We start from the raw sequence: 72,089 nt of genomic DNA, 5'->3' as shown, positions 1-72,089 counted from the left end.
CTTTCTACCTGCATCAGCCACTTAATAGATGTGTGCTGCCCCAGGAGGAGTGACCACTGGTAAGTGGCTTTCTCTGGCAAAGCTAATTCCCCAGGAGGACTGACAGCACAGTATTCAGGCCATTCTCTTATGCCTTGTGGAAGATAACTGAGGAATTTTCAGATTTAAAAAAAAAAATATATATATATTTTTTTTATATATATATATATATATAAAGGAACACTACTGTTAAGATAATGGCAGATATCAGAAACACAAATAGTAGAAGATCTGACTACAGCAGGTTAAACACAGAGTGGCTCATTTTGTGTTATGCAAGAAGTCTGCAGGTAGGCACACAGGAATAGTTCAAGAGGTATCAGAAGTATCAGGGATGTAGGCTCTGTCTATCTTTCCATGTTACCATTTTCTGGCTACCCACTCTTGGACCTGTTCCCTCATGGTTGCATGATGGCTGCTTTCTTCTCAGCAAGAATGAAGAGAGGGCAAAGGGCCTCCTTCTATCTGGACCTTGATTTTTTTTTTTTTTTTTTTGAGAAGACACATCCTTCTTGGGGACTTTCATCTACAGTTCATTGGCCAGCATTGTGTCACATGGCCACTCCTAGCTGTGAGGGAGGTTAAGAAATATAGCAATTTTAGCTGGGTACTTTGCTTTGCCCAAGAAAAATCATGATTCTGTTAACAGGGAAGAAAAGAAGCGTAATTTTAGGCAGGCAACGAGCAGTGTTGGCTCTAACTCCCCTGGTGCAAATTGAGCCTCTGGATTACTTTAGATCTTTGTGTTTGAGGCTTAACACCTGAACTTCTCTTTTCCCTTACTTCCTTCCACATTTTCTCCATTCTTTTCTTCTTTCTTACCTCCCCTCATTTAAACATATTTAGTCTGTGTCTATTTGATTGGATAAGAAGATAAAGGACAGAAAGTTGAAAGTGATTTGCAGATTTTTGCTTTGGGAAGGCTAAGGAGAGAGACAAGGAGCTCAAGTCTGGCCATAGTAGCATTGCAGTCCTGTGGCATATCCAGGTGGAGGTGTCCTGAAGAGCTATGACTAACAGGTAACAAACTGGAAAGAAAGTTCATGATTGGAGATACAGACCATAAAATTATATGAAAGTCATCAACCATATAATTGGGTAAGACATTGAAGGAGAGTGTGAGAAGAAAAGACAGCTAAGAACTCTCAGAGAAGAATTTTTTCATTAAATCAAATCCCAGCATCCCCAACCCTTCTCATAGCTTCCTCTAGGGCTATCATATCTGCCCCACCCATTTGACACCCACCACAACCTTCCTAGTGTTAGTATGGATTCCTTTTCTCTCCAAGATATGTGAGTGCTGTGATTATGTGAGGACTTGATACTTAGTGGGTTAACATCAACAACTTTACAAATTTTCTTTTCTTATGCCTCAGTTTCTCTCAGTACTTGCCAATGTATGTCTATTATCTCTCAGCAAGGGAAGATAGTGGGAAAGGGTGGAATCTGAGAAGGCTGGCAAGTGCAAGGTGGGGTCCCAATGGGACATTTTGGAGACTCCATCAGATGACAGGATAGGGCTTAGAAACCGAGTAAAGAGAAGCCCAGTGACCTGAGGTGCATGATGGACTTAAATGAGGAAATTGTATAAAGAGTTCTTGGGACCAGGAAGGGTCATTTTGGGGATGAGCATGGTAAGAAGTTGTAACTAAGGTAATAATCTCAGGGGCTCAGGGTTTCCCAGGTTAGACCAAAAAGGAGAGTAATGTGATTTCCAGGCCAGTCAGGTTGAAATGACTGGGGCAGGGCAGGCGTGTAGATTGGTACTTTTTGAATTCATTCATTTTTCATTTCACTTGTGAAGGTTTAAGGAGAGCTGGTTACTATTATTAATAATTAGTATTAGTAATATTCATGATAACAATAATAATGATGACAAAGTTATCAATGACCACCTGTTCATTAGATTCTTTTTGGCATTTCGCTTTATGTCCATTTGTTTTTTATTTTCTTTATTTTATATTCATTTCAGGTGTACAGCATAGTGGTTAGACAATTAAATAATTTACAAAGTGGTCCCTTGATAATTCTAGTACCACCTGGCATCATACATAGTTATTACAATATGATTGACTATAATCTCTATGTTGAACTCTACATCCCTGTGACTCTTTTGTAACTTCTTACTTTCTTTACATTTTTTTACCCATCCCTCCATCCACCTCCCCAGTGACAACACTCAGTTTGTTCACTGTGGCTCTGAGTCTTTTTTTTGTTGTTTTTTCATTTATTTTGTTCTTTAGAATCCACATATAAGTGAAATCATATCTCTGACATTTCACTTAGTGTAATACGCCCCCTCCCCAGGTCTATCCATGTTGTTGCAAAGGCTAAGATTTCATTCTTTTTTACAGCTGAGGAACATTCCATCATATATGCACCACATCTTCTTTATCCAATCATCTATTAATAAGTACATGTGCTGCTTCCATATCTTAGCTATTATAAATAATAGCTGAGAAAATTTTCCCAGAAGTAGAATTGCTGGGTCATAAGATAATTCTATTTTTAATTTTTTGAGGAACCTCTGCACTATTTCCATAGTGGCTACACCAGTTTGCAATCCCACCAATAGTGCACAAGGGTTCCCTTTTCTCCACACCCTAGCCAACGCATTGTTTGTTGATCTTATTGACAATAGCCATTCAATGAGGTGCTATCTCATTGTGGTTTTAATTTGCATTTCCCTGATGATTAGTGATGTTAAGCATCTTTTCATATGTCTGTTGGCCATCTGTATGTCCTCTTTGGAGGAATGTCTATTCAGGTCCTCTGCCCATTTTTTAAGCAGATTTTTTTTTTTTTTTTTTGGTGTTGAGTTGTATGAGTTCTTTATAAATTTTTGGAGAAACCCCTTATCAAATGTAACATTGGCAAATATCTTCTATTCAGTAGGTTGTCTTTCATTTTCTTGATGATTTCTTTTGCTGAGCAAAAAACATTTTAGTTTGATGTAGTGCCATTTATTTTTTTTCTTTTGATTCTCTTGTCTGTGGGAATATTTCAGGAAAAAAAGTGTTGCTAAGAGAACTATCAGAGTACTTACTTCCTATTTTTTTCCTAAAAGTTTTATAGTTTGGGGTCTTACATTTAAGTCTTTTTGAGTTTATTCTTGTATATGATGTAAGGAGGTTCTCTAATTTCATTTTTTGTACCTATCTGTCCAGTTTTCCCAATACCTTTTATTAGTCTGTCTTTACCCCATTGTATATTCTTGCATCATTTGTCATATATTAATTGGCCATATAGACATGGGTTTATTTCTGGGCTGTCTAGTCTGTTCTATCAGTCAATGTGTCTGTTTTTATGCTCATACCATGCTGTTTCAATTACTATAGCCTTGTAGTACAGTCTGATATCAGATACCATGATACTTCCAACTTTGTTCTTTCTCAAGTTAGTCATGGCTATGTGAGATATCTTGTGGTTTATATAAATTTTTGGATATATGTTCTAGTTCTGTGAAAAATGCCATTGGTATTTTTATAGGGATTGCATTAAACCTATAGATTGCTTTGGGTAGTATGGACATTTTAAATGATGTTACTTCATCCTATCCATGAGCTTCCATTTATTTGTATCTTCTTCAAATTTTCTTTCTTCAAAATCTTATATTTTCCAAGCACAGGTTTCTTACCTCCATGGTTAAATTTATTCCTGAGTATTTTATTTTATTTTTTAATTTAGAAAGAAAGAGGGAGAGGGGGATTTGTTGTTCCACTTGTTTATGCATTCCTTGGTTGCTTTTTGTATGTGCCTTGACTGGGGATTGAACCTGCTCCTTTGATATATCAGGATAATGCTTTAACCAACTGAACTACCCAGGCAGGACTTTGTATTTCTTTCTTTCTTTCTTTCTTTCTTTCTTTCTTTCTTTCTTTCTTTCTTTCTTTCTTTCTTTCTTTCTTTCTTTCTTTCTTTCTTTCTTTCTTTCTTTCTTTCTTTCTTTCTTTTTCTTCTCTTTCTTTCTTTCTTTCTTTCTTTCTTTCTTTCTTTCTTTCTTTCTTTCTTTCTTTCTTTCTTTCTTTCTCCTTCTTCCTTCCTTCCTTCCTACCTTCCTTCCTTCCTTCCTTCCTTCCTCCCTCCCTTCCTTCCTTCCTTCCTTTCTTTTCTTTCTTTCTTTCTTTTGATGCAGTTGTAAGTGGAGTTCTTTTTTAATTTCTCTTTTATATAGTTTGTTATTGGTATATAAGGTACAATTTCTGAATATTAATTTTGTATCCTGCTACTTTACTGAATTCATCTATCAGTTCTAGTAGTTTTTTAGTAGAATCTTTAAAGTTCCCTATATACAATATCATGCCATTTGCAAATAATGACAGGTCACTTCTTCCTTTCCAATTTGGATGTCTATCATTTCTTTTTACTGGCTGATTGCTGTGGCTAAGACTTCCAATGCTACACTGAATACAAGTGGTGAAAATCAACAATCTTGTTTTGGTCCTGATCTTAATTTTAAGTAAAATACTTTTAGCTTTTACCTTTTGCATATGACGTCAGCTGTGGGTTTGTCATATACAGCTTTTATTATGGTGAGGTATGTTCCTTCTTTTCCCTCTTTGCTGAAAGTTTTTACCATAAATGGATGCTGAATTTTGTCAAATGCTTTTTAGGCATCTATTGATATGATTGTATCATTTTTTAGCCTTCATTTTGCTTATGTGGTGTATCATGTTAATTGGTTTGTAGATATTGAGCTAACCTTACATCCCAGCAATAAATCCCACTTGGTCATAGAGTATTATCTTCTCAGTGTACTGCTGGATCCAGTTTGCTAGCATTTTGTTGAGAATTCAGCAACTATGTTTACCAGGGATATTGGCCTATAATTTTTTTTTTTTTGTAAAGTCTTTCTCTGGTTTTGTAATCAGAGTAGTGCTGGCCTCATAAAAAGAGCTTAGAAGCCTTTTCTCTTGAAATTTTTGGATAAGTTTGAGAAGGATAGATGTTAATTCTTCTTTGAATATTTGTTAAAATTCACCTGTAAAGTCATCTGGTCCAGGACATTCATTTGTTGCTGTTTTTTTTTAAAATTTGATTTTGTTGGTAGTAATTGGTCTGTTCATATTTCCTACTTCTTCCTGATTCTGTCTTGGAAGATTGTATATTTCTAGGAATTTATCCATTTCTTCTAGATTGTTCAATTTTTTGGCATATTTGTAATATTTTCTTACAACGCTTTATATTTCTATGGTGTCAGTTGTTACTTTTCCTCTTTTATTTCTGATTTTATTTATTTAGGTCCTTTTTCTTTTTATTTTGATGAATCTGGTTAAGGGTTTATCAGTACTGTTTATCTTTTCAAAGAATCAACAGCTCTTGATTTAATTGATCTTTTGTACTGTTTTTTTAGACTCCGTTTTGTTTATTTCCTCTTTGTAACTTTATAAACGATCTTTATAATTTCCTTTATTCTATGCATTTGGGTTTTTTTTTTGGTTACTTTAGATGTAAGGTTAGATTTCTTAGTTGAGATTTTTCTTGTTTTTTTGAGGTAGGCCTATATTGTTATGAATTTCTCTCTGAGGACTTGTTTTTTCTGTGTCCTATAGATTTTGGTTATTATGTTGTCATTTTTATTTGTCTCACAGTATCATTTGATTTCTCCTCTGATCTCATTGTTAACCCATTCATTGTTTAGCATCATGCTATTTAGCCTCCATGTGTTTGTGTGTTTTTCAGTTTTTTTCCTTGTAATTGACTTCTAGTTTCATACCACCGTGATCAGCGAAGATGCTTAATATGATTTCAATCTTTTTTAATTTACTGAGGCTTGTTTTGTGACCTGACCTTGTGGTCTATCCTGGAAATGTTTTGTATGCACTTGAAAAAGAATGTATATTCTTCTGCTTTTGGGTGAAAGGTTCTAAAAATATCAATTAAATTAATCTGATCTAGTGTGTCATTTGAGCTCCTTTTTTCTTGTTTACTTTCTGTCTGGAAGATCTATCCATTGATGTCAATGGGGTATTAAAGTCCCCTACTATGACTATTACTTTAAATATCTTCCTTTATGTTTATCAATGTTTGCTTTACGTATTTAGGTGGTCCTACGTTGGATACATAAATGTTTACAAGGGTTATTTGCTTTTATTGGATTGATCCCTTTATCATTATATAACTTCCTTCTTTGTCTCTTATTATAGCTTTTGGTTTAAAGTCTATTTTGTTTTATATAAGAATGGCTAAGCCAACATATTTTGTTTTCATTTACATGAAATACCTTCTTCCATCCCTTTACCTTCAGTCTATCTGTGCCATTCAATCTAAAGTGGATTTTTTGTAGATAGCATATACACATATATGCATCTTGCTTTCTTATCCATACAGCTACTCTATGTCTTTTGATTGGAACATTTAATCCATTTACATTTAAAGTGATTATTGATAAGTATGTAGTTACTGGCATTTTACTATTCATATTTATATTCCTTTTTCCCCTCCTTCTTTTTATTATTTTATTTTATTTTTTAATAGTCACCTGAAGATATGTTTATTGATTTTAGAGAGAGATGAAGGAAGAGAAACATCAGTGTGAGAGAGAAACATTGATCAGTTACCTTTTGTATGCAACCCAACTGGGGATCTAATCTGCAACTTAGGTATGTTTCCTGACAAGGGAATCGAACCCACAACCTTTTGGTATATAGGATGACACTCCAACAACCTAAGCCACACAGCCAGGGCTCCCCTTCTTATTTTTAAAGAAGTCCCTTTAAGATTTCTTATAATACTGCTTTGGTGGTGATTAACTCCTTTAGCTTTTTCTTTTCTGAAATCTTTACCTCTCCTTCAATTTTAAATGATAATCTTGTTGGGTAAAATAGTCTCAGTTGTAGGCCCTTGCTTTTCATCACTTTGACTGTTTTGTGCCAACCTTTATTGGCCTGAAAAATTTCTGGTGAGAAATCAGCTGACAGTCTTATGGGAGGTCTCTGGTAGGTAACTAATTGTCTTTCTCTTGCTGTTTTGAAGATTCTGTCTTTGTCTTTCACCTTTGCCATTTTAATTATGATGTGTCTTTGTATGGGCTTCTTTGGTTTCTCCTTATTTAGCATACTCTGCAATTCTTGGACTTGTTTGTCTATTTACTTGACAGGTTAGGAAAATGTTCAGTCATTATTCCTTCAAATAAATTCTCAATCCCTTGCTCTCCTTCTTCTCCTTTGGTATACCTATGATGAGAATGTTGTTATGTTTTATGTTGTCCTAAAGGTCCCTTAGACTATCCTCATTTATTATTATTTTTTTCTTTTTTGCTCTTCTGAATGGGTGTTTTCTGCTCCCATGTCCTCTAAATCAGCGATATGCTCTTCTGCTTCATCTAATTTGCTGTTGATTCATTCTAGAGTATTCTTCCTTTCAATTACTGTATTCTTCATTTCTGACTGGTTATTTGTTATGCTTTCTATGTCCTTTTTTATGCTTACTCTCTCTTTGTTATAGTTCTAACTAATTTACTTGAGTATTTTTATAACCAGTGTTTAGAACCCTGTATCTGGTAGACTTCTTACCTCCATTTCATTTAGTTATTTTTCTGGATAATTTTCCTGCTCTTTTATTTGGGACACGTTTTTTGCCTCTCTGTTTTGGCTGCCTCTCTGTGTTTCTTGCTTTCTTTTTAATTTTTTTAAAATTATATTTTATTGTTCATGCTATTATAGTGGTCCCAGTTTTTCACCCCTTTGTCCTCCTCAACCCTGCCCCCCACTCCCTCAGGTAATCTCTGCAACATTGTCCATGTCCATGGGTCATGAACATATGTTTTTGGCTACTCTATTCTTTATGCTCTGCTTTACATCCCATCACTATTCTGTAACTACCAATATGTACTTCTTAATCCCTCCACCATTTTTGCCCATCCCTCGACCCACCCCCATCTGGCAACCATCAAAATGTTCTCTGTATCTTTGATTCTATTTCTGTTCTGCTTTTTTGTTTTTAATCAATTATTGATGGATATGTGTTTATTGCCATTTTATTGTACATATTTTTTATCTTCTTCTTAAAGAAGACACTTTAACATATCATATAATGCTGGTTTCATGGTGATGAACTCCTTTAGATTTTACTCATCTGGGAAGCTCTTTAACTGTTCTTTGATTGTAAATGATAACTTTCCTGGGTAGAGTAATCTTGGTTGTTGGTCCTTGCTTTTCATCACTTTGAATATTTCTTGCCAATCCTTCCTAGCCTGCAAAGTTTCTTTTGAGAAATCAGCTGACAGTCTCATGGGAGCCTCCTTGTAGGTTACCAACTGCTTTTCTCTTGCTGTCTTTAAGATTCTCCCTTTGTCTTTAACCTTTGGCATTTTAATTATGATATGTCTTGGCATGGGCCTCTCTAGGTTCATCTTGCTTGGGACTCTCTGCACTTCCTGGACTTCTATGTCTATTTCTTTCACCAAGTTAGGGGAGTTTTCTTCCATTACTTTTTCAAATAGTTTTCTGATTTCTTGTTCTCTCTATTTTCCTTCCTGCACCCCCATGATAGAATGTTGGTACACTTGAAGTTGTCCCAGAGGCTCCTTACACTATCATCATTTTTTTGGATTTTTTTTCTTCATCGTTCTGTTTGCTTGTTTTTTGTCTCCTTATATCCTAAATTGCTGACTTGATTTTTAGCTTAATCCACTCTACTGTTGTTTCCCTGTAAATTGTACTTAATAGAATTAGTCTATTCTTCATTTCTGACTGGATTTTTTTTTTATGCTGTTGAGGTCCTCACAATGTTCCTTGGGCATCCTCATAACCAGTTTTGAACTCTGCATCTAGTAGCTTGCTTATCTCCATTTTATTTAGTTTTTTCCTGGAGTTTTGTTCTCTTCTTTCATTTGGCTCATGTTTCTTTGTCTCCTCATTTTGACAGCCTCCCTGTGTTTATTTCTATGTATTAGGTGGAGCTGTTATGACTTCCTAATTTGGAAGAGTGGCCTGATGCACCAAGGATTCTGTAGAGTCCAGTGGCGCAGCCTTCCCTAACATCCAAGCTTGATGTTCAAAGTGCACCATGTAGGCTGTGTACACCTTCTGGTTATAGTTGAGCCTTAATTGTTGTTGACATGTCCAAGGTCACCCATTGACTGTGTTCCATTTGGGATCACACAGCATAAGCTACAAAGTGATCTGTAGATGGCTACTTGTGCTGGGCTTAGAGATGCCCAGGTGAAACCAGGCAGTGAACCAAGCCTGGTTGCTGCTAGTACCAAGTCTGGGGCAACTTAATGAGAGGTACAGGACTCACTGAAGCCAGATACTACTTGTTTGAGAAAATTTAGGAAAATCTGAAGCATGGGCCAAGACAAGCCATTCATATGGGAAAGCCACTGGAAACAGGTTTTGTAGACCATACTTGGGTGAGGCAGGGCCTCAGGGAAGCGCCAGGGTGGGGAAAACAGTATAAGCCAATGATAATGTCTCAGGTATGGTGCCTGCCTGACTGCTCTGACTGTTCTGGGTAGAGGACTCAGAAACAATGGCCTCTGCCAGAAATTCTGTCTGGGAAAAGGCTGCCCCCAGGTCTTGCTCTGATGCTGGACAATTCAGTTCCTTCTCATGTATGTCTGATGCCTTTCAATTTCTGACCCCATGCTGGAGCTCAGAAGTGAGTCTCAGTAATGTCTGCACAAGACCTTTAAGAGAATCTTCCTGACACTCCAGCAGTTTGTCTTCCACAGCCTCAGTACCTGTTGGTTTTTACAGCTAAATGTTTTGGGGACTTTTCTTCCTGGCACTGAAACCCTGGGCTAGGGGGTTTCCTAGTGCAGAGCTGGGACCCTTCATTCCTGAGATATCCCACCTGATTTTTATCAGCAACATATGGGTTTGGGTCTAGCCCGATCTGCATCTCTGCCCCTCCTACCAGTCTCAATGTGGTTGTCTCTTACACTCTCTAGTTAGCTTTTTCTTTAATTCTGTAGTTGTAGGATTTTCATTCAACTCTATTTCTGATGGGTCTGAATGGTGGTTGTTCTATAGTTTAGTTGTAATTTTGATGCAGTTGTGTGAGGAAGTGAGTGATGTTTACTTATTTTCCCATCTTGACAAGAAGTCCTTGTGTGTGTTTTTCTATATATTAGGTAGATATTTCCCAGTCTTGCCAAGGTGGCCTCATTTAGTAAGTGCCCTATTGGTTTCATTGGTGCATTCTCCCTGATCACCTGACTTCCAGGAGTGTCCTTTGTGTGGATGTGTGGCCCTCCTGTTGTAGTTGATTGCTGTTGGCATGGCAGTGGGTGGCACTGACCCTCAGGCCAACTGACATATTTGCCCACCACCCCAACATATGAACTGCTTTGCAGAGACTGACTCCACTGTGTGGGATTTGCCCCAAGGGTTCTGGTGCTTGCCAAGACTTCCTTTTGGGTGTGTCACTTGTAGAGCCAATCAGGTGATGTTCTCTTGTGCTCTAAAGCTGGCCCCTAGTGTGTTAGTTCTGGGGCCTCTTGGGAGAGACTCCAGTGCAGGTCAATGTCAAACACTGCATGTGACCAGACCAGGACTACCTGTTTGGACCTACGGAGTGATCCACAGTTTGCAGCTGCCTGCGCTGGGCCTGGATTAGTGTGTGAGAGGTCACACTGTAAACCAAGGCTGGCAGCCACCAGTACTGGGCCTATGGTAAGTCAGCAAATGGCCCAAATCACCCTAAGACCTGCCACTGCCTGCTGGCTGTCTATAAAGCTCAGCTGCTGACAGAGCTACAAAGAGAACACAAGTTGGGTGAGGCAGTGTCTCAGGGAGTTGTCAGGGTAGAAATAATGCAGAATCAGATTTGACTGTGTGCAGGGTGGGCTCAATGCAGGGGCAAGGGTGGCAGTCCCTCCATCCCTTGCCCTGAAGATGCACAATTCAGTTTTTCCCTGTTTGTCTACCTCCGTCCTATACTACCATTCCCAAGTTTGCCAAGATGTTTTTTGTTTGTTTTTTTTTTAAGAAAAAAAGATTGCAACAGTGCAGGTCCAGGCTGGTTCTCATTAGACTTTTTTTCCTAATCTTCAGCAATTCTGTGTGTTAGGAGGGAAAAAAGGCAATAAACATGTTGCTGGCTTTAATGTAAGATGTTTGAACCTTTGACCTTTTTAATCTCCAAAAAATTTTTAAAAATAAAACTATTAAGAGAAACTATTTTTAATATGTTGTTTTACAACAAATATCTTCTGTCCTTGACTCATTAGGATAACAACAATAAAAAGCAGCATGAAAGCTATTTTTGTTTCCACCCTGTATTGTAATTTGCTCTGTTATGAAAATTTCAGAAGCCAGGCTGAAATGCTAAAAAAAAAATTTGTACTCCAAAACTAACAATGCATGCTCTTGGAGCCTCACAGGTACAAGTAGAGGAATCCCTGCTCTGGCACATGTTCCTCTCTCTGTCAGTGACAACCTGCCTAGGCTGCCTTTGTAGTTCAGAATGGTTCAGTAATGGGAAGTGCGGTGGATCCCAAATCTTCCTTCCAGAGAAAGATCATTTGTTGGCTCCTGAGCAAAAGCAATTTTCCATGACGTCCATGAAGTTTAATTAGACTTTTGTAAGGGCCTTCTTTCTGTAAATGGCCCTAGTGATGTGTTCATAAGTCATATGTTTTGGGGAACTTGTAGAAGAAATATTATAAAATTATTTTTCCTAAAAATGGTCCCCCAAACTGTCTAAATTCCAGAGTCCATAAAACCTAGATCTGCCCACGCCTCTGGGATGACTTGGTTGACAAATATTTCTGGAAATTTAGCAAATGTGTGATTTTTCTTCCTCCTTAAACCTTTTACTCCCTTCCCTGAAACACATTACGTTCCTCTCCTTCATGGACCTGAAGCTTGCTGGCCAGACAGGATAGGAAGTCAGTCTTCCATGGCTGAATTGGAGTGCTTTCCAGCTACAGGGGCATGCACAGACAGCTGCTCAATGAATAGTGTTGACAGAGGAAAGCCAGGTGGAGGATATCTTCACCACTATATTATCGGAAACCAGGCCAAATACATATCTTTAATATGAACAAACTCTCCTTGGGAAAACTTCTCTGAAAACCCAGGCTAGCAGTAGATAATCCTGTATATGTGTCCCCTGATCCTATTGGCTTTGTAAGACCTAATATATTTTGTTGCAGTATCTCTTGTATATTTTATCTCCTATGATAATTCATGGGTTCCTTGAGGGCATTTATGTTTTATCTGCTCTATGTCTAGGACCAGGGCTCAGCTGAGTGGCTGATCAACAGTAGGTCCTGAAGCTATTTGCTAAATGAATCTCTCTCCCCTCTCCTCTCACCGTCCCTCTGTTACCCCCTTTTCCTCAAACAGGTAGGGGTTAATGAGAAGGATGTTGACACTCTCCAGTATTTCTCTGGCGAGGATACTATAATGGGGACCTTCTTGTACATAGTAGTTTGTAGAATGTTGGACAGCATTAGCCTTTTGAGTAGTGGCTCCAAGTAATTACTGCCAGTATGTGACTTTTTTGGGAAATCAGGCAACAATTCCTGACCTCAACCATTCCATCTTCCCTGATTATCTTCCCCATTAGAGCTGTCTTCTTTTAGGTATGAGAATTATCCAGACTTGAGTTCTGCATTTGAAATGTAAATATCCTACCTTGGTTATTAATTAATGCTTTAGTGAGATATTTAAAGAAATGAGAAACTGGACACCAAGAGGATTAGAGACAGAGAGAAGAGGAGGCAGCAGTAAAGACAAATGCATGTTTCGTGAGTGACCAGGGCTGTTCCTGACTAACTTCCAGTTTTGGGGAGCCCAGGCTCATACCCTGAAAACCTCCAACCCTGGCAGAAGCAGCCTTCAGTTCTGGCTGACTGAGATCAGTCCTGGGGTTGGGATAAGCCAGTGAAGGTCAATACATGGACTCCTGTACAACATACTTGCTTCTCTGGTGGACCCAGTTGGAGATGACAGCTCCGTAGCCATTTGATATCTACAGTAGCATGTGTCATTGAGAAAACCCGACTCAGGAGCACAGAGGAGTGAAGTGGGTCCACTCTAACTTGGTTAATCAAAGTCTCTGGCAAAGAATCAGCACATATTTGTTGAACATATATTATGTGCAAGGCATAAGTGAGGTTTTAGTGAATCGGACTGTGAGTTACTTTCTCTGGGTCTTACAACTTCAAAGATCAACAGGATGCCTTGGAGTCAGCATGAGACAGACCAGAATCAGAGAAGCCAACGTGGGGAAGTTAGAGGTCAGAAAGGGCTGAAGTTTAAGTAAAAGATGTGTATCAACTTACCTCCTAGAGTCCACACTTAAATACCTGGCAGCCAAGCTCTCTCTGAAACTGGCTTCCGCTGTCAGACTAACCTGGTTCCTGAAGTTTATCTGATCACAACTCTACACTCTATGCTGCCACAGGTCTTATTTTCTGTTCACATAGCATTATTGTCTTTTCAACTATCACATCACAGAGTAACAAAATGATTCCCAGGGAACTCTTAAAAATACCCTGTAGCAATATGTGTTAGTTACATTAGGAACACCATCATAGGATGGATTTGTTACTCTATTTGGAGTGCCATCTACATACCTTATTTCTCTTTCTATGAAATTGGAATAAACCTTATTGCATAGCATTTTAATGAGGATTACATAATTGACTGTAAGCACAGAACTCAGTATATTGTAAGTCATTAATAGAATGTAGTCAGTAATACCATTAATACTTTTATTTGATCTTATTACTACTAAACATTGCGGTATGCCCAAGGTAGAGCATTGTGAGGGAAAAGACCACTCAGGGAATTTATGAACTGATGTAAGATTTTCTTGATGGGACCAGATATGACTGACTGGCTTGCTCATTTCAGGGATTTCTAGGGGAACAAAAGTCAGCTGGCTTCTGGATGATGCTCTTTCAGGACATTGTGTTCTTTAAGGTGTGTGCAATTTGAATGGAGGGAAAAATGCCTTTCTTATTCATGTTCCCAGAAAATTGAAATAGAATGGTAGATTTTGATTGTCTGGACAAAGCTCACCTCTTATCTATTCCCAACACTCCTGACTCCACCCCAGGGCAGGATGCCTTTTGAATCCCTTTTCTTTCAGAGAAAATGTTGGAAAGAGCTTTTGTCTCCTGCTAGCCCTGGCCAGTAGCTCTCTGCTGGAGAGCAGTGGACTCCAGTGTCCCCTGACAGATGGAGTGCCAAGGAGGGCTTCCATGGACCTTGGCTAAATTTCAAGGAATCTCAGACTTCTCAGGCCCAGACAGGAGCAAAACAAGGCCCTTCCACAGACAGATGTCTGCTTTGCCTCGGGGCAGGGCCAGTGCACAGTGACCTGATTGTCACTGGCTGGCACTCCCACTCCAAAGCCCTGACCCTGGACAAGGGGGAAGGCATGGAAGACAGGATCAGCAAGGCCTCTGGCCAGTATGAGGGCTTGTCTTGACTTGTGCGCTTTGGCCCAAATGTGAAACATGAGGCTTAAAACTGTCTCCCCTTGGCTATTATCATTTTGGTATTCTTTTGCCTTTGTATCAAATATGTGGTCATGAACATTGACACATAGAATATTTTTAGTTAAAACCTAGCCCAATGGCTTGGTTAGAAAGTAAAGTGAGAAGAGAAGAAAGAGGATTGAAACCTCCTTTTCCTTTGAATTTCAATAGTGACAGTCTTCCTCCCAGGGGAAGAGCCTTAGCTGGGCCAGACACCTTGTGAGCATGGCATATTGGAATAACCAGTTTGACCACAGTGCTGCCTCATTTTTTCCTTCTTTCAATTATTTTTTCTTTCAACCTGTATCTATTAATTGTCTACTATATGTCAGGCACTGTTCTAGGCACCAAGGGAGTTCAGGCACTATGGTGGCCTTTGGAGAGTTCATGGCCGGGCTCCCTTGCCTCCATTACACTTGACATTTGGTGTGTACTGATTCCCCTGTGACAGTCTCAAAACCTCATCTCCCCCCTTTCTTTTTAATATGAATTATAAAGTAGACTATCAAAACAGTAACTGATTTTTACCTTGTGTTTGATAAACCAGTTATGAGTAAAGTTCCAAAAGAACAGTTATGGTTAGAATGAACACATGCCCTTCTGTGGTGATTACATTGAAGGACACTATTTGGAGACAGGAGTTCTGGTGTGTTGGTGAATAAAGAGAATGAAAACCAGGCCTCACCTTGAACATGTGGAACCCCTTGACCTATTTGCCCTGAGGGACATTTTGGTTGATCCAGAAACTTCTTTTGTGAGATGTTTCAATCAGTAACACTGATCATTAACTGGTGCTAAGAAATCTCTGTAATCATACTTAAATATCAGGATTGGGTTTATATAATTTATTCATCTAATGTGTTTAATGTATTCTTCTTTCCTTGATAAGTGATAGATTGAGAAAAGAAATAATACATCACTCCTCTTCTTATCCTTGGCATTAATTGCGCACTGTCTGACCATGAGATGGAAACCAGTTTTTCTTCCCTCCCACTACCCTGGGGGGGCTGAGCAGTACTGCAAGAGTGTGGGCACAGATGAGCAGGAAAGACCATGGGCTTTCTTTCTCCAGAGAACTCTCAGAACAGTGTAGTGTCCTCTTGGCTTCGGATCTAAGGAAACTGCAATGCAGAGACGGCACTCTAAAAATACCTCCACATGATCCAAGATGGCAGAGAAGTAAGTGGAAGCTACACAAACCTCCTTCCAGGACCAATCTGGAATTACAACTAAATTGTGAAGAAATAATCCTGAATAACCAACTGAACACTAGCTGGAGAGAAGACTAATGACCATGGGCAGACAGAAGAAACCACTTCACCACAACCATAATGGTAGGGAGTATGGAGGAAGAAGGAGAGGGCTGACTGGGCTCCCATGAGTGGCAGCTGAAGTTCTAGAGGGATATTCCAGAGCCTGGGGGTTCCCCCTGAGAAGTATGTGGTCTAAATCCCAAGCTGGCCTCCCCAGCGTACAGCAACAGAGCCAGAAAGGAACCCAGATAACATCCAGCTGTGAAAAGCAACAGGGTTTCTGAATGCAAGGGAGAGACCGCTGAAGACTCAGAGACCCTCTTAAAGGGCCAATGCACAAAATTTCATTTGCAGCCAGTTACCCCTGGGCTCCAGCAGACGGAGGGCAGAGTGGATTAGAGACACTGGAGGAGAGTCTGGGGTTGGTGGCTCTGGGGAAAGAACTGAAGGAACAGCTGCCAGCATCCCTGTGCCGAGTCACCCCTAGCTTGGAGGGTGCACAAGCTATCTTTCTCAGGCAGAGCACTTCTCTCCAAATGGCATCAGCCTGAGGGAAAGCAATAGTCCTGCCCACAGGAATTACTGTGCCCCAACCTGTGAAGCTTAACCCTAGATGCTGATTACAGCTTGAGGCTTAATTTAACAACTAAGGCAGGTCTATGGGAGCTCTATGAGACTTCAGCTGACCCTCCCCCATGCCTGTGCTGATAAAAGCCATCTTTGTTGCATAGCCTTGTTCTTTCTGCACACTCCCAGGCCCAGCAGAGGGAGCCATAGGCTCTGGATCACTGATAGCTCCAAACAGGTTGCCCAGGGCAAGTCGCAGACAGGCTTTGACTTTGGCATACAGCAGAGTCTTGCAGATCAACCTAATACATAGAAACAAATACAAAGAATCAGCCAAAATGGGAAGACAAAGAAACAGACCCCAAATGAAAGAACAAGAGAATTCTCCAGAAGAACTAAATGAAGTGGAGGCAAACAATTTATTAGATGTAGAGTTTAGAGTAATGATTATAAGACTGCTCTCAAAATAACATGAGAAAAGAAACAGGAACAATACAAAAGGACCAGTCAGAAATAAAGAATGCAATACATGAAATAAATAGTATACTAGAAGGAACAAACAGCAAGTTAGATGAAGCACAGGATCAGATCACTGATTTGGAAGACAAAATAGGAAAAAACCACCCAGGCAGAACAGCAAAAAGAAAAAAGAATGTAAAAAAAATGAGGATAGCTTAAGAAACATTTTGGACAACAGGAAGCATAACAATATCTGCATCATGGGAATACCAGAAGGAGAAGAGAGTGAGCGAGGGATTGGGAACCTATTTGAAGAAATAATGACTGAAAACTTCCTTAATCTAATTAAGGAAAAAGACACACAAGTCCAGGAAGCTCAGAGATTCCCAAACAAGTTGAATGCAAAGAGGTCTACATTGAGACACATTATAATTAAAATGATAAGACTTAAAAACAAGGAAAGAATCCTAAAAACCACAAGAGAAAAGCAGGTAGTTACATACAAGAGAACACCAATTAGATTGTCATCTGCTTTCTCAACAGAAATATTTCAGGTCAGAAGGTAGTAGGGTGAAATATTCAAGGTAATGTAAAGCAAGGACCTACGACAAAGCCTACTTTACCCAGCAAGGCTATCATTTAAAACTGAAGGAGAAATAAGGAGCTTCCTGGGCAAGAAAAAGCTAAATAAATTTGTTAACAACAAACCAGTACTGTGACAAATATTAAGGTCTTGGAAGAAGACAGAGAAGAAGAAGGAGAAAAGACAGGGAAAATAGTCTAATAACAAAATGACACTAAATACATATCCATCAATAATTACCTTAAATGTAAATAGCTTAAATCCTCCAATCAAAAGACAAGTGTAGCTGAATGGATTAGGAAACAAGACCCATATATATGCTATCTCCAAGAGATCTTCCCCAGATTGAAATACACACACAGACTAAAAGTAAAGAGACAGAAAAATACATTTCATGCAAATGGAAAGGGAAAAAAAGCTGGGGTAGCAATACTTATATGCAATAAAATAGACTTTAAAACCAAGGCTATAGTAAGAGACAAAGGGACACTACATAATGATAAAGGGAACAATCCATCAAGAGGGTATAAATACAGTAAACATTAATGCACCCAATATAAGAGCACCAAAATATGTAAAACAAATCTCGATGGATATAAAGGGAGAGAGCAACAGAAATACAATCATAGTTGGGAATTTTAACACCTCATTGACTTCAATGGATAGATGTTCCAGACAGAAAATCAACAAGGAGACAGTGGCCTTAAACAACACACTAGATTAAATGGATTTAATTGCTCTCTTCAGAGCATTTCATCCCAAAGCAGCACAATATACACATTTTTCAAGGACACACGGAACATTTTCTAGGATAGACCACATGTTAGAACACAAAACAAGTCTCAATAAGTTTAAGAAGATTGAAATCATATCAAGCATCTTCTCTGACCACAGTGTGATGAAACTAAAAATCAGAATAAGAACACTGAAAAACACACAAGGACATGGAAGCTAAATAAAATGTTATTAAACAATGAATGGGTCAACAAGGAGGTCAAAGAAGAAATCAAAAGATACCTTGAAACAAATGAAAATGAGAGAAAGCAATCCAAAATCTGTGGGACACTGGGAAAGCAATCCTAGGAAGGAAATTCATAGCATTACAGGACTATCTCAGGAAAAAAAAAGAAAAAAAGAAAAAGAAAAAGCTTGAATAAACAATTTAACTTTACACTTAAAGGAACTTGAAAAAGAGCAAAAACAAAGCCCAACGTGAGTATAAGGAAAAAGTGAAATATCAGAGAAGAAATAAATGAAATAGAGTCTAAAAAATTATACAAATGATCAATAAATCCAACAGCTGGTTTTTGAAAAGATAAACAAGATTGAAAAAACTTTAACCAAACTCATGAAGAAAAAAAAGGCCCAAATAAATACAATCAGAAATGAAAGAGGAGAAATAACAACTGATACCAAAGAAATGAAAAGGATTGTAAGAAAATATTATGAACAAGTATATGCCAATGAATTAGGAAACCCAGACAAAATAGATAAATTCCTAGAAACATACCATCATCCAAAAGTAAATCAGGAAGAATCAGAGAGTGTGAATAGACAGACTTCACCTAGTGAAACTGTAGTGTTCAAAAAACTCCCAACAAACAGAAGCTGTAGACCAGATGATTTCACAGGTGAAATTTACAAACATTCCAAGAACTAACATCTCTCCTTCTCAAACTATTTCATAAAATTCAAGAGGAGGGATAGTTTCCAAGTTCATTTTAGGAGGACAAGATTATCCTAATTCCAAAACCAGATAAAGACATTACAAGGAAAGAAAATTATAGGCCAATATCCATGAGGAACATAAAGCTTATATCCTCAAAAAATATTAGCAAACAATACAGCAATGCATCAAAAAGATCATATACCATGATTAAATGGAATTTATTCTAGGAACGCAATGCTGGTGCAACATTTGCAAATCAATAAATGTGATTCACCACTTAAAAAATAAAGAATAAAAACCACATGATCATATCAATAGATGGAGAAAAAGCACCTGACAAAATCCAGCACCTATTTAAGATAAAAAAAAAGTCTCAGCAATGTGAGATTAGAAGGAACATATCTAAACACAATAAAGGCCATATATGACAACCCTACTGCCAGCACCATACTCAGTGGGCACAAACTACAAGCATTCCCCTTAAGACTGGGAACAAGACAGGGATGTCTGCTTTCACCTCTCTTATTCAGCATAGTACAGGATGTCCTAGCTACAACAATCAGACAAGAAGAAGAAATAAAAGGGATCCAAATTGTAAAGGAAGAATTAAAACTATCATTATTTGCAGATGACATGACACTGTACATAGAGAACCCAAAAATTTCCACCAAGAAACTACTAGAACTGATAAATGAATTAAGCAAAGTATAAGGATACAAAATTAATATCCAGAAATTAATTGCTTTTTTATATGCTAATAATGAACTAACAGAAAGAGAAATTAAGAAAACAATCTCATTCACAATTGCTACAAAAAAAGAATAAAATGCCTAGGGATAAAGTTAACCAAGGAGATAAAAGACCTGTACTCAGAAAATTATGAGACATTGAAGATAGAAATTGAAGATACAAATAAGTGGAAGCACATACCATACTATGTTCATGGATAGGAAGAATTAACACCATTAATATGTCTATACTATCTGAAGCAACCTACAGATTCAACGCAATTCCTATCAAGATTCCAATGGTGTATTTTACAAGACTAGCACAAATATTTCAAAAACTTATATGGAACCACAAAAGGCCCTGCCTAGCAACAGTGATCCTAAGAAAGAAGAACAAAGTTGGAGGACTTACACTACGTAATATGAAACTATACTGTGAGGCCATAGTAATCAAAACAGCATGGTATTGGCATAAAAACAGACACATTGATCAATGGAACAGAAGAGAGAGCCCAGAAAAAAAAAAACCCACATCTTTATAGTCAATTAATATTTGACAGAGGAAGTAAGCACATACAATGGGCTAAAGATAGTTTATTCAATAAATGGTGTTGGGAAAAATTGGACAGATACATGCAGAAAAATGATACTAGACCACCTTCTTATACCACATACAAGAATAAATTAAAAATGGATCAAAGATTTAAATGTTAGACCTAATTCATAGAAAATAGTAGAAGAAAACATAGGTAGCAAAATATTGGACATTGCTTATAGCACTATTTTTGTTGAATATATCTTCCCAGGCAAGGGAAACAAAAGAAAAATATGCAAATAGGACTACATCAAACTAAAAATGTTTTTACACAGCAAAGGAAATCAACAAAATAAAAAGACAACCCACAGAATGGAAGAACATATTTGCCTATACATCTGATAGGAGGGTAATATCCAAAATTTATAAAGAACTTACAAAACTCAACACATACATTCACACATAAACCAACCTAATTAAAAAATGGGCGAAGGACCTGAATAGACACTTCTCCACGGAGGACATACAGATGGCCAATAGACATATGATAAGATGCTTGATGTCACTAATCATCAGGAAAATCTAAATTAAAACCACAATGAGATATCACCTCACACCTGTCAGAATGCTTATTATCAAAAAGACAACCAAGAACAAGTGCTGGCGAGGATGTGCAGAAAGAGAAACCAATTTAGAGTGTTTTGGGGAATGCAGATTGCTGCAACCATGGTGGAAAGCAGTATGGAGATACTTCAAAAAATTAAAAATGGATCTGTCCTTCAACCCACCTGTCCCACTCCTGGGACTATATCTGAAGAAACCCAAAACACTAATTCAATAGAACTTAAGCACCCCTATGTTCATGCAGTGTCATTTACAAAGGTATGGAAACAGCCCTAGATGAGTGGATGAAACAACTATGGGACATTTACACAATGGAATACTACTCAGCTGTAAGAAAGGAATAAAATTTTACCTTTTGCAACAGTGTGGATGGACCTGGAGAACATTATGCTAAGTTAAATAAGCCAGTCAGAGAAAGACAAATACTATATGATTTCATTCATGTGGAATCTAATTGACAAACCGAATTAAGAAGCCACATTGAGACAGACCCATAGAGCAGGATGACAGCTGTAGGGGGAGGTTAGGGTTGAGCAAAAAGGAACAACGACTCATGGACATGGACAACAGTGTGGTGATTGCTGCAGGGAGAGGAGTTTAAGCGGATTAAATGACAATGGGAAAAAATACAATAAAGATTAAATCAAAAGTAAAATAAAATAAAATAAATAAAAATACCTCTATCAGAAAAAAGAAAGAAACCAATATTTCTTGAATGAATAAATATCTATGAAGGAGAAATTGTGCCTCTTTATCCCACTTTTCATAGAAACTCTAAAAATAACATTTATTTTTCATTTTTAGGTAATCAAGCTGAGTTAGTAATTCAAATGAAGTCATGAAAAATTTAGGAGAGATAAACAAAGAGAAGTAAATAAACCCCTCTCTAAAGCAGTCCTTCCTCATTGTCTTCTAGGTTTTTCTGCAATGTTTGTGCACATGTGTGAATTGGAACGCAGGCCTGTTTGTGTGAGCAGTTTTCTTGGGTCTTATACTGAGATTAAGAGAAGTTTACTGAAGTTTGCCAGATGTATGTTTGCATGAGGAACAAAATAGGTGCTTGCTAAAAACTCCTCCTGAAGGAGGACAGGCTGAGGTGTGCATCTGCCCCACAGCAGAAGTGGTGGTTGTGCCGCGGTGGGGGCTGCTGGACCTGGGTCCACCACCCCTGTTTGCCTCGCACTCTGTTCCTCACTGTTCGTAAGCTGCTTTAGTCTCTCTGGAGCAGGGCAGAACAAGCATCTGAGACTTAGGAATGAGTCAAATGAAAGACACCTCAGGGAACTCCTGAACTACTTGGAGATGCCTTCAGAAGACTAAGAGTTCCATATTGGCAAAAGGGGTACATGATCAGACATTTCAGAAACTATTTTTAAGTTACTCCATTTCTTCCCAGACACTGAGGTGGTTTAGGGAAATGTGGATGTTTTACATGCATGTGTGTATGTGTGTGTATATGTGTGTTGCCTCAATAAAATGGGCTCATGCTGCATTTATTGTTCTGTGATAGACTATTTGTATTTGTTGTATACATCATTACTTTGTAATAAATACAGAGTACAATGGACTGTGAATGTTCCTGTCATGTTGTCTTCTGTGTTGTGTGTAGTCCAGTGTTATTGAGGAAAAGACACCGCCTTTGCTGAGGAGGACTCTAGGAACATCCCTCTCTGGATTTGGGCTGCCTTGGGTGGTCACCTCACATTAAGCAGGGAGAATCTTGGTGCTGAGCTCCCTGTTTCTCTGGGTTCTATGCTTCCCAGGGTACCTCATCAACGCCATTTGCTTCCAGCAGACAAATCAATTTATTCTTTCTCTTTCTCTGTCTTTAGTTTTATGGAGTCATGATTTCTAAATTCTTCTTTCTAAATTGCAGACCTCAACTAACCTTTCTATTCTCCAGGGAAACATTACAGAATCTCATTAACTTCTGTCTCTCAATTACCCAGTAATGAAGCTATTAAATCAACTAAACCTTCGTGAAAAAAAAAAACACGAACCCTCTTTCTCCTTTTCTAGACCCTCTCTGCCAACTACTCTGCCTCCCTCCAGCTTTTTCTCTCTCTACTGTGGGTACCCCATTTTGGGTGCTTGTAGGCTAAGTAGTTTATCCCATTGCTTTCCTTCAACAGGGCTATGAGGGGAGCAGGTCCCATGGTGGGAAGCTGCGAGGGATCAAGGCCCTTGGGCAGCACACAGGGAATGGTGCTTGCGTGTCCTCGTAAATTAAGATTCACCAATGAGTGAATGAGAGATCATTTCAGAAACACATGTGTGAAACATAGTAGGCTCTTGTAGTGGGAGAGAGGAGACCATGGGAGGAGAGTGAGGGGCCACCTGCTTTCCCCATAAACCCTCCTCTCTACATGAGAAGGTCCCCTATTTCCTTTGGGTCTTGGAGATCTGAGAGAGATCTTGGCAGAGACAGCTGAGGAGCAGCCAGCAGGAAGATGTAGCTGCATCAACAAAAGAGGCCTCACCAGCTAAATTCCTTCAATGTTAAGACATGAACTGAAGTTTCCAGAAAAATCTGGCACCTGCTGCTGCCACATTTCACTTGGAAAAGTACAAACCATTGGTCACCACCTAAGCCAACTATGGGCAGTCTCAGTTTTAACCCAGCCCCCTAGCTTTGATAGTTTAATATCTCCTAAAACCCCCCAAAGGTGAGTTGCTTCATCTCATTAAATCTCAGCTTTCTCATAAGTGAAGTGGGACTTACAATAAATATGCTTGGAGTCTTTTTCCCACTGTAAAGTTTTTTTCTCTTCTCACCTGCCCTCCCCCACTCCCTTCATCATCATCTAAGCCTCATCCTTCATGAAGCTGTCTCATGATGCCCTAGCTGACCGTCTGAAATTCTCCCCTGGGACCTCAGTCAAAGAGAGAGAGAGGTCAAAAGCTTGAAGGTCCACCACCCCCACAAAGAATGAAAATAGCATGTTGTTTGGAAAGAAAGAAGAGGAGGAGGAGGAAAGTAATTAAAGATAATTATGGAAATAACAAGTTAGAAAGATACACTAAGAGGACAAAAACCCAGGCCTCATTCCTTGGTGGGTGAAGAAGTCATTCTGGTTTGAAAGTTTAGCTTCCCTAGAGAGGTTTGGGGGTGACCATCAAGGGTCAGGAGAACCAAGAGTTTTTCATTTTAAGCCATAGTAGTATCAACAACTGTTGTGAGAACTGGAAATCAGGATAGAAAAATATTTATAAAGCAAGCTGGGCAAACTCCATGATGGCAGCCTCCTTCTTCCTAAACCAAAGCCACTTCTAGAATTCCCTTTTTCCCAAATATGAGGGAAGAGAGCTGTCTTTTATTTGTTATTAATGAATTAAAATACATTAAACATGACTTGCTAGAGCACATGGGGGATTGTTAATCAGTTCACTGTGATCTTACTGCTGTATTTTATCCAAACAACAAATAGTTCAGGAATGGGAGGATTTTTAGCAATTACCTAGTCTTCATTGTGGAAACTATTCTTAAAATAAGAGAAGATATGGATAGTCATGGGAACATAGATGAAGTAGCTCTTCTGGGATCCAGCACATATATCCCCTACAGCAGGCCCCAGAGCTCCTCTGGGAAAATTTTAGGCCTTGGTAAAAAGCCCAGTTCAAAAGCCCAGTTCAAAAACCATTTGAGTAATCCAATCCTCTTATTTATTCAAAAAAGCATTTATCGAGCACCAACAGTATGCCATGTTTGGGGCTTTCAAGGAAAACTAAATACAGAAAGTCAGACATCCTTATTGATTTCTACTTTAGCTTTGCTTCCATGTTTGAAGAAATCCCAAGCAACTAAAGAAGATGGAGAGCAGGTGATTTGTATCCTCCACTTTTTTTCCTGCTGTCTTCATAAATATAATAAATCTCAACAATCCCCCATGCCCATTCTTGCAAAAGTCTCCTTTATCCCTATTGCCACCTCATTTCTAATTGCAGGATGATCTGTCTAGGTGTTTTCTCATTCATTCATAACTAGGTCACCTGGCCAGAAACTGTGAATTGACAGTTAATATTCACGGTGAACGAGAGCCTGATGTGTGATGATAGAGTTATAAAAAAAGTAAGTTCATCTTTTATTCCTACTACCGACCACCTTCCAATAACCCAGGAAATCGATTCTTTATTTTTAAAACTTATTTCAAAGGTAAATCAAACAGTTTGGCATTACCCTCACAATGAGCCAGATTAAAGGTTGCTGTTTCTGACAAGAACAACTGAGTTCTCCACACTCTAAACCTGGAGTTAGTTCAGTTCCCATGAGATCAGGTCCACTGAGTCTCCAAGCAGAAGCCCTGAATGAAATGAAAAGCTGGGTGTTTTCAATCCCCCTGCACTAGGGTTTGGCAGCTGTTCCCTAAAGACTCATGGAGTGTGCTGTGGTCACTGGTCCTCAAAGGAGACAGATGACTTCAATGGGGGTAATTTAAGAGATGAAAGACACAAGGATGGTCTGGCTCACTTTTGGTTTGTGTCTATGAATCTTCCTTTCTATTCTCATTCCCCAAATAAGGACTTCCTTTATTAGCTCTTATGAGGAGTATTGCAACAGTCTCCTACCTGACTTTCTTGTCTTACCTGCTTCCTTTTCCTTCTTCCCATTTCTGCCAAAGTTATCATGCAACACCAAAAATCTCCACAAATCCACAAATTAATAACTTATGTGGGGTAGGAGGGAGGAAGGGAGAGAGGGAAGGCAGGACAGGGAGAGAGAGAGAGAGGGAAATGAAGGGAAGGGCTACACAGTGAGAGAGCAGGAAAGAGAATCATTTTATGCTGTCATGTTGCCTATGTGTTATATTTAAAATTTCTTAGCATGGTGGTCAGTGTCTTTCAAAATCTGACTCGCCTCCTAAACTCCAACCACATGGAATCTCTTGCTCTCTACTGAACACCCCACACTCCATCTCTCCTCTGTCATTACCCATGCTCTTCCTTTTGCTCACTATGCCCTTCCTGCTTCTTTAGTAAACCTCTCCTCATTCTAAATTCAGCACAAATGTTTCTCCAAGAATAGTTAGTCTCTCCTTTATCTGAGCTTCCTCATATGGTTTTTACATACTTTTTTTTACCAAATGTTTTTATTCAAACTGTGTCTTTCTACTCACCAGAAAGGAAAGGAGATCAGTGTTCTACAATGCTGTATTCACAGTGCCTAGAATATTACTAGTGTACACACACACACACACACACACACACACCCTGCATTTGTTGAATAAATAGTCATGTCTGGTAGGACACCAAAACAAGATACAATAAGGGATTTCTATGTTAAAAAAAAAAGTATAGACTCAAGTTTTAACTTCAATGAACTTTGTGTCTGCAGCAGAATTTAGAAATGATTGGTTTATTATGGACAAAGCACAGAAGGAGCCCATGAGATATGAGCATGGTTGAACCATCCCATTGGGCCCTGAACTATTTGCGTCTCTATGTTCATATATACATTTGTGTTTACACATGTGTGTATGGAGGATGATATGTGTGTGCCTTTTGCTCTCTGGGAGTGTTTTTATTTTGAAATGCTTCTGTCACTTGGTTTGTTCCAGGGTCCTTTTCTTATTTCTGGCAGTGGAAGCTTCCATTTTCCTCTTTGCTTGCACTTATTTTACCCAATAGGTACTCTTTTTCTAGATCTTTATAAATCAAGTCATTGGCAGTTAATTTTTGTTAACACTTTTGAACTCATAGTTGGAAGAGAGAATTCTAAATTCTAGCAGCAAATATTTTTTTAAAAACATGAAATTTTGAACATGATACAGCCTTTTCCAACAGATCCCCCCTATACACAACCATGTACTTAATGGGGAAAAACACTGTACTGTATTTTGTTCACAGAAAACAATGAAGAGGATGAAGATGCAGCTAGTTGTTTTCTTCCTTCCAACTGTTTTTCATTAGAAAAGGGGTGTGTGGAGAAGTGGAGGTGGAGGACTGAATTGTGAACCAAAAATGTTCCTATGCGGCTATAGCTTTGTAAGAGGGCAGGGAGGTTAAGACTGGCCATTTATTTTGAGTGTTTTATGAAACTAAAAACCTAGATCTCCATTTACTAGTTGTACACAGAAATGCAGCCTGTGGGTTTGATTAAGATCCCAAAGGAATAGTAAAGTGACAGAGACACAGTGTCCAGGGATTAAGAGGAGAGAAAAGACCAAATAATGTCCAGGCAATAAGCCAAGTTGCTGCAGCTAACTACTTGAGAGCTCATCCCTTGGCATTTATTAGACTCTATGATGTTGTTAAAATGATCAGTGACATTCTCATTGAGTTTTTCTTTTTTATGCAGAAGTATTTCAGAACTGTGCTGGGAAGTTAGGGGTTATGGAAGCACAGTGACAGTTGTAGCTCTGTTAGTCAACTAAGAACCTAGCCAGGAGAAATCATCAGGTGACTGACAACTCTTTTTCCCCACTTTTTCCCCCCCAATACGCTCAACTCTGCAACTTAAGAGGCCCATGGAACCTGACTCAGTGAACAAATGATTGAGTGGATGCATGTTAAAGGTGGCTGCTGCAGATCATAGATTTTCTGTAATTTTTTTTATTCCAGGAGGGGGAACCTTATCTTGCTGGTGAAACAAGCAAGGGTTAAATGAGCTGAGCCAGGGTTCTTCATAGACATGGTCTATGAGAACATGTGTTTGTATTCATTTCATTTGACATTGAGATGGACCCAGTTGAGATGGCTACTGCTAGATCTCTTATGGTGAGAGGAATTGGCTTGAATAGTTTTTAACTTTGGAACCTAAAGGCAAGAGAATGAACGCTGCTGTCATAGAGACCCATCAAATCCTTACCCCTCAAGGCTATTTCCAATTACTCGGTGAAAGAGTACAGTGGGAGCAAATGGAAATGAATTTTGTTAGCAAAGGGAGATTGAGGACATCTTAAACTCCATTTGCACATTCATAATATTCCTGTGCTCGAAATCCCTATGCTCAGAATAAAATTATAGTTTTCTTTACTGTGACCTATTTTGATAGAATTATAGAAGCTCATGGCTGGAAGGAACCTTGGACATAAACAAATTCCTCATTTACAAATGAGGAAAGCAAGGCCTGGAGAGGTTAAGCCCCAGGTCACTGAGCTAATTAGTAGGCCTTGAGAGAAAAATAGAGCTGTCTTTTTTTTTTTTTAAGTGAGTCCTGGTGGCTCCACTATCTGAGTGCACATATTAAGTACTTATGTGTGGTGACACAAGAACTTTTTAGTACAAAAGGGATTCTTTGAAATATGAAGCTAAATCTCTCCCTGCCAAGATTCTTAAAAAACAACAGCAATGAGCTACGACAACTGTCTATCATTGCGAATTTGGAAAGGCAAATATTTTCACAGAACCTAAGTGTTCAAATAAACAGGAGTAGCAAATATGGTCTCAACTGCAGCTAAGCCATTAAAACTTGGACACGGAAGCAAAGGAAAATGGATAGAGAAGGTAAATAGGAAATATAGGGTTCAGGATTCATGTATGAATTACATAAAAATAAAATTGATTCAGATTCAGGGTTTTTTTCCTTTTAAAGACATAATTGCAGTAGAAGCTTATGAACCATAATCACCAGCTTCCAGGATAGTGTATTAATTTACAAGTTTTTTCTTTGGAATATGAGTTTGTGGTAGGAATTGGCAGAGCTGCTTATATGTTCAGAGGATTGGGCAAGCCGAGTGAGGAAGAACCATGCTCCTCCTTCTGGACTGGGGTGGGCTCAGACTTCTTAGGGGGCATGGGTTGGATCTAGAGGCTTTCAAATAAATTCAGTCCAATACTTGATTGAGCTAGCAGGATCCTGGGCAGGGAGAAGTCATGGATGAGGAAAATGTAGTACTGGAGCAAAAATGGCAAGGGTCAGGTCATTAGAATTCAGACAAGGTAATTGGGGAGACAGGAGCTGTAACAGAGGGGTCTAGGCATAGATTTGCTCTGGTGTATGTTTGTAGGGGATACGTGGGAAAGTTTCAGGAGGGGGCAAGTGAATGACTTTGAATCTTTAAGTGCTTTTCAGGTATGAGGTTGGGTAAGGGGTAGGTCTTCAACCCCAAAGTGATCCTTTGGTTATTGAAGGGCTCCATACACCTTCCCAGAACATGTACTATGAGCTCAAGGTGGCCGGGGGACTTGCCCCAGGACTCAACAAAGTGGGAGCCCTTGGGATAACCAATGTCATCCAGCTTGGGTTCTGACAGTATAGGCATTGAAATTGACCCCTTCTTTTTAGAGAAAAACTGTGCTCTTTATTGAAAAGGGTATAATTATTCATTATCCCTTTCAGAGTGCTCCTGCCTACATATGGGAAGATCTTGTCATCCCTAAAATTTCAAGCAAGTAGCAAACTTAGTATTCTGACTTAGGAAGAATATTCAACAGCCTACATGATTGACTTGAGGATCTTCTTTAAAAATAGCTTCCCCATACCAAGGAAATTGTTACTGGAATTCCAATACTAGAGATTCACTCTTTAACATCAACTATAGCCCTAACAGCGTGGCTTACTTTTAAAATGTGAAATACTTCTGGAGAGAAACACCACAGTAAGTCACAGTGCCTGCAGTGTGAATTAATTCAGCAGTTCAGGGACTCAAGGATGTGTGACAACTCTGGGTCAGGATGAGCGGGGAAGAAAAACTGAGAGGTCAGAAGCAAGGTGCAATGTTTCAAGAGGGGAGAGGTTTACTTATTTTCCATCAATGCAGAGAGCACTTTTGGGAAAGCATTGCTTGTCTGTTTCTGATAAAACACAGAAGAGTCTGAGCAGAATCTGTGTCAGGTAACAGTAGTGTCCAAGAAAAGCAGAGAAAAAGGAAGCCTGTCCCTATTTTGGGTTAATTTCATTAATAGAATCTCCATGTGTTTATACTATAATCCACAATTCCAATGGGCTTCCATAACTGATATTTCGCTTCCTCCTCAGAGTATTTAAATAGAGTGCAATGGACGTCTGTGACAGCAGATTTTACAAAAAATGAAACTCAGAGGTTCAGGGGTGGTCTACTGAACACTTTAGTGGATTCCTGGGAGATTGAAGGATGAAGTTGGTGGTAATGGTGGTAATGACCAGATCTATAAACTCTCTGAAATGGTATTTAAAAATTATGTTTTGCATGTGCATATGTGCATTTTTATTGAAGAGATTTTCATTACATTCTCAAAGTGCTCCTTGAACCACAAAAGTTTAAGACCTTCAGGCTTTTCAGTGTGTAACTGTAGTGGTATGGAAAAAATTGTCCAAGCACAACTCTTTTGCTAAGTGAAGTGGGGAGTCTAGGCTGGGGAGTCATAGTCCCTCTCTCTCCAACATTGCTTAAAGGACGCTATGTCACTAGGCGGATACCCACCTTCAATCTTCATTACTCATTCAGAAGGCCCTCCATATGTTCACAGGCCTGCCTAGCACAGTGCCAGGATTTTGTTACATGTAAGCCTAATTTTAAGAAAATCAGATTTAGAGTAGAGCCGAAACCAGGGAGGAACTCAGCCTCAGTTTCAAATCTCCCAGCCCTGGCTGCGGACCTCAGATCTTCAGAAAGTGGAAGGAGGAATAATACAAAACTTGCTGAGGCCCAAACCCACATGCAAATCTCTACAGGGCCAGGGTTGGGGATGTGGGGGTGGGCGCTGCCATGCACTCTTCATACAATCCTACCAGCTTCCAAGATTAAGGTAAAGACATTCAACCAATCAGATCAGAGGTACCGCCTCCATCCATGCTTACTGTGGGTGGAAATTGGAAGGAAAATCACTAGAAAAGAGCCCCAACATTTCAGCATTTCTGGGCCACAATGGAAGAAGAAGAGTTGTCTTGGGCCACACGTTAAATACATTACAAAATGTAATTACAAAAAAATCTCATAATGTTTTAAGTAAATTTACGATTTTGTATTGGGCAGCATTCATAGCCATCCTGAGCTGCATGCAGCCCATGGGCCGCTGGTTGGACATGCCTGCCAGTGAAGAGCAACCATCACACACTTAGGAAAACTAACAATGGTTAGGTCCCTTTACAGCACCCTCAGTTAAAATGGAGACTGGGCAATGGAGCAAGATGGAAAGGATTTTAGGCTGCTGAAGTTGAGGAACAAGAAATGAGAGTCGCCAAGCAGGTAGCTGGGTCAGGAGGAAATGCATCTCCTGCAGTGAGGTAGCAGTGCTTGCTTGGTGTATGAGGGAGCAAGGTCTCCTTACTGGGTACTTTTGTGTCCCTGGTGAACCCACTTGTTTTTGAGCATGAGGGAATTTGGGAGGGCTAGGTATTCCTCCAGTCTCTTAGCTGCCATTTGTGCATCTTTTTTACTTCAGGGAATTTCAGTCTCCACATAGGTTTGGGTCCAGACTTGAAGGGTGATTTGTTAAGCTGGAATGGGTGATAGTGTCATCACAACATTTATTTTATTGATCATGGACTCTTATGATGCGACTCCAAAATAAAGCACAACCTCAAGACTTAAAGTGCCACACTATAGATGCCACCCGTCAGCAGAAAAGATTAGAGTTAGGAAGGTGACTTCATTTGTCCCAACATCTTGAAGGTCAATTCCCAGTGTTCACAGTTGTGGAAGATGTTGATCCTCAGGAGGCTGCATTCCTGCATAAACAATGGACCATACATAGTTTAATTCCCTTATATAAATTTCCCTACTCTAATCTATGAGTGCATTTATTGCTGCTGAAAAGCAAAAGGACTTGCTTTGGAAGTGGGCTACGACTTCAACATCAAAGTGATTTTCTCTACTTTCCTAGGAATGAAAAGAACACAAAGAGACTCTGAAGTATTTCTTGTCCCTTTCTGTCAAAAATCTCATTTGCCATCTGAGAACAGAATGTTAAGTATTGTGGACTAGTTGGTTCTAATGTATATTTGAAAACAGTCTTCCAGAGGCTGTTTCAGAAATTTCACCTCTACCCTTATTCTTGCAAATGGAGTAGAGATCAATACAGACATAATTGGAACCTGATTTAAGAAAACTTTTGACTTATGAATCAATGCATTTGATATTTCCTGGATGGCTGCTATGTAGACTGCGGACAAAAATGGACCATTATATGGCTATAACTGAATTTCTTTGGTCTATATCCTGTAGCCCTCAAAGTCTGGACATGTCTTATGCCATGTATCCAACAGATGTAAAACTTTGTGGGACAGTGTCCACAAAACACCTGGGGAAGTTACCCAAGGGGAAGTTGACTTGTTTATATTTCTGTAGGCATTTCAAAATTCATTTGTCAGCCACAAGGTTGGCTCATGTTTCAACATCTGTAGCTTTAGCATATATTGATGGAAAAATAAAGATTCTGTGTCATAAATACTCTAATGGAGTGTTAGCATATTTGACAGAATTGGCAATTTTTCAAATTGAATGAGGCCTTGTGGGGACTATATGTTATGGATTATATACCTTTATCTCATTCATTATTTGCCTAATGGCTATGTTGAGAGGGACAGGAGGAGAAATGGACATCCATCTCTGCCTCTGTTTTTCTCATAGTCTCTTTGGAGTTGTCCAGATAGAAGCTCAGAAGAATCAGAAGAAAGAGGTGGCAGTGGACGAACCACAACCAGGTATAATAGTCACGGTGATCTGGGATGCCAGTCTCTAGACAATGCTGAGTTGTTAATTTATTGGCTATCTTTCTAAAAAAATACATAGTGTTTATTAAGTCAAACTTCTGGGATTCAAATGAGATATTGCTAATACCTGATTTGGGTCTTTAAAATCTTTAATCTCTTTAAGTGTTTTAGACTTGCATTCATAGAGAATTTCTGTCTTTTAAAGACATTTTCCTAGCATCAATTTGCTGTAGAAAACTAGCAGTAAAGAAGACCCTCTCCAAAGGAAACTAAAATTAATATATATTTTTAAGCCACTAATCTGCTTCTGTTTTTAATATTGTTCAATTATTAGTGCAATGTTGAATTAAAAATTCACCTTTAAAATGAAAAAATGAAGAAAATCAGATTTTTATAAATCATTTGAAAGATAAATATGGAGTGGGAAAAGTCTTTACAAAATGATGTGAAGTATTTTTTCAAAGAGGTTCAATTTATAAACTGTTAATTTCCAGTCTTCTTATGATGCCCGTAAGTTACCTAGAAATGGCTGAAAAAAAAAAAAACCAGTGTGATACTCTGTGCATATTACTTGAGCTTAGGTTAATGCCATGTTAATAAAGAATGTCTAGTAAGGAGGTGACCAGCCAGGGTTATACCAGAAAGGTCAGGCACATCTTTTACAACACCTCCTTATTCAACTACCATTGTTTTGCTTTTATTACATTAGGTATCAACAAATGCGGTTTCATTGATGAAAGTAGTGTCTTGTTAGTTAGTTCTCATCGGTGAAATTAAAGAGATTTAAGGTGTGTAAATAGAATTTAGAGGTACTTTTTCTCTGAATGAACAGGGCCTAAGAATCCATTCAACCATGGGCCTGCACTCTTTGGGGATTTTTTTTTTTTTTAACTTGAGCTCCAGTTGGTCCTATGTACAATAATTGGTTTATGATATAAGATAGTGCCAATTACGATATTTTGAACCTTGCCCAGGAATATGGCTGTGTCTCCTGAGCAAACCTTTTATAGTTCATGTTTGGAGCATCTAAAGGGACAACAAAAAGCCAGGACTTTATCATGTTTAGAGAACTGGTTGACAAATTGTCCTGAGCCTACTTTGTTAATAAATGTTTATCAAATAGGTAACTTTATGTGTATGAGAATTTGGCCTAAGATTTGCTTTCATTATGATTTGCTAACAAAATTGCAGAAGAAAGCTGTTTATTACCCACTCAAGTGTTCTTGAAGGCTACTGTGATCTACCAAACCAAACAAAACTGTAGAAGTTGCCCATGACCAAACTGAATTAAGTAATTTGCAATAATCTTATTTTTTCAGACGGCTGTTGACTGTAAATGTAATGTAGAATTTACTTAAATGGATTCTGAACATTTTTATTACTCCAGAAAATAATGTGAGGGAAAAAGACTACTGTAGAAGAGGATTTGGTGAGGCAAAGAAGGGATAAAAAGGCAAGTATAGGATAAAAACTTAGAGGAGGTCTTCAGAGTATAAGTGAAGATCTGATCTAAAGCACTGGGAAGAGAGGGGCACTGATGGATGGAGATCTTATTTCTGGACAGAATGAATGGAAACATTGGACAGAAGCATTACTCCTCTCCCTGCCCCCAGTAGATAAGTTAGAGAAAGAAAACAATGACTTCATTATTTCCAGAAACTCTTAAATGTAGCTTGAGAAAAGTTCTAACTGCCATCACCACAATATTTCTGGAAATTTCCCATTCCATTTTCAGAAATCTGTATGAGAACTGTCAGCATTTTACTTGTCTCATGATGTTGGTTCTTACCACATCTTTACAGATGTTCTCTGAGTTTAGTGTTTAGCAAAGCCAATTAATAAATGCTTTTTGAATGCCTATTGTGACTGTGCTAGATACTTAGGGGGATAGCAGAGAAACGTTAGACTCAGTTTTGACTTCAACAACTGGTTTCAGATGCTGATTTCACAGACATTAAATAACTAGTGACCCATTCTGTGCATTTTATGCTCATGACCATTATTACAATGGATTTTAGAGAAAGAGGATATCAATGTTGTCAGGATTTGAACCGAAGCTGTAGTTTAAAAGGAAAATATTTGTTTTGATGGGGAAAGGAGACCTTTGGAACAGAGCCAAGGGGCAGGGCATGGGAAGAGGGAAAACAGTCTCTACATTAATGCAGCCACCATATCACCCATAAGAAAGGACTTGGGAGACCAGAGGCCCTGTTCCCACTCTCTGTGGCCAGTATTGACTGAATTACATTGTGTCAAGCAGGCCAGTGATTTATGTGGCAATTGAGTGGAGATAGCACCTATCCCTAGCAACATTAAGCCCCCAATAAGTCAAGACTATAACAAACAAAACTTAAGTTCAAAAAATACATTAGGTCATGAAATGATTTACCTACAGGCCAGGAATAATTTGTAGGTCTATCTGGTGCTGGGCTAGCCACCCAACATACTCAAAATCATGCAGGAAAGGCACTGAGAAGTAATAACAGTGCATCAGTGGAAAAGGAGGACAGACAGGTCTTATTTAGAGTGAGTAGGAAGGACTTCCCAGGCCCTCCACTGGGCAGCCCCTAGATCTCACTAGTCAGCTCCCCAACACAGAACACAGAGATAGCCTATCAACGCCTAAACAGATCATCCTAATTTAACATACTTCTCTCTCATTGAAATCAAACATAGTTAACTTATTATTTTAACTTCCCAATGGAGTTTGTGGTAGGATTTTAAAAACCAAGAAAAAAACATGATAACTTCAGAGAGTTCAAAGAACAGTCAGACAATTTTATCAGCACAGTTGTTTAGGTCATTGTTACTTGAAAGAATTAGGGGTAAGAAGGTCCTCAGAGAGCATGTGTCCACCCTGCTCATTTACAGATGAGGACAAAGCCAGAGACTTAAGAGACTTATCCTTGTTACTTAGCTGTGTAGAACAGGGTCAACATTAAGACAAGACTGCAGAAATTCTGGATTTAAGTCCTATATTCTTTTAATAAAATTTGCCAGTAAGTTATGAGTATTTAATTAAAATTACAATTAAAAAAAGTTTTGTTGAGATATGATTTACATAACATACAATTCATTCATTTAAAGTTTACAGATTGATGGACTCTATGTTCACAGAGTTGTGCATTCAACACCACGACCAATTTCAGAACATTTTCATTACCCTAAAACAGAAACCTCACACTCCTTAGCTCTCTGCCCCAAATATTTTCGTTTGGTCATTTCTTAATTTTATTTTCATTCCTATTTAGATACCTCACCCCTAGAAAACCACCCATCTACTTTCTGTCTCCACCATTTATCAATTCTGGACATTTCATAAAATGCCAGACCGTCATAAAATATGGTCTTTTGCAGCTGGCTTCTTTTACTTAGTAGGTTTTCAAAGTTCATCCATGTTGTAACATGTTTCTGTACAGTCATATGCCATTTAACAATGGGGATATGTTGTTAGGAATTTTGCAGTTGTGTGAACAACAAAGAGTGTATTCACATAAATCTAGGTGGTGTAGCCTACTATACACCTAAGCTATATGGTATACTTCTGTCATATATGTGGTCCATCACTGACCCAGGCATCATTAGGCAGTGCATGGGTGTACATCATTTCCTTTTATTGCTGAATAATATTCCATTGTATGGCTTATATCACATTTTATTTATCCATTCATTAGTTGTTGGACATTGGGTTGTTTTCTTTTTTTGGTTGTTATGAATATGCTGCTAAACACATTCATGACAAGATTTTGTGTGGACAAATGTTTAATTTCTATTAGGTATATACCTGGGAGTGGAATTGCTGAATTATATAATAACTCTATGTTTATCTCCCTAAGGAACAGCCAGACAATTTTCCACAGCAGCTGCACCATTTTATGTTTCCATTAACAGTGTATCAGAGTTCCCACCTCTCCACATTCTCACCAACACTTGTTATTATCTTTTTTATTATAGCCATCCTAGTGGATGTCAATGAACTGAGCTGAGTTCATTGGAGTCTTGATTTGCATTTCTCTGATGGGTAGCGATGTTGAGCATCTTTACATGTGCTTGTTGGCCATTTGTATATCTTCTTTGGAGAAATGTCTATTCAGATTCTTGTTCACTTCTGACTGGATTATTTGTCTTGAGTTGCAATAGTTTCCTGGGTATTGTGGAAACAAGTCCCTTACAAGATATATGATGCACAAAACTTTTCTCCTACCCTGCAGCTTGTCTTTTTTTCTTTTTTTTAATGTTATTACAGTTGTCCCAATTATCCCTTTTTGCCTCCTTCCATTTGTACCCTCCATTGTCTCTGGCAATCTTCTCGTCCTTAGTCACATCCATGCGTCATGTGTATAATTTCTTTTACTACTCCACTTCCTATACTCTTCTTAAGATTCCCATGGTTATTCTGTACCTATCAATTTCTACTTCTCTTTTTTAATTTTACTTTAAAATCATGTATATTCTATTACAGTTGTCTAAATATTTCCCTATTTTCCCTCCTTCACCCATCCTATACCACCTTCCCTCTCCCACAGTCAATTCCCACACTATTGTCCGTGTCCATGGGTCATTCATACATGTTCTTTGTCTAGTACCTTCCCCGTCTTTCCATCATTGTCCTTCTTCCCCATCCTCTCTGGTCACTTTCAGTCTGCTCCATGTTTCCATGCCTGTGGTTTATTTTGTTTGTTAGTTTATTTTGTTGAATAGACTCCACTTATAGGTGAGATCATATGGTATTTGTCTTTCAACTGACTGGTTCATTTTACTTAGCATAATATTCTCCAGTTCCATCCATGCTGTCTCAAAAGGTCCTTATTCCTTTTTTTTTTTAAATGCAGATTGATTTTATTTATTTATTTTTTAAATTTCAAAATCCATTATAAAGTGTTAAAAAATTTAAATCCATTATAGAGTCTCAGCAATTAAAACAAAATGAAACCAGCACAGAAATAATCAAGTAGATCAATGAAATAAAATGAGCATTCTAGAAACAAATGTATATATCTGTCTAACAATGTAATATATGATTCAATTGATATTTCAAATCAATGGGGAAAATAAGGCTTATTCAACAGGTAAGGTGCATGGACCACTTTTACTTGAAATAAAACAAATATAGAGCCCTCTTTCACAAATTATACAAAAAATATTCAGGTGAGTTAAAAATCATTACGTAGAATCTAAGGAGTTTTAGGAGAAAATACAAACTAATATTTTTCTTACCTTGAAGTAACATATTCAAAACCAGAAGTTATAAGATATGATATTGACAATATGACTATATTAAACACTTAAGACTATATAGTAATATACATATAAAAAAAGTTAAAGGACAAGTAATAGAATAGGAAAGTATTTGCAACACATCTATAAAAGGTTAATAGGTTTTTTTTGTTTGTTTGTTTTTAGGGCAAAAATTTCTCAAACATTTAATCAAAAAATGGATGAAGAATACCAAAAAGTCATTTAAAGTGTTTTTTTTTTTCTCATTTAAAGTGTTTTAAAAATAATAGAAATAGGCAAGAAATATACAAAAACAGGTTTAGTTTCAACAAATAAAAAAATAACAAATCATTGTCACAATCAGATATATAAGTATTAAAAATATTGGTAATATTAAGTGACTGTGAAAGGAACTGGGTATTCATGGACTCTTTTTCTTCATCTTCTTAAAGCAGTCCCTTTAGCATATTTTGCAATGCTGATTTGGGGGAGATGTACTACTCTTTTAGCCTTCTTCTGTCTGGGAAACTCCTTATTTTGCCTTCCATTTTAATTGAGAGCCTTGCTGGGTAGAACAGCCTTGGTTGCAGGCCTTTGCTTTTCATGACTTGGAATATTTCTTGCCACTTCCTTCTGGCTTGCAGTGTTTCTGTTGAGAAGTCAGCTGCTAGCTGTACTAGGGCTCCCTTGTGTGTCACTACCTGTTTCTCCCTTGCTGTTTTTAGGATTCTCTTTTTGTCTTTGATAGTTGCCATTTTAATGAGGATGTGTCTTGCAGTGGGTCTCATTGGGTTCCTCTTGAATGGGACCCTCTCTGCTTCCTGGACTTGTTTGACCTTTTTCTCTCCTCCAATTAGGGAAGTTTTCCATCAGTGCTTTCTCAAACAGGTTCTCTATCCCTTGCTCCTCTTCTTCTCTTTCTAGTATCCCTATTATATGGATATTATTACGTTTCAGGTTGACCTACATTTCCCTAAATGCCTTTTTATTCTTTTTGAGTCTTCTTCCATTTTCTTGCTCTTCTGGGAGCTTTTTTCTACCTTGTCCTCCAGCTCTCTGATTCATTCCTCTGCTTCATCTAGCCTGCTTTTGATTCCTTCCACTGTGTTCTTCAATTCAGAAATTGTATCCTTTATTTCTTCTTGTCCCTTATTGGTAGTTTCTATGTCCTTTTTCATGCTGATATTGTTTGCAGTAAGTTGTTCATAGTTTCCCTGTAGTTTTTTTGTAGATCTCTCTGAGCTCACTGAGTTCATTGAGCTTCCTTAGAACCTATTGTTCTGAACTCAATATCTGATAGTTTACTTGCCTCTATTTCATCTAGTTCTCTTTCTGGGGATTCCTCTTTTCCCTTCGACTGGGGGATGTTTCTTTGTCTTCCCATTATTTGTGAGACTCTTCTCTTTTACTTCTGGTTCTTAAATTGATCTGTCTTGATTTCCTGACTTTGTGGTGTGAAATTCTATGGTAGGAGACCGGAGTTTTTGCTAATTTTCTGATAGTGTCTTTTAAAACATATACATTTTGATAATGCCATCGTTTTTTAAATGGTGAGTTTTTTCTATGCCTTTGGGTCATTTATAAATCATATATATGATCATAAAATATGTGTGATAGAACATCTGTGGACTGATCCATATTCAGTAGTTTCAGCTTGATATAAATGGCAGTAAAAATGGATAGAAACAATAGCATTAGAGGAAACAGCTGAAAAGTAGGATGTGCTGACAGAAGGCATGTAGGCCCTTGTAGCCTTGCATATCTAGGAATTAACCCAGTTACCTAGTACCAAAAGGTCCCTTCAGGGTCACTTGAAATATTCCTTTCAGTGTCACCCTGAGAAGAAATAATATCCTTCACAAGATGTTATTTTTTATAATTTTCTGTGTTTTCTTTTTTGTAATAAACAGAGTCCCCATAGCAATAACCTTTTATTAATGAAGCCAGGTATATAGTTATTTTAAGTGTAACAGAGGATTTTTGGTAGATGTATGCATATTTATGTGTAAGTGATCATTTTTTATTACATTTGTGGATGAAGCCAGGTTTCCAGGTGGTTATCGTTATAGTATATGTAGAATGAAATTGTTTATTTCCTTGTCTTTCTCCCTTTACCTCCCCCAATCCTACCACTTCCCATCTAAACACAGGAATATACTAATCAGGGAAATATGCACTGGTGTTTAGTAAAGAGGTCAAATCCATTTGGATGAAATTCCAGGCTCAACGTGCTAACAATTGCAGGAAACTGGGTCCTCGAGCTGGCAGCAGCCAGGAGCTGTTGAGAGATAGACTGTTGAAAGAACCAGCCCTGGAGTATGTTGCTTTGGCTTGCTTTGTGTTTGGAATGCTGCGATTGTTCCAGACACAATGAGGGATCTGTCTGTCCACACCAGACAAGCTGTAATTACAGGAACAGAAGCTAAATTACTGTTTCTTAATTGCAAATGATTCCATAGCAGTCTGTATATGCAGCTGCTAATTTGTCCTCTGGGCTGTATAGGGACAGGCAGGATTTTTAGTGTAATGTTTTTGGTGATTAGGGGAATATACCTGATACCTTATATCTACTTTATTCATGTGCAGGCGATACAAGGATCCCTTCTGGACTACCTGTCTTGTTGATTTTGAGGATACAAACCAGTATGCAGTATTGTCTGTGCAGAAAGGACAGGGTGTTGAAAGTCTCTTTGTCTTTGGTGTCCTAAAAACTTGATTTGTTGTGATCATAACATCATGTAGAGAAGTCTTCTTGTGTCACTTAAGAAGCACTTCCTAATTAGGAGAGAAGTTTGAAATTTGGCCTCGCCATCATGGTCTAGAAAAAAGACAGCTACAACAGATGAGAATTTGTAGCAACACATAATCACTATGTAGATATTCTTTGTGAACTAAGATCTTTGTCTCTTTGTCTGTTAGAAAGCACATTAGGAAAATTCACCACTTTGAAGAGTTTATAACATTAATGTATTCATCCATTCAAGAAATGTTATTTGAGGGCCTATTATATGCCAGATTTTTCATTAGGAATGGGATGAAAAGTAGCATAAGAAAAGGTCTACTTAGGGACTTACAGTCTCAATAGGGACCAAAACATGTCAATGAATAAGGCATTGTGATAGTATTATGACAAAGTTATACATGTTTCATGATCTACAGATAAGAGTGATGAAGAGCATTCACATTCCCAGAAGTAGCTGAAAACCTTTTCTCACAAGTCATTGATTGAGCAGAATTAAGATGTGGACCAAAACTAAACTAGTCACTGGCAAGTCAAATGGGCTGACTGTTAGACCAGTCGGACCCACTTGAGGAGATGGGGGCAGGGACAGCTTCCCTCTAGAACCAGGCAAAGGAAAGAGTTATGGGTATCAATAAAATCTAGGCTCCATTTGAAGGAAGAGAGGGAAATGATTCTGGGAGACAACTAATAATATCCACTTTCTTCGACTGACATGTCCAAGAGCTCTCTCTGGCAGCACTGTAGAAAATGGGGTGGCGGGGGGCAGGCTGCAGACAGGGAGACAGAGAGGAGGTGCCACAGTCCTTGGGGAGAGGCAGTGAGGCCTTGAACTGAAGTGGTGACTGTTACTAAGCAGGAGAGGGAGCTTCCGGGAGCTGTGAAGAAGAATTTATAATAGTCATTCTTAAATGTTTGGGAGGAAATATACCCTTCAAGAATCTGATGGAAGCAGTTTTAGATTAAATGTCAAGGTTTGCTCCATTTTAGCATCAGCATGACCCTTATGGCAGGGAAGCTGGGCTGGTGAACACTTTGCCTGGGTCACAGTGTTGTTCCAGGTGGGCACCAGAGATCTCTAACCTTATCACAGGAGTGGAGAGATAAAGAATGAGAAGCAGCATTTATCAAGGGCTGGCTACTTATATCATGCTCTGAGGTCCACGGGGCAGATGGGAAAACTAAAGCATTAGATACACTGTTCAATATCCTACCCCTGGAAAATGGCAGCTGTAGAGTTTGATCTTAAATTTGTCTGAATCACAATCCCAAGCAGCCTCCTACCGGTGCTTCCATATTTGGTCCACATGTGACTGACTGTGATTACTTTTTTCTTTCCTGGAATCCTTCGGTGACCTCTGTTTGTGCAGCTGAAGGAGACACTCATGACCTCATTCCTGACAGTTTTGGGAGCTGACAGCAGAACATTCAAGGAATGACGCTAAGTAACTTTTTTCAAGGTCATTTCCTGTCAATGATCTCTGCAAAGATCACATTCCTTAGGGGTGTGTGGGGGTTGGACACAGACCCTATTCTCTCAGGCAAGAGATGCCTGGGGCAGCTGTAATAGGCAGACAAGTGTGTAAGTCTACATCTTCTGTGACATGCTTTTCTGGTAAAAATACCCCCGCCCCCCACATTTGGCTAAAAACAAACCAGGTCTAGGAGACTCCGTGACTCACGCTTGATGAAGTTTTTACCCTGAGTCAACAAGTCACATTTTAAAGGCAAATGCTGAGCTCTACACCTAACCAGGTTACACTGGCTAGAGTAGTTCTGTGTATCAATTTGGCTTATTAGAAATAGCACCTTCTTAGGTTCTTGAAGCAGGACATCCTTATGTGGACTTTTAGGGCCTCTGTCCCTTTTCTGATCCAGGTCTCACATAAGAATGGGTGTAGTTGTAGGTGTGAGGAGAAGGAAGCCTGGCAAAGTGAACAGGCGATGAGGTTTAGAGTCAAGGAGTCCTGGTTTCATGTGTGTTTTCTGCCCTTTATTACCACATGACGGTGGGTAGTTTACCCTTCTGAGCATTAGTCTATCACCTTTGAAATGGGTATAATCATGCTACATTGAATAGTGTTATGAGATTTGAAGAGAGTGTGTGCACATAGTAGATTCTCAACAAATTGGGTGGCAGTATTTGCTTTGCTGAATGCCCTCTACTTAGCTGAGTTGTTTTCTCCCTTACCCCTTTATTTCAGATTAGGGGCTTTATTTCTTTAAAAGAGAAAGATATCAGTCTGAGTAGTGTGTATTATATATACTCACACGTACTTTTTGGTGCTTCTCCCATCACCTTTGTATTTTGCATCACCCTGCAGCAGCATGTGGGTTACAGCAAGCATGGTGGTGAGGGAGCAGTAGAATGTGCAAAATCAGGCAACCTCACATCCCTCCATCTTTCTTTCTTTCTTTCTTTCTTTCTTTCTTTCTTTCTTTCTTTCTTTCTTTCTTTCTTTCTTTCTTTCTTTCTTCCTTCCTTCCTTCCTTCCTTCCTTTCTTTCTTTCTTTCTTTCTTTCTTTCTTTCTTTCTCCTTCCTTCTTTCTTTCTCTTTCTTTCTTTCTCTTTCTTTCTCTCTCTCTCTTTCTCTCTTTCTTTCTTTCTTTCTTTCTTTCTTTCTCTCTTTCTCTCTTTCTTTCTTTCTCTCTTTCTCTCTTTCTTTCTTTCTTTCTTTCTTTCTTTCTTTCTTTCTTTCTTTCTTTCTTTCTTTCCCCTTTTCTCCCTCCCTTCCTCCCTCCCTCCATCCCTTCCTCCCTCCCTCCCTCCCTTCCTTCCTTCCTTCCTTCTTTTCTCTCTCTCAATTTCTTCTAGCTCTGCCTATGGAAAAGTCACCTAAACTCTTGGGACCTCCATTGATTTGTCTGTACAAAGACGGGCTTGAACTAAAAGATCTTTCAGACACTTCAGGCTCTTGCTGGTCTGTTTCCAGAGGCTCTTCCCTTTGAAGTACTAACTTAAATTCTGGTGATAAGCTGGCCAGTGCGTGAAACACTACCACTTTGCCAAGCCTTGTAGATGTTTTTCTGCACTGTCTGATACTTAGAACCAAATTCCCTACAGCACAAGTGGGACCTGCACACTCGGTAACACCTTTACTGTGAATGTTCCTTTGGAGTATGAAATCAATCAACCTACACATTTCCAGGAACATTATATTTTCTCCATGCTCTCCATACACACGGCTTGTTTATGTGTAGATTTTTAAACACATTTGACTTATAAGGGGGTGAATTACTCTGAAAAATAAATTGTGTTAATCGTGTCAGTTAGTTAAAATTGGTGTCATAGTATGAGCTTGTTCAGACATTAAACATCTTTCCTTTTGTTTTTCTCATACTGAGGAATGAATGGTAGGTTAAGAAGTACAATTCCAGTTCATAAAACATCAGAGAAACTAACTGGGTCTATTTATGTTTTACCTAAGGAAGTGGAATTTGAGACTTCTCTTAAAGTGAAAGCTGACCAACTGGATAAGTTTGCATGGGCCAAATGTTTGCATCAGAAGCTTTAAGAACCTTCTTAGAATCCTAGTATGTTAGAGATGAAAGAGGCCTAATAATTCTGAGCAATTCTTTCTCCTTCTCTCACTTGTTCCTCTTCTAGCTCAAAAATAAACAATCATAAAATATTTTACCTTAAAGAAAATTTTCACTAAAAGACACCTGTGTAGAAACAGAAATTGCCTCAACTGGCGGAGTAACTCAGAAGGGATTTTTTTCAATAAAAAATAAGAAATTTAAATTTTTTGTATTCTTAGAAATTTACCAAATAAGTTGTATGAAGGATACATATGTATCTCGTTTGTTGAGGCAGTTACATTCCGTGATGCTAAGAAGTCAGGATGAATTTTGCCAGCAGGTGGCACTAAATGTTTTCATTAAAAAAATAACAGAGTGAAAGATGACCTCTTTTGCATCCTCTGTCAGGAAAACAAAAAAAGCCTTTTAAAAGAGTGTTGTGGTTCATTCACCAAATTCAGGAAATATGCCTTTCTTATTTGGTAGTTATTTGGCAGTACGCTGGTGCAGTTCAGGGTGAGTTATTTCCTTGAAGTTTGTTGAAAAGGGAAGTATGGTGAAATTAAAGACTTTAAAGCTTTATTAGAGTTTTGTAGGCCAATTAAAATCCAGCCTGTCAGCCCACAAACCCTCCCAGAGCTCCTTCTAGGCCTACAAGTACAAAGGATGCTGAAACAAAGCACAGCGAGGTTTTCCCTTTTTATCACTTGCTGCACAAACTTATCTTTTTCAGATCCCAAGGCCGCTTTTATCGTCTGGTTAAAATTTTGCTCTGTTAAGGAAGGAGAGTGTCATGATGGAAACTAATTGATCACTTTTACCTTCAGAGATGTGCTAAGGGGGAAGATTTTTTCAGCCTCTGCTCATAGTTACCAGGAGAAAGTGCTGGCATACAAAAGATACCGAAAAATATTGACCAATTCATGACAAATTTTAATTTTTTTTTTACCATTTTAACTGTTTTTAGGTTTACAGTTCAGTAGTGTTAAACATATTTACAATGATTTTCAACAGTTCTTCAAAAAAGTTTCATCTAGCAAAACTGAAAGTCTGTACCCATGAAACAACAATTCCCTATTTTCTTCCCCGCTACCCAGACCCCGGTAACCACCATTCCAATTTATATTAGAATGAACTTGACTACTTTAGATCCCTCATATAAGTGGAGTCACAAAGTATTCAAAATACTTTGCCTAACAAATGACATAGAATTATGTCAGTGTATAATATTGGGAAGATGGCTGGGAAGATGGCTATTTTCATCCCAATTTAAAGAAATTATTTTCAAATATGCCTAAGCTCATATCAAACTATTTACATTTCTAGATGTCTTAATATGTGATGCTGAGAAAGTGTGAGTAGGTAATAATATAGTTTTATGTAAATATGCAAATAAGTCATGTAATATATAAAGCATATATCTATCAAATATTTCTGTGTAATTTTTTTCTACTAAAAATGCCCCTATTTTGGACTTTGACACTAATAAAATGAGATTTTCTTTTCTTTTTCTTAAATTTGAGTATTTATTTATTATATGACATTTAAAAATAAAAACACATGTAATTCATTTATCTAGTCATCATCTGACAAATATTTATTGAGTACCCATCATGCTATACATTGTACTTAGGAGCCAGGAATACAGGGATAAAGGAAAACATAAGGCTGAGCTTGTGCAGTGCTTGTCATATAGTGGAAGACTCATACTAATCAGCTCATCCATGTGAATATACAACAGGCTGGGGAAAGGCTTTAAAAAAAGCAACACTGTTTCATGATATTGTTGAACCAAGGAAGTTGACATTGATTCCTAGATAGGAGGGGAGATTGGAGCAAGTAAGTTTCCTTAAGGAGGTAACCCTGCCTGCAGCTGAGATTGGAAGGATAATGAGGAATTCATCAGGTGAAGGAGTGGAAAGAGATAGGAAGAATGTTCAGACCTGGCATGGGAGGGAGAATGGAGAGTTTGAGACACTGAGACACAGGTGGGTAAGGAACCCAGGGATGGAAGAGGAGAATAGGTTACATAAAACAAAAACTCATCCTAATTTTTGCAGTCTTTCTCATGTTTATTATATTTCTCCTCTGGGAAAAAAGTAGCCACATACACACTTCATAATTCTATTAATCATTTGATCTGTATTAGTCCCCTGCTTTCTTAGTATTGCTAACTTAAAAGCTAGTGTTCAACTATTTCTGAAAAGTTTGGGGATTTTCCTTTCTCCAGGACAGTGACCCATGTAAATGAGCACCAATATATTTGGGGAAGTCTAGGAGGAATACACAGAATACACTTACAATATTGGTAGAAAGTGATTCCTTAGCCATTCTCTTTTACCTTCTAAGCGGATGTAGATCTGTGAACTGACTGGGATTTACAAATGGCTTTACCTTTATGATACAGTGGCAGCCCTGATTCACCAGACCTGGGAATTTTTTTTCAGTTATATACATCAGACTGGACAAGAAACCCTGTGATTAATCTACCACACCCTAAGATCCTACAGGTCAGTCTATTCTGATGAGCCCTAAATGTCTACTGAGATAACTGTAACTATTTGTATCTGATCATTCTAGTGTAACTCCTTATCCTTTTCCACTTTGGGATTTTACCATGTTCATCATAACCAAGGAACCCTTTTCAATGGCAGCATCTGGTACCAGTATCCCCACCCATAGCGAATAGGCACTATACTGCTCCCCCAAGATGCTAGTGTTCCCTTGCCAGAGTGTATTTCAGGACTTGACAACGAGATCGTCTATGGGGCTAAATCTACAGCCACCCTTCCTATCTCTGAATGTCTTTGAATTATTTTCTTCTATGGAACTTCCCCGTTTCTAGCATCTCAACTTGCCCTTGACTGTACTTCCAACTGAACCCATTTCAATATATGAAAATAATTGGTGAGTGTATCTATATTTATCCTGATCAAGATGATGCTTGTTTCTCCTTGATCAATAGCATCAGTATCTTTTTCCTCATACATTCCCAGGTCTTTGCCAATATACTTGAGCAAGGTCCTGTTAGTCTTTTGGTAAGTACATCTCCTACTGAGTTTGACTTTGTAAATCTCCCTTCTCCCTTAGGAAATGCTGGGCTCTCACTTTAGTTACAGTTCTGGAGATATCAGGGATCAATGTGTATGAATGGTGGTGGGGAGGGGCAGATAGAGAATGAAGAGAACTTGCTCCCTCTTCCAAGGTAACTTATGGCCTCTGGGAGAAGGTAGCGGTGTCCTTAGGTCAGACTTGAAGAGCCTACTCAGACAGGAAGAAGGGGACACTAAGAAAGTCAAGAGGTGGGAATGGCTAAGAGTGGGTTGATGGCTGGAAAAACTGGAGGTCTCTAAATCTTCCCATGTGTCCCCATTCTGGCTCTCTTCTAATCAATGTCACTATACATATAAAAGAAACATCACAATGACATAAGTTCAACTGATAGCATAATTCACTAATCTTAGATCAAACCCTGTTTTGTTTTCCAGCTACCTCGGTCCCATTCTTTTGATGTAGTCATAGAAATATTTGATTAAAGTCCATAATGTACGTTTTTATCTATTTTTCAATGTCAGTGTCCTAACTATGTCGTTTTGACCCTTCGTTTCACTTCAGTGGACACACACCAGACTTCTAGCTACCAGCATTTACATCTCTTTACCTGAAGACTTTCTCTGGTCTCCAGAGCTGCTCAGACTAGGAAGGCAGAGAAACAGCACCTTGGCAGCAGCACCGGACCAATGCCTGGTGGGAATTAGAGTACAAATTCTCCTGCTGTTCTGTTGGATGATCCTGTTTTATGCCTTATTCTCTCTCCCAGAGCACCCTTATGGGCTTGAGCTCTAGTTGCCCGAGATGGTAACTGGCTTGGTGATGCATTCATTTTTGGCTTCCTTCTCCTCCCTATTTCACTTTCCTACTCTCCTGCTGGTTTTCCTTGGGATCACTTTCCAAGTAAACTACTGGCACTTAAATCCTTGTCTTGGAGTCTGCTTCCAGGAAAATCCAAACTAAGGAAGGACCTTGTTCGAAAAATCCCAGGTAAGTCAGAAGTGAATAAAGATCCAGGCTGTGAAAATGGGTAGGGGACAAGGGACACTGCGGAATAAGATATACTGCCATTATTAATACACAGGAACATCTGGTTAGGATATTCTCCTGCCAGATCCCACATCTTCTAGACCATGCATTCTCAGCAGGGTGATGTCACTTCCTTCCATGGGAGCAACATATAAACATATAGACACCCTACTCTTTATGTATACAGCATGGACACACATACAGTGCATAAGCATACGCGCACACATATATAGTGTGTCTGTTGTCTTAAGATTTCATGGGAGAGCAACATAGGAAGAAATGTCTAAATTGTGTCCTTAGAAAAGCAATAATGATAAAAATTGAGAAAAACAGCTTGAGACACTACTGTCATAAATGCTATATTGCTGCCCCTAGTAATACTGCATTGAACTTCAAACTGAGTATTACTCACTTAGGATCATGGCCTGATGAGAATATCTGATTGGCAGAAGACATGTCACATGACCCAGTTTAAGCCATGGGGGTGGGGAGAAGGGGGCATTTGCCTCCTTCTTCTTCTGTTGCAGCTGGCAGAGTTCAGCTTTCCCCAAAGACTCACAAACTGTGGAAGTTCTCTCAAAATTTGAAAAAGGTCTAGATGTGGGGCAACCCCCAAATGATAACTGTTCACCTCTGAACAATTGTGGACCTTAAGGAGTTTGAGGGCTCTGTCTTGGGAACTCCTGCCACTGCTTCCTCCTAGAGCACAGAATATATTCAGAGTTGCTAGTGGAGAGACATCAAGAATGTCTTAGATTTTAAAAGTACCAGAGGTTTATAAACTATTCATCAGAGCAGCTTTTAAAATAGGAAGCAGTCTAGTTTGGTGTTCTTGAGTGAAAAATGCAAAATAAGAGAGTTGCCCTTTTTGATGTCCTCTTGGATCTGTATCTTCAAGTGCATGCATGTATACATTTCAGGAATGGAAATTTAGAATTACTAATTCACCAGCTTTCATGGCATGGGGGAAAGATTACTCTCCTCCGGGGAGATCTCCGCATTGTCAATGGCTAGCAGTGGCTCACAAGAAAGTCTCTTGCTCCTCTTGCCTATATGAGGAAGGCATTAAACTAAAAAATTTTAAGGTCTCTCCTATTACTACTATTTTATATATCAAGAAAGGTAGGAAGAGAGGATGGAGGAAAAGAAGAAAGAAAGGAAGGGAGGGAGAAAAACACAAAATTTACTGTGACTTTGTATGTTATGGCCCTTTAATTCTTCTAATAATATCAAAGGGAAGGTTTTATTATTTTCTGCATGGTGAAAAAGTGGAAGTTCACAGAGGTTAAGTCATTTGCCTAAATTAATCCAGAAATGAAACAGCACTCAAACCAGGATCTGTCTGGCTCTGAAAGTCATGTGCTTTCCAACAAATCACAGTCCCATGCTCTAGAGAGGAATATTAGAGTCAGTAAAGTTATGCTTTAGGTGTTCTTCCTTCCCTCATTGTGGATACCCTCTCCTGGATGCCTGGGTGTCTCCCACATTGCTCACTCAGGTCCTAAGCTACCTCATCCTGGTAAGAACGTCCTTACCAGTGCCTTACATTCACCCTCTTTCCTCCCCTATTTCCGGCTTTCCTTGTTTGTATATTGAAATGCAGTTAAGAGATTGTGAAGTGCACTGAATGAACTACCCAGGCTTTCAGGACTGAGTGCTGATAGCTTGCTAGTCTGGTAAATACATATGTTAATTGGAGAAGGATAAAGCAGCAGGTTTTTCTGCTTTGAGCTGTGGAGTGAATTAGATGTTCCTTTCAACCCAGTATCTCCAAAGCATATATCCATATAAATGATGAGCATAAGGCTGAACACCATTAACTCACAGAAGAGTAGTCCTGGCATTCCATAATTTCATTTTCTGTGCTTTCAGTTACCTGCAGTCAACTGCAGTCTGAAAATATTAAATGGAAAATTCCAGAACTAAACAGTTCATAAATTTTAGATTGCATGCCCTTCTCAGTAGCATGATGAAATTTCATGCTGCCCCAGTGTCCTGCCCAAGATGTATCCTCACTTTGTGCAGCTCATCCATGCTTTTCTATGTTTCTTCCTTGTAAATCACTTAGTAGCTGTCTTGATTATCAGATCCACCGATGAGATACCATGGTGCTTGTGTTCAAGTTGCTCTTATTTTACCTAATAACAGTCCCAAAGTACAAGAGTAGTGATGCTGGCAATTTGGATACACCAGAGAGAAGCCATAAAATGCTTCCTTTAAGTGAAAAGGTTTGCATGTCTAAGGTTTAATGCTATTGTCATTTTAGACTTCCAGCCAAGATGGAGGTGTGTAGGTAGATACATTTTGCCTCCTCACACAACCAAAAGAACAACAAATTTAAAAACAAAAATGAATCAGAACTTCCAGAAAAGGGAACTGTATGGAAGTGCAACAACCAAGGGGTTAAAGAAGAAACATACATCCAGACTGGTAGGAGAGACAGGAGATGGACAGTTGTGGGGGGAGGGGCAGGACTCTGCAGGGTGGTTACAGGACTGGCCTGGTAATGGTGGCTGGAGGCCCCGTATTTGCATGTGGATAAATTGGGAAGAATAACAGGGGAGCAAGACAGACTGTGCAACCCAGGATTCCAGCATGAGAAAAGAAAGCCTCAAAACCTCTGGCTGTAAAATCCTATGGGGGTTGTGGCAGCAGGAGAAACTCTCAGACTCACAGAAGAGTTCATTGGAGAGACCCACAGGGTCCTAGGATATACACAGACCCACCCACTGGGGAATCAGCACCTGAAGTGCCCAATTTGCTTGTGTGTAGTGGGAGAAGTGACTGAAAGCCGGCGGAGAGCTGAGCAAGTGGCATTGTTCCCTCGCTGGCCCCTCCCACATATACAGTACCACCAACATAGTGACATGAGTTGCTCCACCCTGGTGAATACCTCAGTCTCTGCCCTTTACAGTGTAACAGGCGCCCTGACAAATGAAAAAACAGATCAAAGCTCCAAAAAAAAAAAAAGATAAAGAACTAAGCAATGAAGAGACAGCCAACCTATCAGATGCACAGTTAGAGACACTGGTAATCAGGTTGCTCACAGAAATGCTTGAGTATGGTCACAAAACAGAGGAAAAAGTGAAGGCTATGCAAAGAGAAATAAAGAAAAATATACAGGGAACCAACAATGAAGGGAAGGAAACTGGGATTCAAGTCAATGATTTGGGGCAGAAGGAAGAAAAAAACATGCAACCAGAACAGAATGAAGAAACAAGAATTCAGAAAAAATGAGGAGAGGCTTAGGAATGTCCAGGACAACTTTAAACATTTCAACATCCAAATCATAGAGGTGCCAGGAGGAGAAGAGGAAGAGCAAGAAATTGAAAACTTATTTGAAAAATTAATGAAGGAGAACTTCCCTGATCTGGCCAAGGAAATAGACTTCCAAGAGATCCAGGGAACTCAGAGAGTCCCAAAGAAGTTGGATCCAAGGCAGCACACACCAAGGCACATCATAATTACATTACCCAAGGTCAAAGATAAGAAGAGAATCTTAAAAGCAGCAAGAGAAAATGAGACAGTTACCTACAAAGGAGTTACCATAAGACTGTCAGCTAATTTCTCCAAAGAAACCTTGCAGGCAAGGAGGGCCTGGAAAGAAGTATTCAAAGTCATAAAAGGCAAGAACCTACATCCGAGATTCCTCTATCCAGCAAAGCTATCATTTCAAATGGAAGGGCAGATAAAGTGCTTCCCAGGTAAAGTTAAAGGAGTTCATCATCACCAAGCCCTTATTATATGAAATGTTAAAGGGACTTATCTAAGAAAAAGAAGACCAGTATGAACAGTAAAATGACAACAAACTCACAACTATCAATGACTGAACCTAAAAACAAAAACAAAAAAAGGCTAAGCAAACTAGAACAGGAAGAGAATCACAGAAATGGAGATCACATAGAAGATAATCAGCGGGGAGAGGAGGGAAGGAGAATGGGAGAAAAACTGCAGGGATTAAGAAATATAAATGGTAGGTACAAAATAGACAAGGGGAGGTAAGAATAGTATAGGAAATAGAGAAGCCAAAGAATTTATATGTACAACCCATGGACATGAACTAAGGAGGGAGGAAGCCTGATGGGAGGGGGTGTGCCAAGCAGAGGGAAATAAAGGGGAGAAAAAAATGGGACAACTGTAATAGCATAATCAATAAAATATACTTTTTAGAAAAGGTTCAATACTATTGACATTGCAGGCATTCGCTGGGGGTTTGGAATCTACCCCCTGATGGTGGGGGGCACTACTATAGATATTTGATTCTAGCAAATCAGCAAAAACCCTAGGCTATGGATTGGGGAAGCAAAGCCCAAGTGCCAGCTCTGACAAGAAGGAGAGTGAGATGCCAAGCAATAAGGAGAGGTTCTGAGCAGGCTGAGCCACGAATCACCTCCATAGGTGGCCACCAGGTCTACCCCAGGGTCATTTGCCAGTTTTATGTGTTGCCCTGATTGGAGATTAGACCACAGATTGAATTAAAATTTTGGTAGTTGGATTAGAAACAGATGAGCGGTCACAATTTCTGAAAAGGTGTGATTGTTTTTTCTCAACATTCTAGGAGTGTAAAAATTAAGGCTGCCCTGTTGTCATAGGCAGTTTCAGGGGCAGTTTGGTCTCTTGGGTAGAGCAGTGAATTGGGGATCAGAGGACCTGGGTGGGGCGCTGGTCTTCAGCAAATCAGGTAAACCCTCTGAGTTTCTTCCCATCTTTCCTCCCTCCGCTTCTTTCCTTTTAAATCAGCTTTATTGAGGTACATACAATAAAATGCACCCATTTTAAGTGTACAGTCCATAACTTTTGATAAATATATGCATCCACTTTAATCAAGATATACAACTTTTTCATTTTCCAGCCCCAAAATGTCACTCTTGCTCTTTTGCAGTCAATCTTCCCCCCCATCCCCAGCCCTAGGCAACAACTAACTGATCTGCTTTCTGTCTCTCTTATGTAGTTTAACCTATTTTAGAATTCCATGTAAGAAAAATTATACAGTATATATTCTTTTGTATTTTACTCAGCATGTTTTTGAAATGTATTCATGTAGTTTTTATCTACCAGTAATTATTCCTGTTTCTTACTCCTGTTTATTGCTGTGTAATATTTCATTATATGGCTATGCTTTTATTTATATGCATTTATTCACTCACCTCTTGATGGTCATTTGAAGTTTGTCTCATAAAACCATTATGAGTATTCATATATCAGTCTTCTTGCTGGCATGTGTGTTCATTTCTCTTGGGCACACACCTGAGAAAGAAGCTGTAGGGTCTTGTAATAAGTACATACTTAAATTTATAGAAAACAACCGTACTTTCCCAAACTGTACCATCCTGGTCAAAATTTATTATTGTCAAAAGTTTAAATTTTAGTTATTACAGGGCATGTGAAGTAGTTTGTGAAGTGTACTGTGATTTTAATTTTAATATTCTCAATTACTATATCTTTTTATGAACTATTGATCATTTTTATATTTTCATTTTTGAGGCCTATGTTCATATATATTTGACCTTTTCTTGTTTTGTTATTTAGCTGTGAGAGTTTTTTATGCATTCAGGACATATGTCTCTGGTCAGATATATAGACAGATATATAAACATTTTATCTAGCATGATGTGTTTTTCAAGTAGCTAAAATTTTAAATTGGATGAAATTCAATTTATCAATTTTGCTCTTTTACAGTTAGTGATTTTTGTGTTTTCTCTAAGGAACTTTTGCCTACCCAAACATCATGATAATTTTCTCCTGTGTTTTCTTTCAGATGTTTAAAAAAAATTTACATTTAGGTTTATTGTGCATTTCAAGTGAAGTTTTTTGTATGATGCAAGGTAAGATTGAGATTCATTTTTTTTCATGTGCATATCTGGTTCCATTTCCATTTTTGAAAAAGGTTGTTCCACCATTCTGTTAGATAATTGCCTTTGTTGAAAACCAGTTTACCAAATATGTGTGGGTGTAATTTTAAATTCTTTATATACCTGTTTGTCTTTCCTTATACCAATATCATACTTTGATTATTATAGCTTTATGGTAAATTTTAAAATCAAGTAATATAAATCCTCCAACTTTCTTCTTTTCAGTGTTTATTTGGTAATTTATAAGATCATTGCATTTCCACATAAATGTTAACATCAACTTGTTAATTTATTAAAAAAGTACTACTAGAACTTGGATTGGAATTGTGTTGAGGTCATAGATAAGGTTGGGATAATTTACATCTTAACCATATTGAGTCTTTCAGTCCATGAACAGGAATATCTCCATTTATTTAGATTCTCTTTAATTTTTCTGAGTACTCTTTTAGTTTTCAGAATATAGATCTCACATATATTTTGTTAAATTTATTCCTAAGTGTATACAATTGATTTTTGTATATGTACCTTATAGTCTGTGACCTTTCTCAATGCACTCGTTTTAGTAGCACTTTCTATAAAATTTTCTGCACATATAATAATGTCATACATTAATAAAGACAATCTTATTTCATTCTTTTTCCTATGTGTGTCTTTCATTTACTTGTCTTGACTTATTGTACTGACTGTAATTTCCAGTCTGACATTGAATAGAAGTTGTAGGAGATTATTCCTGCCTAGTTCTTGATCTTGGGGAGAAACTGTTCAGTGTTTCACCATTATGTATGTTGATGGTGCAGATTTCTCAGGGATGACCTCTATCAGATTGAGGACGTCATTGGTAGTTTCCTACATCACTGGTAGTTTTTATCAAGAAAAGATGTGAATTTTGTCAAATGTATTTTTCTGCATCAGGACTAATCATATGTTTTCTTATAGTTTGTTAAAATGACAAGCTACATTCATTTAAATTTTGAGTGTTAAACCACTCATGCATTTGTAAGATAAACCCTCCTTGGTCATCATATTCTTTTTGATATATTGTTAGATTTGATTTGGTATTGCTCAAAAAAAATTTTATTCCATGTTATAAAGGGTGTTGGTCTATACTTTTTATTGCCTGTATTTTCTTGTTCTGATTTTGGTGTCAGGATACTCCTGGTCCCATAAAATGAGTTGTAAAATATTTCCTCTATCAGTATTTTCTGAAATATTCTAATGTGGAAGAGTTTTTAAAATACCTATTCAATGTCTATAATGGTTATCTAATTATTTTTGAGTGAGGTTTCATAGTTTATAATTTTTAAGATATTTGTCCATTTTAATTTTGCTATCAAGTTTATTACCATAAAATCACTCATAATATTCCCTTATTATCTTATTATTGTCTGTAGGATTTTTAGTGATATCTGCCCCTTGTATTATTTATATTGGTAATTTGTATCTTCTCTCTCTAGTTCAAGGTTATCAATTTCAATTTGAAAGAGTTCTTTGCAAGTTCTTTTGAAGAACAAAAATTTTTTTATTGATTTTTTAAAATTGCTTATTCACTTTCTTTTTTGTTACTTATGTTTTTATTTTTACTATTTCTTCCTTCTACTTCCTTTGAATATAAGTTGATTTTCTTTTTCTAAGTTTTAAGGTGTAAATGTGGATCATTGATTTCAGATTTTTTTCCTAATATAAATTACCAAACATATATTTCCCTTTAAGCACTTTTTTAGCTGCGTCCTACAAGTTTTGATATTTGTATTTTCATTAAAATTCAGCTAAAGTATCTTCTAACTTTCTTTTTAGTTATGGATAATTTTGTAATTTATTGTTTGATTATATAATATTTTGGTATTTTCCAGATATCTTTTGCTACTGATATCCAATTTAGTCTTGTCATAGACAAAGAACATTCTTAGTATCATTTTAATTCTTTTAAATACATTGAGATATGCATTATGATCAAATCTACAGTGTGACTGGGTAAAAGTTCAGCATGCACTATAAAAAGATGTCCATTGTTACTTGTTAGGTCAAATGTTCTATAATTGTTCAGTCCAAATGGTTAATCGTGTTTTTCTTTCTTTTCAGAAAAAAAATTTTTTTGAAAAAAATTTTTTTAATTTTTCTTATTTTTAAACCATGTTTATTCTGTTTCAGTTGTCTCAAATTTTCCCCCGTTGCCCCCCTCCACCCATTCCACTCCACCTCCCTTCTCCCACAGTCAATTCCCACTCTGTTGTCCATGTCCATGGGTCATTCATACATGTTCTTTGTCTAGTACCTTCCCCGTCTTTCCATCATTGTCCTCCTTCCCCATCCTCTCTGGTCACTTTCAGTCTGTTCCATGTTTCTATGCCTGTGGTTTATTTTGTTCATTAGTTTATTTTGTTGAATAGACTCCGCTTATAGGTGAGATCATATGGTATTTGTCTTTCACCGACTGATTTATTTCACTTAGCATAATATTCTCCAGTTCCACCTGTGTTGTCGCAAAAGGTCCTTCTTTCTTTTTTTTTTAAATGCAGATTGATTTTATTTATTTTTTTTAAATTTCAAAATCCATTATACAGTGTTAAAAAATTTAAATCCATTATAAAGTCTCAGCAATTAAAACAAAATGAAACCAGCACAGAAATAATTAAGTAGATCAATGAAATAAAATGAGCATTCTAGAAACAAATGTATATATCTGTCTAACAATGTAATATATGATTGATATTTCAAAACAATGGGGAAAATAAGGCTTATTCAACAGGTAAGGTGCATAGACCACTTTAACTTGAAATAAAACAAATATAGAGCCCTCTTTCACACATTATACAAAAAATATTCAGGTGAGTTAAAAATCAATACGTAGGAAAAAAAAAAAGATGGCAGAGGAGTGAATGGGAGTCACGCTGACCTCCTCCCCACAAGACCAAACTGGAATTGCGACTAAATAGTGGAGTAATCACCTGAAAAACAATGGAACGATAGTGGGAGAGGAGCCTTAGAGCCCCGGACAGTGCATTCGACTCTCACACATCCCAACGGGTGAGAAGTGTGGTGGAGGCTCAAGAGGGTGGGCTGGGTGCCCACGGGCACCAGCACCAGTGGGACATTGAAACGGCCAGTTAGCTTCCCCCGAGAAGAATGGGGTCTGAATCATAAACAGGGACCCCTAAACTACAGCAGCTAAAACCAAGAAAATACAGATAAAATGCAACCACGAAAAGCTTAGGGCACTCTCTGCCAGAGACAGGTGGCTGGGGATGCAAAGAGACATTTAAAGGGCCAACACAAAAATTGCAGTGGCAACCACCCTCCTTGATCTCTGGGTAGAGGCGGCAGCAGGGTGGGCTGGTGCCTGGGAAAAGACTGGTGAGGAAAACTTTGTGAAGAGAACTGACACGGAGGCCGGTGGAGCCCCGTGATAACGCACCTCCCACTCTGCAGCTAACATCTCTCTCAGGCATAAGGGAATCAGTTAACTTTCTCTTTGTGTGCTCTGCACACAGCTTGTGGGTATGTGAGCTGGGGGGCTAAGTGCAGACTGGCTGGGAGAGTCTTCAAGAGACACGAGACGGAGGTGTTGGGGAAAGAACGGGAGGAGGAACCGGGGAGTCCCAACTCCTTCTCCTTGCCATAGTCTCCATTGTGTGGGAAGAGGCCACACCCCAAGTGAGCCAAAAGCCAAAAAGCACACATAGACACCCCAAAACCACCCAGTGCAGGCGTGCACACTTGAGCCGAGTGGCCGGCGAGGGTTGGCGAGCGTGTGTGTGACCTGCATGCGCTGGTGAATGCTTGCACCAGCCGGCAAGGTCTCCCACAGATTGGCACTGATATGGCCTCTGAAGGAGTGCACAGAGCAGCAAGGGCAGGCGTAAACTGACCTGCCCAGTCCGTGATTGTGGAGCGGCCCACAAAATTAGTAGATCGTGGCCGAAGGGGTCACAGAGCTGTCCAGAGTTCCTGGAGGGGAGACCGGAGACAGGATTAACCGAGAGTCCTGAAGCTGACTTCCTCCTCTTTCCATAGTCTCCATTTGGCGAAGGCAGGGAATGCACCCAAAGAGCCAAAAGCGGGGAAAACGCACAATAGAAGTCCCTAAACTGACCAGTGCCAGGGAGCTCGCCGGCCAGGGTGCCAGATGAGTACGCGAGGTCGCGAAAAAGCCCCCTGGTCCGGGGCAAGCACATACGAGCCCAGGCGGGCGGGGGATCCTGCCCTGCCGGTGAGGGCACTCAAGGAGCCAGGGTTAGAGTGCAGAGTGATCCCAAAAAATAGTCCAGCCCTGACTGAAGGGGTCACAGAGCTGCCCCAAGCAGGAGTCAGACACAGACAGTAGACTCCCCAAAGGCTCAAACAAATGACCCAGACTCATATAGGGTCAACAATTGACATCATCAGAGGCAGGCCCAGAAAGAAAAGTAAAGGGAAAAATAAATAAATCAATAAAAAGACCCACATACTACCACAGATGTTTAATCCACAAAGTCAGGAAATCTAGACAGCCCAACTGAAGCAGAAGTAAAAATAAATAAATTACTTTACAGACTCTCACAAAAATGGGAAGAAAAAATAAGTTCCCCCCAAATGAGGGGAAAAGGGGACTCCCCACAGAGAGAGCTAAATGAAATAGAGGCAAGGGAACTATCAGATACTGAATTCAAAAAAATGGTTCTAAGGAAGCTCAATGAGCTCAGCCAGCTCAAAGAGAACTATGAGAAACTGCAGAGAAACTATCAGGATCTTACAGCAAACTATATCAGCCTGGAAAAGGACATAGAAACTATCAAGAAGACACAATAGGATAGGAAGAATACCATTTATGAATTGAAGAACACAGGAAAAGGAATCCAAAGCAGGCTGGATGAAGCCGAGGATCAAATCAGTGAGATGGAGGACAAGGTAGAAAGAAGCTCCCAGAAAGAACAAGAAATGGAAAAAAGACTCAAAAAGAATGAAGAGGCATTTAGGGAAATGCAGGACAACCTGAAACGCAATAATATCTGTATAATAGGGATACCAGAAGGAGAAGAAGAGGAGCAAGGGATAGAGAACCTCCTCGAAAATGTAATGATGGAAAATTTCTCTAATTTGAGGAGAGAAAGGGTCTCATGGATCCAGGAGGCACAGAGGACCCCACTCAAGAGGGACTCAAGGAGGTCCACTCCAAGACACATCTTCATTAAAATGGTAACTGTCAAAGACAAAGAGAGAATCCTCAAGGCAGCAAGGGAGAAGGAGAAAGTAACATACAAGGAGACCCTGATACGCCTAAGAGCTGACTTCTCAACAGAAACACTACAAGCCAGAAGGGAATGGCAACAAATATTCCAAGTCATGAAAAGCAAGGGCCTACAGCCAAGGCTGCTCTACCCAGCTAGGCTCTCCATTAAAATAGAAGGAGAAATACGGAGTTTCCCAGACAAGAGAAGACTAAAAGAATATATCTCTACCAAACCAGCACTCCAAGATATGCTAAGAGGACTGGTTTAAGAAGATGAAGGAAAAGAATGAGAGAGAGAAGAACACAGGTACAAAGAGAAAAGATGAGTAAGTTTCTATCAGTAATATCTCTCAATGGGAATGGACTAAATGCCCCAATCAAAAGACACAGGGTAGCTGAATGGATAAGAAAACATGACCCACACATATGCTGTCTACAAGAGACCCACCTCAGAGCAAGAGACCTACACAGATTGAAAATTAAGGGATGGAAAAAAATATTCCAAGCATATGGACATGAGAAAAAGGCCGGGGTTGCCATACTTGTATCAGACAAAGTAGATTTCAAAACAAAGGCCATAAAAAGAGACCCAGAGGGACACTTTATAATACTTAAAGGAAGAATCTATGAAGAAGACATCAACATTGTAAATTTCTATGCTCCCAATATAGGAGCCCCCAAGTTTATAAGGAAATTGTTGGACGACTTCAAAAAAGATATGGACAGCAACACATTGATAGTAGGGGATTTCAACACCCCAGTGTCAAAAATGGACAGATCTTCCAAACAAAGCATTAATAAACATATTGTGGAGAAATCAAAAATTTATGGTAACAAATGAAAATATACAGACAACAGTCCAAAACCTATGGGACACAGCAAAGGCGGTCCTGAGAGGGAAGTTCATAGCAATACAGGCCTACCTAAAAGAGATAGAAACATTTCAAATAAAATACCTAACACAACAACTTCAAGAACTGGAGAAACAACAACAAATAAATCCCAGAGCAAGTAGAAGGAAGGAAATAGTCAAGATTAGAGCAGAACTGAATGACATAGAGACGAAAAGAACAATTCAGAGGATTGACCAATCCAGAAGCTGGTTCTTTGAAAAGATAAATAAAATCAACAAGTCTTTAAGTAGACTCATCAAGAAAAGATCGGAGAGGACCCAAATTAATAATATCAGAAATGAAAGAGGAGAAATAACAACTGATACCACAGAAATACAAGGGATCGTCAGAAACTACTATGAACAATTATATGTCAAGAATTTTGAAAACCTTGATAAAATGGACAAATTTTTAGAAAAGTATACTTCCAACACTGAAGGAGGAAGAAACAGAAAGCTTGAACAGACCGATAACAGCTGGGGAAATGGAAGCAATAATCAAAAACTCCTGGCACACAAAAGCCCAGGGCTGGACTGTTTCACAGGAGAATTTTACAAAACATTTAAGGAAGAGCTAACCCCTGTCCTTCTCAGACTATTCCAAAAAATCCAACAGGAGGGAAGACTCCCAGACTCTTTCTATGAGGCCAGCATCACCCTGATCCCAAAACCAGATAAAGACCCTACAAAGAAGAAAACTACAGCCAATTTCGCTGATGAACATAGATGTCAAAATCCTCAACAAAATATTGGCAAACCGCATCCAGCAATACATTCAAAAGATTATCCACCACGATCAAGTGGGATTCATCCCAGGTATGCAGGGATGGTTCAATATATGCAAATCAGTAAACGTGATACATCACATAAATAAAAGAAAAGACAAACACCACATGATCATCTCAATAGACACAGAAAAAGCATTCGATAAGGTACAGCACCCATTTATGATCAAAACACTCACCAAAATGGGAATAAATGGGGCATTCCTCAACATAATAAAGGCTATATATGAAAAACCTACAGCCAATATCATACTCAAGGGTCAAAAACTGAAAGCTTTCCCACTAAGATCGGGAACACGACAAGGATGTCTGCTCTCACCGCTTCTTTTCAACATCGTATTGGAAGTCCTAGCCACAGCGGTCAGACAAGAGAAAGAGATAAAAGGCATCCAAACAGGAAAGGAGGAAGTAAAGCTATCATTGTTTGCAGATGACATGATAGTGTACATAGAGAACCCTGTAGACTCTACCAAAAAACTCCTCATCCTAATAAGTGAATTTGTCAAAACAGCAGGTTACAAAGTCAACATTCAGAAATCAAAGACATTTTTGTATACCAGCAATGAAATAGAAGAAGAAGAAATCAGAAAAAAATACCATTCAATATAGCAACAAGAAAAATAAAGTACCTAGGAATAAGTTTAACCAAAGAGGTAAAAGACCTCTACGCAGAAAACTATACAACATTGAAGAAAGAAATTAAGGGAGACAAAAATAAATGGAAGCATATACCGTGCTCATGGATTGGAAGAATTAATATCATCAAATGTCCATACTACCCAAAGCAATTTATAGATTTAATGCAATCCCTATTAAGATACCAATGACATATTTCACAGAAATAGAACAGACATTTCAACAATTTATATGGAACCATAAACGACCCCGAATAGCCGCAGCAATTTTGAGAAAGAAACACAAAGTAGGAGGGATCACAATACCGGACATCAAACTCTACTACAAAGCCACTATACTCAAAACACTCTGGTACTGGCACAAGAACAGACCCATAGACCAGTGGAACAGAATAGAAAGCCCAGAAATAAGCCCAGGCCTATATGGGCACTTAATATTTGACAATGGGGGCAGAAGCATCAAATGGAGCAATAATAGCCTCTTCAACAAATGGTGTTGGGAGATCTGGACGCCTACATGCAAAAAATTGAAATTGGATCATCAGCTGACACCATACACAAAAATAAACTCAAGATGGATAAAAAACTTAAATTTAAGTCGCAACACCATAAAAGTCCTAGAGGAGAACATTGGCAGGAAACTCTCAGATATCCCACGTAGCAATTTTTTCACTGATATGTCTTCTAAAGCAAGGGACATAAAGGAAAGAATAAACAAGTGGGACCTCATCAAAATAAGAAGCTTCTGCATGGCTAAAGAAAACATCAGCAAAATGAAAAGGGAGCCAACCCTATGGGAAAATATATTCGCTAATGATACATCAGATAGAGGTTTGATCTCCAAGATATATAAAGAACTCACTGGACTCCACTCCAAGAAGACAAACGATCCAATCAAAAAATGGGCAAAGGACCTGGGCAGACACTTTTCCAAGGAGGAGATACAGAGGGTCCAGAGGCATTTGCAAGGATGCTCAGCATCACTAGCCATCAGAGAAATGCAGATCAAAACCACCATGAGGTACCACCTCACATCGGTCAGAATGGCCATCATAAACAGATCCACAAACAACAGGTGCTGGCGAGGCTGTGCAGAAAAGGGAACCCTAGTACACTGTTGGTGGGAATGCAGACTGGTGCAGCCACTGTGGAAAGCAGTGTGGAATTTCCTCAAAAAGCTCAAAATGGAACTGCCTTATGATCCAGTGATTCCCCTGCTGGGACTATACCCTAAGTATACCAAAACGCCAATACAAAAGAACTTATGCACCCCAAAGTTCATAGCAGCACAATTGACAATAGCCAAGTGTTGGAAGCAACCTAAATGCCCATCAGTAGATGATTGGATCAAAAAATAATGGTACATATACACAATGGAATACTACGCAACAGAAAGAAAAAAAGAACTACTACACTTCACGACAGCATGGATGGAACTGGAGAGCATTATGCTAAGCGAAATAAGCCAGGGGGTGAAAGACAAATATCACATGACCTCATCTATAAGTGCAAGCTAACCAACAATACAAAGATGCAAGGAAAATATGACCAGCAACATTGAAAGGAAAAGAAATCAACAGAGACAAGAGGGAGGGAGGGAGGGGGGACAGGGACAAGGAAAGGAAGGGGAAAGTCAAGGAACATATAGCAAGTACTCATGGACAAAACCAAAGAGGAAGAGCTGAGGGAGGGAAGAAGGGGGCAAGGGAAATTGGGGGTGGATAGGCAGAGACAAATGTATTTGAAAAAATAAATTAAAAAATATACTCCTAAAAAAATAAAATAAAATACAGAACAACAACAACAACAAAAAAAACCACCAGTAAAAAGCTTGTAGAGCCACAGAAAGGGCTTAGCTAAGGTGTGGGAATGGGAATTTGTTATTGAGGCCATCAGCTTGGTTATGAGGCTCTCTCCAGCACCAATGTTCCTGGAACAGAAGCTGTGAGATTAGAGCCTGGCACTTGTTTTCTGAGGTTGGTTAGGCACTAAGCTGAAGAAGTAAGAGACTTAAAGGCTGGGGGGAAAAAACTGAATTGGCCAACCAGGAGCACTAATCTGATAGAATAAGAAGAGGTTCGGATGAAAGTCAACAAAATAATAATAGCAACATCAAGTAAAAAAATTTTAGGGCTATCTACCAATCACTAAAATAAGTGATTTTTACAAATTCTCATTTACTTTTACAAAATTTCTAGGTCCTATTACTCCCACTTTATAAATGCAGAAATATAAGCTGAGAAGTTAAGAAAGCTTCCAAAGCTATGGAGTTAAGAAGTGGCAGAACCAATTTGAACCTAGATCTGACTAACTCTAAAACCTGAGCTCTGGATGTGTAACACAAGGAAATGCTTACTCTCTTACTTTATCTTAACTCTAACTTGCATAGCTCCTGCTATAGATGTGCTAATTATTGGAGGAATTCTGCTTGAATGAGGCTTGAGTTTTTGGAAGAACAGCCCCTTGCTAGAAGGTGCCTCTCTGGAGGAGGTGGGGAAATATGTACAAAGTAAATGACTGTTTATCAACGATTTGCAGGAGCCTTAAGACCAGACTCAGAATGCGGGGGAGGGGGGGTGTCAATGGACTGGGAACAAAGAGATTTAGGGATTTCTCACTTTTCTTTGGATCCTTGTTGACGCCCAGATGTCAGCGGTTATCAATGTGATCTTTTGCCCCTCCTATTCTCCCTTACCCTGATATAAAAAAGCTTGAATTCTGGGCTCTAAGAAAATGGATTTGAGGAAACTCTAAAGTTCCCCATCTTGATTGGGTACATTTTGAATCAATAAACGCTTCATTACTTCAAAAAAAAATCAATACGTAGAATCTAAGGAGTTTTAGGAGAAAATATAAACTAATATTTTTCTTACCTTGAAATAACATATTCAAACCCAGAAGCTATAAAGTACGATATTGGCAATATGACTATATTAAACACTTAAGACTATATAGTAATATACATATAAAAAAGTTAAAGGACAAGTAATAGAATAGGAAAGTATATGCAACACATCCATAAAAGGGTTAATAGTTTTTTTTTGTTTGTATTTAGGGCAAAAATTCTACAAACATGTAGTCAAAAAATGGATAAAGAATACCAAAAAGTCATTTAAAGTGTTTTAAAAATAATAGAAATAGGCAAGAAATATACAAAAACAGGTTTAGTTTCAATAAATGAAATAATAACAGTTAAAATAGCATATCATTGTCACAATCAGATTAAGTATTAAAAATGTTGGTAACATCAAGTATTGGTGACTGTGAAAGTAACTGGGTATTTATAGATTCCTTTTCTTCATCTTCTTAAAGCAGTCCCTTTAGCATATCTTGCAATGCTGGTTTGGAGGAGGTGTATTCTTTAGCCTTCTTTTGTCTGGGAAACTCCTTATTTTGCCTTCCATTTTAATTGAGAGCCCTGCTGGGTAGAACAGCCTTGGTTGCAGGCCTTTGCTTTTCATGACTTGGAATATTTCCTTGCCATTCCCTTCTGGCTTGTAGTTTTTCTGTTGAGAAGTCAGCTGCTAGCCATACTGGGGCTCCCTTGTATGTTACTATCTGTTTCTCCCTTGCTGTTTTTAGGATTCTCTGTTTGTCTTTGATATTTGCCATTTTAATGAGGATGTGTCTTGGAGTGGGCCTCATTGGGTTCCTCTTGAATGGGACCCTCTGTGCTTCCTGGATTTGTGTGACTTTTTCTCTCCTACAATTAGGGAAGTTTTCCATCATTGCTTTCTTAAACAGGTTCTCTATCCCTTGCTTCTCTTCTTCTCCTTCTGGTATCCCTATTATATGGATATTATTATGTTTCAGGTTTATCTGCATGTCCCTAAATGCCTCTTCATTCTTTTTGAGTCTTTTTCCATTTTCTTGCTCTTCTGGGAGCTTTTTTCTACCTTATCCTACAGCTTACTGATTTGATCCTCTGCTTCATCTAATATGCTTTTGATTCCCTCTACTGTGTTCTTCAGTTCAGAAATTGTATTCTTCATTTCCTCTTGTCTCTTATTGATAGTTTCTATATCCTTTTTCATGCTGATACAGTTTGCACTAAGTTCCTTGTCGTTTCCCTGTAGTTTTTTTCATTCTGAGTTCAGTGAGTTCATTGACCTTCCTTAGAACCATTTTTTTGAACTCACCATCTGATAGTTTACTTGCCTCTATTTCATTTAGTTCTCTTTCTGGGGATTTCTCCTTTCCCTTTAACGGGGGGATGTTTCTTTGTCTTCCCATTATGTGTGAGACCCTTCTTTTTGGCTTCTGGTTCTTAAATTGATCTGTCTTGATTTCCTGACTTTGTAGTGTGAACTTCTGTGGTAGGAGACTGCTGTTTTTTCTTTCTGGATCTGCCTCTGATGATGTCAGATGTTGACCCTGTCTGACCTGAGGCAGTGTGTTTGAGACTTCCAGGAATCTACTGTCTGTAGTTGTCTCCCTCAGCTGTTAATCTAGTCACTCTGCACTCAGCAGTCAGGCTTTGACACTGCAGGGTGGGGCTGAGTCCCTTTTGAGGATGGGGTTATTGGGTCCTCTCACGCTGCTGCCTCTCAGGGGAGTGGTCTGCCTGAGCCAAATGGCTGCTGCCTATCGGGGAGGAGTGAGCACTGGGATCCCTCTGGCTATCTCTCCAATCTCTCCAGAAAGCCTCCATCTCCAGTCCCTTCTCAGGTGTCGCTAGACCACTCTGCACCCTCTTTGGACAGGGATCTACTATCTTTGGCTGCCACTCTGTACTCAGCAGTCAGGCTTTAGTGCTACTGTTCCAGGGCCAAGTCCCTCCTTGAGCTGGGCTTTTGTGTCCTCTCATGCTGTTGCCACTTAGGGGAGTCATCTTCCTGAGCAATATGGCTGCTGCTCTGGGGGGGGATGAGTCAGCACTGGGATCCAACCGGCTATTTCCTCAGTTCTTTCCCCAGAGCCTCCTTCCCCAGCCTCTCCTCAGGTGTCTCTAGTCCACTATGCTCCCACCTTTGCTGGACATCAGAGTAAGTGGTTGCAAATAAAAATTTATGTGTTAGCCCTTTAAATGGCTCTTTGTGCCTCCAGCCGCCCATCTGGCAGAGAGCAATCCTGCCCTTTTTCTGTGTACTTTTTGGGCTCTGGTGCTGTAGACTGGAGATTACCACTTATAGTTTAGACCCTGTTCTTCTCAGGGAGATCCAGCTGGCCATTTCTATATCCTACTGGTGCTGCCGCCCGTTGACACCCCACTGACATTCTTGAGTCTCTACCGCACTCCTTACCAGTCAGATTGTGGTAGAGCTGATTTTCCTGTCTGTATGACAAAAAAAATGATTTTCCTGTATGAGGTTATAAGGCTCCTCTCTTGCTACTGTTCAGTTGTTTGTTCCAGGTGATTTCTCCACAATTTAGTTGTAATTCCAGATTTGTCCTGGGAGGAGGTCAGTGTGACTCCCACACAGTCCTCCACCATCTTTTTTTCTCCTTAGTTAATCATGTTTTTCAAAACTTACTAACATTTGGGGTTGTGTGCTTAATAGTTTTAGTTATTAATGAGGAAGGATTATTGAATTGTTGAGCTGTATGCATAGATTTATCTATTTTCTCTTTTAAATTTATCATATTTTGCTTCATGTATTTCAAATCACTGATATTAGTTGAATATAAATTTAGGATTGTTATATCTTCTAGATGAATTGACCCTTTAATCATTTTGAAATATTTCTATTTATATCTGGTAGTATTACTTTTCCTAAAGTCTACTTTTCTGATATTTACATTGGCACTTTCATTTTTAAAATTAGTGTTTTCATATTTTTTCTTCCTACTTCTGGTTTATCTGTATCATTACAGTAAAATGATTTTCTGTAAACTGAACATAGGTGGGTCTTGCTTTGTGACTATCTCTGTCTTTCAGTTGAAGTGCTCACACTCTATATGTTTAACGTAATTATGAGCATATTTCAGTTTAAGTCTATCACCTTGGTATTTTTTTCCTATATGTCCTATGTGTTTTTTGTTTCTTTTCCTTTCTCCATGACTTCTTTGGATAAATTACTTTTTAGTTTTCTATTTCACTTCCTCTACAAGCTTTTAGCTATATCTCTTTGCTTTCCCTTTTGAGAGGTTGCTCTAGGATTTACAATATGCATCTGAAAATCATCACAGTACATATTCAAATAATATTATCACTTCATTTATGATATGTAAACTTTAATCTCATTTACTTATATATTTACCATTTGTGACATTCTTCATATCCTTCTATAGAATTAAGTTTCCATGTATTTTGCTTCTGCCTGGATAATTTTCATTAACCTTTTTAATGGTACAGATTTGCTGGTGATAAATTCTCTTGGACTTTATTTTACTGATAAAAAATTTATTGCACCTTTATATTGAAGGATATTTCTTCTAGATATAAAATTCTATGTTGACATTTTTTTCCTTTATTTCAATACTTTAAAGATTTTCTTTCAGTGGCTTCTGGCTCACATTGTTTCTGACAAAAAGTCAGTGATAGTTCTTATTTTTGTTCTCTGTATAATATGACATATATTTCACTTTGGTTGATTTTAAGGCTTTATTTTTCTCACTGGGTTTTAAGCAATTCATATATGATATACCTTGGTATGATTTTATTTCTGTTAATCCTGCTTGGAGTTCATTAAGATTCTTGAATCTATGAGTTTAGTTTCCATCTAAAAAAGTTTAGAAATGTTTTATCCATTATTACTTTAAATATTATTTTCACTTCCCCTTTTTATTTTTTATTTCCTGGGACTCCTTTTAAACATATATTAGATTGTTTAATATTATTCCACAAGCCACTAAGACTCTATTTATTTTCTTTTTCAATATTTTATCTCAATGCTTTAGTTTGCATAATTTCTATAAGTATGTCTTCACAGTCACTGACCATTGTTCAATTTGCTCTTAATCTCATCAAGTGGTTTTTAAAGTTTTTTAGACATAAGGATAGAACTTTTTCAGATCAGTTGGAAATCACCTCTATCCTATACAAATACCACTATGACTCCCTGCCTTAGGGCTTCTATGCAGAACCTTATTAACAGATGCCCGCTGAATTGCAAGTTGTATTCAACTAGTCTTAAGCCTACATGCAAAACCTTGACAGTTCTAGACCTGGCCCAAATCTTATATTAGGGATAAATTGAAGTAATAATAGCCAACCACAGGAATTTGAATTCTCTATTCTCCTGTTTTGGCTTTTCATCAGTTTTTGTTCCACCTTTTAGAGGTATGAAAGAATTCAGAATTTGAAAAATTACATGATGTTTATCCATTTATGTTATGTTTAGATACTGTTGAGCATTCATTCACCTCATTTTTATAATAGGTTTCTTTGGAATATGCTTCCAAAATCACACATTATCTTTGAATTCTTATATTTATTTGCTCTGATTTCCCATATGGTATGTGTAAAAAAACTCTCAAAAAACTGTTACTCTTTATATTGCTTAAAAAAATTAATGTAGCTTTGCTGAATAATATACCATATTCTAATTTTGAAAGTAAAATATATTACAATTGAAAATATTCTGAATTTATTTGTATTCTGCACAACTGCCTTATTGTCTTTATAAACATCTGTTCAAAAACATTTTACTAACATATTTATAAAGTAGAGAAAAAGTTCTATTATGAAAAAAGTTTTATTATATGAATGTAAATGATCAGAGTACAGATTTACTACTATAATTTTTGTGAGGTTAGTAAAATACAAATGTAGACTGGAAAATGTTTCAAAATTACATTTTCTTATAACATTTAATGTGGTTGAAGTTTTTCTTTAAAATAAAAGAATAATTATTTTGTTCATTTGAATATGATACTGCAAAGACATAAATAAGCTTATAAAATATAATGGAAACAGACTCCATTGCTTTTATAAACTAAGAGTATAATGAATAAAATGAAAGAAATATTCATAAACATCAAATTATATTATAAATTCATGGTGAATGATGCCAATAAAACCACAGAAAATGTTTTGGAATTAGCAGGATTTGAAATGACTAAAAAATATGTGTAATGATGTGCTACTCTTACACATAATTATTTAAACACTATCCTGTGCTGCATAAATGTGTATTGCATAGCATAGTTTATTATAATTTCATATTTTTACAATTTTAATTTAAGCACAATTATCAATATTGTGTTATATTTTATTAAAGATGAGTACATCTTTAAGTTTGAAAACTTTCATTAAAAATTTGAATCTAAGTTACATAGCAGAGGAGAAAAAAAGTAATCATTAGGTATCTTATATTTAAATGTTTTCACAAGATAAAAGTATTTCTACTGCCCTTGCTGGCGTGGCTCAGTGGATTGAGCAATGACCTGCAAACCAAAGCATTGCCAGTTCAATTCCTAGTCAGGGCACATGCCTCGATTGTAAGCCAGATCCCCAGTAAGGGGAATGTGAGAGGCAACCACACACTGATGTTTCTCTCCCTGTCTTTCTCCCTCCCTTCCCCTCTGTCTAAAAATAAATAAATAAAATCTTTAAAAAAAAAAGGCATTTCTACTAATGTTACGGAAAAACAACTTAAATAAGAACTATCATGTGTTGACATAATATAAAATTATCTGACATTTTATTAAGTAAATTACTTTATTAAATATCCGTTCTCAGTTTTTTAGACTTGTTTGTTGGGGACATCAGTGGAAGAGGAAACTATGATATAATCTGGTTAAATAAAATAAAAATGTATAAAACCATAGTGTTTCTATAAGTGGTTTTGAGATATTTGGTAGTTAAGTTTTAGTGACAAATATCTATTAAATTGTCAATTATTTTGGAGAAGAAAGTGTTTTTTAACTACTCTATATACTATTTCTTAACATAAAAACATTAAAACCTATCTTTTATATATATATCTAAGAATACTGTTTTATAGTTACCAAAATTCTTGTTTGTGTGCATAAATGTGTTGGTTTTATTAAATTAAATGATACCTAAAATAAAATTGAAGACTAAATGGTACAGAACTCCTAAATTGTAGAGTTTTTAACTTTTTAAACTACCTAACATGCAACTGCTATCACCTTCCCTTTGCATATACAAGTTGTAAAAAAACCCCTCTCATTTAAAAAAAAAAAATCCAAAGCTCTCCTCTCTGTTACTAGGATAAAACACTGAATTAAGACATGGAGAATGTATTAACATTTGATAGATAAAATTTTTGCTTAATCATCTACTCAGTTGTGATGGTGACACAGAAGAGGTGGGCATGAAGCACAAGGAGCCTGGGATTCCATCACCACTTAAGTGACTATTCCTACAAGGTTAAAGAACAGAGATAAGAAAACCCAGGAAAAGGAGACAGAAAGCCACCCTCAGCATACTGTGGTGTTGTCCTCCCCCAAGCGTGTAGAGCCTGACAGACTGAGTGACTGTATGGAGAAGGAGGTGAAGTACTTAGGTCAGCTAAGGTACAGACAGGACACCAGTAGGAATGAAACCCTGCACTTCACAGACAGTGCAGAGCCCACCAGCTCCCTGACATTTAGCTCAGGATCACCATGCTGTGATCAGTCTGTCTACAAATCAAACTGTCCTGGAGGGATGGGGAGGACACCATCTCAGGTGTCCATCCGTGACACTGCCACCACCTCCTACTTTCTGGATGACTCCTTGCACCTGGTGGTTCTGAAAACAGCCCAGGACCCTGGCATTTCCCGCATCAGACTCTGAGTGTAGCAAGTTCCAGGGGCCTCACCACAGGCTCGTAGTTCGAGAGCTGAATAGGGACTGTAGAGGGGTGCTACCTGGTTTCCCTGGGCGTGGAGAAGCAGGTCGCTCGCAAACATGCTTCCTGCATGGCCAAGTCTTCTGGATTGTTTACATACAGTTCACCACTGACTTTACAGAGAAGTTGGTATATGATGGAGCTTCAATATCTGCCTACCTCTGGTCCTGCTACTATAACTGACTCCCACAAGAGTGGACACGCCAACCCATAGGGACCAAGGCCAGCATGTCCTCATGTCCTGAGCTGTACATGCTGGTGGCGTCTCACTTCATGCAGCACTTGGAGCAGCAGGCTACCACACTGCTGGGACTGGTGCTGATGCTCTGCACATTGCTGCGCAGCTGCAGGTGCTCCACATCTCACTGGGTCTCAGAGTTCTGCATCAGCCTCAAACCTCTCTGTACTGATGGCTGTGCCCCTGCTCGGCTTGAAACCTTCATCCCTGAGAAGGACGGCCACCACCTTGAGAAGTTCCTGGTGACCATCTGATGAAGGACACCACGGCATCATCATGGTAGGGGCGGGCCAGGGTGCATAGCCCTTTCCCCCCACCCTGCTGGTCTTGGAGAGTGGTTCCTGGGATCTCAGTTCTTCTCTGCCCGAGTTGGGGCTGGGCGAGGACCTCCAGCACAGGTGGCCCTCTACTGTGAAAAAACGCATATATATCAAGAAACAATGTATCAAGTATCATAAAATGATAACCCATTTTATCATCACAAAAATAAATATATAAATAAGTAGAATAAATAAATTTTTAGATATTAGAGTTTTCATCTCTAGAAGTTCTATTTGGTCCTTTTAAAATATTTTCTATTTCCCTCCTTACACTCATTTTATTTAAATTCTTGAGCATATTTATCATAGCTGTGTTAACATTTGTCAGGAAATTTCATCATCTTTGTCATTTTTGTGTCTGTTTTGATTTACTCATTTCCCCTTGATTATTTG

The 72,089-nt window shown here is 38.4% G+C and overlaps 2 pseudogenes; both read left to right on the top strand.

Moving 5' to 3' along the window:
* Positions 1-31,298: 31,298 nt before the first annotated feature.
* On the top strand, positions 31,299-32,261 carry LOC129085665 (centromere protein L-like; annotated as a pseudogene).
* A 13,577-nt stretch (positions 32,262-45,838) lies between these two features.
* On the top strand, positions 45,839-71,321 carry LOC129085782 (cerebral cavernous malformations 2 protein-like; annotated as a pseudogene).
* Positions 71,322-72,089: the final 768 nt, after the last annotated feature.

This window comes from Pteronotus mesoamericanus, unplaced genomic scaffold (genome assembly GCF_021234165.1).
Source record: "Pteronotus mesoamericanus isolate MK-2021 breed Mesoamerican mustached bat unplaced genomic scaffold, CSHL_Meso_final scaffold_31, whole genome shotgun sequence".
NCBI lineage: Eukaryota > Metazoa > Chordata > Mammalia > Chiroptera > Mormoopidae > Pteronotus > Pteronotus mesoamericanus.
The sequence above is the reverse complement of the archived record's forward strand: the minus strand, read 5'-3'. Positions and strand labels throughout refer to the sequence as shown.